General features: G+C 41.9%; 3 protein-coding genes and 1 long non-coding RNA gene across 4 annotated transcripts; 1 reads left to right on the top strand and 3 right to left on the bottom strand.

Moving 5' to 3' along the window:
* Window positions 1-34,549: 34,549 nt before the first annotated feature.
* LOC147208570 (uncharacterized) lies at window positions 34,550-35,201 on the top strand. Its single transcript, XR_015100208.1, has 3 exons — window positions 34,550-34,661; window positions 34,886-34,986; window positions 35,054-35,201. It is a non-coding gene; the product is annotated as an uncharacterized LOC147208570 (long non-coding RNA).
* A 7,983-nt stretch (window positions 35,202-43,184) lies between these two features.
* Window positions 43,185-45,835, bottom strand: eif4ea (eukaryotic translation initiation factor 4ea). The gene is made up of 7 exons (XM_086137475.1): window positions 45,777-45,835; window positions 44,935-45,041; window positions 44,755-44,850; window positions 44,590-44,653; window positions 44,132-44,245; window positions 43,913-44,052; window positions 43,185-43,841 (listed from the first exon to the last, which is right to left on the bottom strand). Exons 1-7 carry the CDS (start codon window positions 45,792-45,794, stop codon window positions 43,727-43,729), a joined length of 654 nt encoding a protein of 217 aa, XP_085993601.1. The 5' UTR covers window positions 45,795-45,835; the 3' UTR covers window positions 43,185-43,726.
* A 1,828-nt stretch (window positions 45,836-47,663) lies between these two features.
* Window positions 47,664-53,300, bottom strand: LOC147208568 (alcohol dehydrogenase class-3). Its single transcript, XM_086137467.1, has 9 exons — window positions 53,150-53,300; window positions 52,608-52,709; window positions 52,391-52,532; window positions 52,218-52,305; window positions 49,998-50,217; window positions 49,365-49,625; window positions 48,882-49,017; window positions 48,051-48,189; window positions 47,664-47,970 (listed from the first exon to the last, which is right to left on the bottom strand). Exons 1-9 carry the CDS (start codon window positions 53,165-53,167, stop codon window positions 47,946-47,948), a joined length of 1,131 nt encoding a protein of 376 aa, XP_085993593.1. The 5' UTR covers window positions 53,168-53,300; the 3' UTR covers window positions 47,664-47,945.
* A 649-nt stretch (window positions 53,301-53,949) lies between these two features.
* Window positions 53,950-58,595, bottom strand: gar1 (GAR1 homolog, ribonucleoprotein). Its single transcript, XM_086137482.1, has 7 exons — window positions 58,518-58,595; window positions 58,111-58,295; window positions 56,819-56,973; window positions 56,677-56,736; window positions 56,476-56,602; window positions 54,354-54,488; window positions 53,950-54,275 (listed from the first exon to the last, which is right to left on the bottom strand). The coding sequence occupies exons 2-7, from the start codon at window positions 58,280-58,282 to the stop codon at window positions 54,265-54,267; spliced, it is 660 nt and encodes a 219-aa protein (XP_085993608.1). The 5' UTR covers window positions 58,283-58,295; window positions 58,518-58,595; the 3' UTR covers window positions 53,950-54,264.
* Between the last annotated feature and the right edge of the window lie 11,739 nt (window positions 58,596-70,334).

The raw sequence follows: 70,334 nt of genomic DNA, 5'->3' as shown, positions 1-70,334 counted from the left end.
AAAAAGAAAATCATTAAAAAAAATAATAAAAAAGAATAATAAAAACCTACTGATGTACACGGAGACAATCAATCCTCAGTAAACTGTAAAACAGTAAAAATAAATAAAAATTATGGGCTGGGAAAATGTAATAGCACAATTTGCTCCTGAGTGAAACACACTTTGTCATTGGATGGCGTGGAAATCTAACCAAAAAGTTTCATGCTATTACAAAATATGAATATTTGTGGTACTTTTATGAGCTATCCACATCTCATTTTGTGGGGGTCTTTCCGGACACCTCCTCGAGAACACTCTCAAACCTATCATTAGCTTTTTTGATATAGCCTATTCCTTGCACACAACAAGTCCCCAGCTGAGCTCTTTTGGCCCCGAAAAGAGATGAAAGAACAACACTGATTGTCCTCTTCTTTTTCTTCTTCTGTGTCTTCTCACAGCAATTGAAGGAAAGGAAAACGCAGGCAAAGAGGGTTTTTTTTTTTTGTTGTTTTTGCAGATGAAAGTCAGCAGTGCAGCCGGGTCCCATCCCAAGTAATATGTTCTTCTGTGACTATCAAAGGCATTTTCGCATTTTGTGACCTTTTGAATCAGACTGCAAGTCTCAAATGGCGGATTTGTTTTGTACTATTGAGACGACAAGCACTCTCGCGTCTCGTACAAGAAACACTTTTGAGGAAAAAGGCACGAACTTTGATGTCATAAGCTGCAGATTGATGAATCAAAGGAAGAACTGTAGCGACGCCACTCGAGTGAAGCGTGACTCAGCAGTCGATAGTCCGCTGCTCTCCGCTGTGCGTGTATCAGCGCGGACGCGGACGTGTACGCACGCACGTCTTTTGGCTTCAACCAATCAGTGCTGACGCAACGGACATGACACATCAAAGAGCTTTGATCTACGACAACAGCTAAACTAGCCTAGCCACGAAAACAGCTAAACTAGTTAGTTGAGACGACACGACGCGCGAGGTCGGACGGACACGCTCTCTTTCTGTCATCTGTATGTTTTTCTTTTTCTGTCCAAATATATATTTTTCTACTACAATAATAGTCTCGTCCACGGAGTCTTTTTTCGTCCCACCGGGGTTTAGCCATTGTGATTATAAAGAGACCAAAATCTCTTTCGAACCACCGCCTTGTGCAAGAGAAATCAACGCGGCAACTAGGACTCGTCAAGAGTCCCCAAAAAAATCCATGACACACCAGGTCACAGTGCATGCACACAGATGATGTAATTACTTGTCTCGCCAGTTATTCACAATGACTGATAAATAAACGACTAATATAAAAAATCCACACTGAAAAAAGTCCACGCCACGGTCCGGTCATACACATGCACATGGAGGTCTCACACAATTACAGTAATGCGATCGTTCCTTGCCACTTATTAATGATGACCAGCACTTCCCAAAATACAACTTAACACAATGACGAGACGTAACTTGCTGAAAAAAAGTAAGTACACAGCACACTAGGTCACACATGCGGGCGGTGATTTGTGCCAGTCATACTAAAAAAAAGATAAAACTCATTGTTGGAAGCTTTTGCATACTGCGATAGAAAATAATGTGAGTCGAGGATTGTCACGGCCAGACTGTGTTTATACGAGTTATTAACTAAGCCTTGATTGCTCCCCAGACGCCACTGCTGAAGTTGTTTATTGTGGCGGCATGTGTATAATAGGCTTGCGATTGGTTCAGGTACGCGGCTGGAGAATAGTGATGGTAATTAGATGAGAGAATTGCCTGCTTTGAAATTTTGCATCGCTCCACACCTACCCTGATCTCCCTGATGGACACCGCCACACTGGGGGCTGTTTGATTCCGCCAAGCTGTAGCTAACACAGAGTCACAACTTTCACATTTAAATGCTTCCCACATACCTGGTATACACAGTTTAAATTTGCTGTCGATTGAGTGAATCAATCCCATGGCAGTAGAATAACACTGGAGGCGGGTACGAAAATGCCTTTGAACAAATTTACCAGCAATTCTGTGAATTTCTTTGAAGGAATCCACCCTAGTCAATAGTAGTTTCTGCTATGTCCATTATGTATGGCTGCACAGAGTGCCATTTCTCGGTGGGTGACAAGATATCCATCCATCCATCTATTTTCTGATCCGCTTATCCTCATAAGGGTCGCGGGCGTGCTGGAGCCTGGCTCAGCTGTCTTCGGGCAGGTACAGCCTGAACTGGTTGCTAGCCAATCACAGGGCACACATAGACGAACAACCAACAACGAGAGTCAACCACTCTGCTGAAACGGCCCTTGCTAAAGTGACTAATGATCTTCTCCTAGCAATGGACTCCGACAACTCATCAATACTATTATTACTCGATTTTAGCGTTGCCTTTGACACCGTCGATCATGGCATACTATTTATGACGGCAGTGTTGGTATTTCAGGCTCAGCACTTTTTCGTCTTAGTTCTTACGCTCAGAGAGGACACACTGTGTAATCCGTGGCATTGTGACATCTAAGTTTTGTAATGTTATATGTGGAGTCCCACAGGAATCAGTACTTGGGCATCTACTTTTAATCATCTACATTCTTCCGCTTGGTGATATGCGTAAATATAACATGAGTTTTCACTGTGCTGCCAATGATACCCAATCATCTATGCCGTTAGAATGAACAAACCAGTGCAATCTCTGTCATCCAGAGGTGGGCCTTGTTGAGATAAAAACCAAGAAATGGGCATTTGCACTGGAGGTCCTTGCTGTAATGCTGTCGGACACTCACATGACAGTGATGACACAGCCCCGCTTGCCCTGTGTTTTAGAACCAACTCCAAGATGGTCCAGAAAGGCAGTTCCATTCTAACCGCTTAGCCTGAAAAAGGAAAATGGAAAAGCGGCAGCTTCCATCCAAGCAGGGTGGTATGGGTGTGGAACTAGGATAATGGAAAAGCACCAAGCGTGGTTTTGCACAAGAAACAGTTTCCAATCAAATTGAGGTTTGGCTTTGTTTTTCCACACTGATCTTGCTGTTTACCACAACCCAATACAGAAGTGCTGCTGTTTGTTGATACCTATTTAGCATTCAATCTTTAATTTCATCGTGGAGTCGTTAATCAGGCAGCCTATACACAGCCAGGCGATATTATTCATAATTAATAATAATGGACTGTATCGGGGCAGATCTGCCGGCTGCTTGTTTCGTCTCACCTGCCTCACAGGCAGTCAGAGATGATGCATCGACAACAGCATGAATCCTACTGACACTTTTACTTTTTAGCTTTAACTACAACATTTCGGCAAGGAAATAGGATGTGAAATGTATTTGTGCAGGAGTGCTGGACATATTCTCTGATTGACCCAAGTCTATAATTTACTTATATATATATATATATATATATATTATTATATATAATATATATATATATATATATATATATATATATATATATATATATATATATATATATATATATATATATATTATTATATATAATATTGACTTTTTTATTTCGGGGAATGACGTGCAGACATTAATGTATCTTTTATCTTTGAGCTTTTAAACAAACAGCTTCCAATCAAATTGAGGTTTGGCTTTGTTTTTCCATATATACAGTATATATAATATAATTTATAATATTTAAGAAGACAGAGGTGATACTGTTTGGTCCCAGTGGCCCTTGTACATCCCATCATGTAGACTTGGGCCCCCTGTCTCCTTATCTTAAGTCAACAGTCTCAAACCTGGGCCTTCACCTGGACAGTGATTTCAAACTTGACCGGCAAATTGGTGCCGTTGTTAAATCCAGCTTCTTTCACCTTAGACAGCTGGCCAAAGTAAAACCGCTCCTCTCTCATGAACACTGAGACAGTAATTCATGCCTTTGTCACATCCCGGCTCGATTACTGCAATTCCCTTTACTTTGGAGTCAGCTAGTCCTCCATTAAGCGCCTTCAGCTGGTCCAGAATGCCGCTGCCCGCCTCTTGACTGGTACTCGTAAGAGGGAGCACATAACGCCTACTCTGGCATCCCTTCACTGGCTCCCCATACATTTTAGAGTTATTTTCAAGATCCTCTTATTTGTTTCAAATCTCTAAATGACCTCGCGCCACCTTACCTCTCTGAGCTCATCCGCCCCTACACACCTGCCCGCCGCCTCAGGTCTGCGGACCAGACTTTATTAGAAGTACCAAGAAGTAAACTGAGGCTCAGAGGGGATCGAGCCTTTTCTGTTGCTGGTCCCTCTCTCTGGAATGACCTCCCACTGAACATTCGGCAAGCCTCCTCGCTGCCCATCTTCAAATCCCTCCTCAAAACTCACTTGTATTCTTTGGCATTCGACTCAGCATGACTTAGATTTGTTCTTGGTTTTACTGTTCGGTGCTTTCTACCGTCTTTGTTATCGATTTGTTTTACTGTTTATTGTATATGTCAAATTGCTCCATGTACAGCACTTTGTATGCAGCGATGGCTGTTCGAAAGTGCTCTATAAATACAATTGAATTGAATTACTCACCTTCATGCCAGATTGCACAGTCAGGATGGAGCAACAAATAAAATGTGGGTGTTCTCGGCCAAATCTGGCCTTGTGTGTATTCTCCCATTCACTAAAGCAAATTTGTAAATCTGAAATAAGTAAAACGCTCTAGGAAGGTGCAACAAAATATTGCCTTTCAAGTTTGGATGCAGTCACAATATGCGTGGCACATAGTGTAACAAGATTTAATTGAAAAAGAGACTTCCAGAAAGCTGTCCAAAAATTATACTGTGAATTTCTTTCTTTCTTTCTTTTAACTGCAGTCTTATGTAAGCAAACACCTATAGTCACATGGAAGCTTCGCTCTCCAGTCAGACCAATCAAATGCTGGAGCGGTGCTTATGATTTCGATAAATCTTGAGCAAGGGTCCCCAACCACTTAGAATGGCCGCACAGAAAGACTGGATCAAGCATATTTTATTGAGTTGATCAAATAGGCATTTTGAGTCAGCTATTCCAGTGTTTTTGGCAGTTTATACAATATCAGTGTGCTGGTGGACAATATTTGACTCTTTGTTGATGATGCCCACCTGAAACTGCGAAAACCAATGTCACTGATGTCGGCAGATATTAAAAGACAAGACTTTGTTGTTTTTCTTTTCAAGGATAAAAAAAAACAGACCTCAAGATGAGACCAGCTTGTTGAAGAGAATTAAGCATAGAGATCCAGCCACCTACGAATTCCAACTACATTCATCAGAAGGGAGAAATGTTTTTTTGTTTCGGTAGGTCAATCCATGTTGATTGGAAACCCAGCCTCAGCTGTCAATGGCGCTTTGGTGTTTCCACAGCTTATACATGGAGGGTGTGTCAGAAGTCTTGCTGAGGACATCCGTGTAGGAGGAAAATGCATTGTTTGGAAAAAAAAAAAAAGGAAAATATGCCCCAAAGAGCACAACCGATGTGGTCATGATTGTTTTGCGATTCACCACTTGCTAGAACTCAACACAAACACCAGCTCTCACAAGTGACAGTTAAATATTTGGCCCCGCAAAAGTATCCTGCATCCTGTGCACCATTATCTCGGCCTCCACGTACTCCATCTTGCTTTTGTGCCGTCACACATCACCACGGCAACCACATCAGCATGTTGTAAGAAGAGGAAATCACTCATCTGATCAAGGTTGTTACAGAGACAAGCAATGTGTTCTGATCGTCATAATCGCCGCACACCGGTGGCATTCACTGTTGTATGGGGGGAACAGACCTGCTGTGTTTGAATCAGAGGAGCCGAGTGCATCTTTGAGTGGTGCTCCTCTGATGCCTGCCTAGAGAGAAGACAAGACGGAAGACATCGCCCGGAGCCATTGGCGAGAAGGAGCAGGTTTACGCCCATAATAGCCCAAGTGCCCCCTGGCAAAGTACAGGGTACATGTCGGTCGAAGGGGTGTGTGCTGGCATGTTGTTACTATTGACTATACATGGAAACACTTTGCGCTTCCTGTGCAGTCGGTGGCAGCACTCAAGAGCTGCAATCCACCAATGAAAGAAGGGGGTCAAGGAGGAGAAGAATTTAGAGAAAGCAGTTGGAGTTTTTAGGAGGGGGGGACTAACTGATTGACGGACGCAAGGACTGATTTGCAGACCGGTGAAATTTACTGAAAGAGGTGATGACAGACACACGATTAAAATAACATGAGGGATTAACCGACTGATGATTACAGTATGGTTTGACTTGGAAAAAAAATGACGGATTGATGATGACAAATGGGTACCCAGCCCAGTAACGGATGCCAAATGAAGAACCATTTTGTTAAATGCTTACCTCTGTGAAGCAGTACTACCACGACATAGTGTGAGTATGTTTGCCATTTCTGTTGGAATCAACTTTTTGTCATAAAAGATAGATTTCAGATCCAAACTGGAAGCCATGAGTTTTCCCCTTTATGGGGACCCACTGATCAACCAGCACATCTACAAAGAGATCAGGCAGCGTTGTCTTTGTTGATGCCTCGAGAGTAGTGACAGGATACCTCGTGGCTGCTTCACCATGGCAATTTACCTCTTCACATGCCCTGAGGATCTGACAGTTCCTGGGTGAGAACATCGCCATGCTGAAGCAACTTTTCTAAGGGAGCTGTGCACGACCCCTGATGAATCCTTCCAGGAGCGCATGAAGAGTAAGCTGGGAAATTGCGTTAGACTTGAGGGAGATCAACTCAAAGGGAAAACTTGTAGTTTTGCTTTGAAATACATCTTTTGTGACACCAGTCCTCTAACTTTGGCAACACAGATATTTTGCTAGACAGATGGGCAGTGACTAATCCTCGAAGTTTTGACTTTTCATCAGTGGGTGTGGACATAGCTTGGCAGCAAAGTTTGACAATTCCACCATAAAACGCAAAACTCTCGTAGCTTCAATATTGAAATAAAACATACTTTCCTGAGGTCAGAGAAAATTGCTATCCGTCACATCGTTTTGTTGCGATCTTCTGGAGAGAGATACACTATTTTCAGGAACCGGGTCTCCGGACTTGAAATTGAGCGTGTGTATGTGTCTGCGGTCCACAAAGAAATACACCTTCAGGTCACACATGAACCTTTTCTGACGCCTCCCCAATAATCCCATTGATCTGTTGACTTTCCCCCCCTACAGGCGTCACTCAGCATACAGACTTTATTTTCTGAGGTAGCGCACTCGGCTTGAACTGGCCTTTTACCGCAAAAGAAATATGAGTCGGCTCTACACAAAGACATTTGCATACTAAAGCGGTATTACTGGGCGACACGGCCGACTTAAAAATGGCTCTTTCACTCACAAAGCCCCCACTAAAAGTTTCCATTGGAGATTGACACAGAGCGAATTGCTAGGCGCCTTCAGAAAAATGGATTTGAAAATATATCTGAAAGCAACAGAAAACAATATTTATAATCCCCGAATCATAATTACCCTTTCAAGCTCTACATAAAGTATCAACAAGGCGGTTTGTCTGGAGCTTGGCTTATTTTGGTGCAGAAATCTCTTTCATTGCAGGAATTTGACTTTTTCGTCTCTTAGTCTTGACGTGAACTTCACTTGCTGTTTACTCAGGGCTACGTAACAGCCCACGTGTGAAACCCAGGAAACATTTACTGTAAATGAATATACTGGATAGAACACATTTTGAATCTGAACGATCCCACGTCAAACTGAGGTAAAATTTGTATTTTAAAGCATAACTACTTTGTAAAACACACCAGGCTGAACGTAAAAACTGGCACATCTAGATTTTTGTGTTGGTACAAGCCTCGTTTGGCTTTTTTGGGAATTTGGCAGACTGCTCTATGCCATGTTATGTGTTCTGACATACCGAGGGTAACAATTTGGTGGCTGAAAGTTACCGGTATGTACTTTAGGCCTGCTGGAAACATGTCAAAATATTGTCACATAGAGTCTAACGTGATTTTGGTGGATTTGATCAGAGCACAGGCAGACACATTCTGACCTCTACAGACATGTGTGCTAAACTTAATTGGATTTCAATTGCTTGCATCAAACACCTTGAATCATTACAGTACCCCAGTCTCCCGTATGCCAAACCGGTGCCTTAACAACTGAGCGATCCAGCCAGCTACAGGTATATATTTGATTATATATATATATACACACACACACACACACGCACACACACAAATAACTCGTGTCAAATTAAAGAAATGGAGCGGCGATGGCACAGTTAGAATATCAAAATAAATACTATTTAATAAGTGTAACTTGAACAATGAGCCCACGTGTCAAACTGAAGGTAAAATTATTATTGTGCGTTATTGTGACTGTATAATGAGCCCCTATGTCAAAAAATGCTTTTAAAAATAACTATATTACCGATAATTATAAAACATTTTAGTTTTGAAGTCTTGAACAACACTTTCACATTGAAGAACCACAAACTAAATTGGTACTGTTTCCTAAGTACCAGCTGAACGTCAATGTACGCACTTCACTCTCCATCTGCGCTTCTTTTTCTGTGACACAAACAATGCACGCTGGATACCTGATTGTTGTCTGAGGACATAAATCAATACAGAAATGGGAATTTCATTCCATCATCCAATTGTGTGCCATGGGCTTGTATTATTATCTTTCGCAACATGAGCGGTAAGCAAGTAATAGCTGTAAGCAATGCGTAATTGGAGTCTCACTCGTAAATAATATCAAGGCAATCATATATATTCATTTATTTTTCTCCAAGTCATAAAGTCCAGAAACCTCACAGTGAGATACAGTTTGCTACAGCCAAATGCTGACGGTATTTTAGCTATGTCAAAGCTACAAATCAATTTCAGCCTCCAAAGATAAAAAGTGTAGCAATACAGCTGCATTAATTTGCATTTCTTGCTCATTTTAGTGCAAACTTCCTGGTAGGTCTGGCTAGACTTTATTTTGCTACCAAATGCAAACTGTATTTTACCCATGTGGACTGAAATAGACATCACAGTGCTTAAGGGCTCAGGTAATGTCCAATCACGGCTCACCTGTTTTCTGGGTTTGGTCATGTGATGTTCGTAAGTGGCAAAATGGCCGCCCCCGGAGATGGATAAAACTGGGTAGATTTGGCTCCTTAATTCAAATATCACAAATGCAGATTTAATCAGGATGCCATGTTTAGATGAGTGTGGCACACAAAACATATTATTTGAAAGAAAATGTTTGACTACTCCTGTTAAAATTCTTTTTAAATAAAATAAAAAACTTAAGTTGGAACCCTGTTAAGTTAAGCCACCACTCTGTTGATTTTAGCATCCAAAGACACAAACTTGACGAATGCAACTGAAGTACTTTTTTTTTTCTTGCTTCATGTGTTGCTGACAACCTTGTTTGCTTGGCTGTACTAACTAGCTTTCGTGGCAATGCCAATCTTGCTAATGGGACAAAACATGGCAACTTGACTGCTCACGCTCTAGTTGATGGCAAAGGCATCCTGGAAAAGCTAAATAAACTCAATTTGACTGGTAGGCATCGCCAGTCATTGCATTTATCTGATCACAGCCCGTCACAGTCAATTACGACCGACACTCCTGAGAAGGAGCCTTAATAAAAAGCATCTCTGATAGCCACCGCGTAAATCCTGTTTAGCCTAATCCACCGCACACTTTTATTTGTTATTCGATGCCTCATTGATGGCGCTAAATGGATTCACAGTGTCAGGGAATGCTGAATTACTAGATGCAAAGCGCCAGGTTTGACTTTGCTGGGGAGGCCTGAGAGGTTCAAGCCAGCTACTGCTACCATTATCATCTGTTAGCTGTGTCGGATTCTGTCCTCGCCACAATGGCGCAGTGCTGCTGACCACGTTACTTTGACCTCGTCCGCAAAGCTGCAGTGACTAATTTCTCCCATGGGTGATGATGAGGGTATTGAAAGCGCAAGGACTAATTGGCAATCTCATGGACTGTACTGAAGAAGGTGTTTGAAAGGAGATGACAGTGCCCTTGTCCAAGCAAGGTTCTGCGACAGTAGGAATATCAGGAAACAGATTCAACAATTTGGAAACATTCTTATGGTGGCTGGGTGAGAATGTTGACAAGGACACCATTAAAGAAAAGTGAACACTGCTTCGTCAGTTGACCGGAAGGAGAACCCGCTGAAACTAGTAAAGTGCACACACATGCGCGGTGTGCGGGTGCACCCGACATGTGGTTTAACTTTGCTCATGAAAAGTCTCCTCAGTGCAACACTTTAAATATGATCAAATGCAAAAGAGGTGGCATGACGTGTATAAGTTAACAGAGAGCTGTGTTTGATAAGATTGGTTCTCCCTCCGCTCAACGCCACATCCTACAGGAAGATTAACTTCAGTGTCATAATCGGGTGGGTGAAACAATAAAATATGTCTCTTGCCAATATTGACACATCTGACACTGAAATGGTGTGTCAACTCAAATTTAAATAGACAATTCATCAGTTTAGGAAATAACATGGGAACCTATACTATATAATGTATTTTTATACAGTATATATTGTAGAGTTGAGGTGGTACAGTGGTCAACTGGTTGACACATCCATCTCACAGTACAGAGGTGCAGGATTCAATTCCAGGCCCCGGCCTTCTTGTCTGGAATTTGCATGTTCTCCGCACGCCTGCGTGGATTTTCTTCGAGTACTCCGTTTTCCTCCCACATTCCCAAAACATTAATTGTAGGTTGATTGAACCCCCTAAATTGTTTCGCGGTATGATTGTGAGCGCTAACGCTCTATGTGTTCGAGAAAGGTAGGGGTGGATAAAATCAGCAGAGCTAAAAAAAAAAAAAAAAAAAAAAAGCATAGTCGAAATACACCAGTCACCAGCAAAATTGGCTGATGTTCAAAAACTTTAACACTAACCCATTGTCCAACTAAGCCTCACCCTACTTAGTCGAATCCTGAACCAACCCCTACTCACCCTAATATTGACCCAACTAACCCTGAGTGCTTGGGTTAGGCTTTGTGGCTTTATGGATAGTAGGGTCCGAATTAGGGTAAGTGTTAGGAAGGTTAAGCTTTTCAAAGTGGATCAATGTATAGAGATGGTTTGGGGATAAGGGTTCGTCAAGTTGGTACAGTTAGGTTAAGATTAGTTAATTGGGGTTAGGAGTACAGTTAAATTTGTGTTCGTTATAGTTAGTTGCGTTAAGGCAAAGGATTAGTTGGATTAAGGTTAGGGTTAGTAGGGTCAATGTTCAATTACTAACCGTTCCCTCACAATGAACAAGTTTGACATCCAAGCAAAAGCTTAACCCCAGCCACGAGATCTGCTAACCAAAGACTAGGCTGAGCTGTGTTCTGCTAGGATGCGCATGGGCCGTGTGGCTAGAGGATGAGGGCGTCACATTTCCTGTCCCTTACAAATTTCTTGGAAAGGCACCACTCATACCTGCCTGTGGTTCTTACCTGCTCCTTTCCAAAGGTTAATATTCCACAATGAAACAAGCCCCTAGTTTTTACAAGCCTGTTATTGTACCACTGCCTTTTCTGATAGTGAAATAATCCATTCTCCACCTGTGGGAGCCGCTTGTCCCTCATCCAATAAAAGCTCTGAGCGGCTTTAATGGGACAGCATTTTCTGTATGCCGGTAATACACAGGTGGAGGAAAAGCAAGGGAGGCGGGGGGTGAGTCACAGGCGGTTAATACAATCAGGTGTGCTTTATTCATGTTTTGTGCATCCGGTAGGGACAGCCCCCGGAGAGGAAACACTATGAGAGGGATCCTTGATTCTAGATTTCGTAGCAAAGACTTCAAGCTACCCCAAAGCAGCATTGTAAAAGTCTCGTACCAATTATACCCTTTACCCCTGGTAAAGGTTGTAGATCCTTTTTGAATATTCATGAAAAACCACAGGTTAACTTTCCTTTGGTCGGACGATGGAACGCAAATCCTAATTTAAAGCGGCACACAATTAAACTTAATCCCACCTCTCCTAACCCTACTAAATGTCAGACTAAGTGCCTGATTTGTGAAAGATTTACATGTGCAACAAAACTGTGCGAACTTGATTCCTCACACAAACAGAAACTGAAGCTATCGGTAATGTAGGGCACACCCAGGATTGCGTCTACCAAATGCACAAAATTGCCACGCAGTTCATTTTACACATCCAATGAGGAGTATTTGAAAAAGGGTAGATTAATTTAGCACATGCAATGTGTTTTAGCATACCTGGGACTAAATGCAATAGTTGATTGTTCATCTTAAAACATTGCCACTGATAGGGAGCCACAAACCAACAGACAAACAAATTCCGGCATAGCACAGGCAAAATGAGGGTTAAAGTTAACGTTGTGACACCAGTGCTATTTGTGAGCCTGTCTAGGGTGTTTTACATTGTTTGCTTAAAGTCAAACTGAATTACCTAAGGCAAATGTATGTGGTTGTTTTAAATAAATCCATCCATCCATTTTCCGAACCGCTTGATCCTCACTAGGGTCACGGGGGGTGCTGGAGCCTATCCCAGCTGTCTTTGGGCAGTAGGCGGGGGACACCCTGAATCGGTTGCCAGCCAATCGCAGGGCACACAGAGACAAACAACCATCCACACTCACATTCACACCTAGGGACAATTTTAGAGTGTTCAATCAGCCTGCCACACATGTTTTTGGAATGTGGGAGGAAACTCCACACAGGGAGGCCGGAGCTGGAATTGAACCCGGTACCTCTGCACTGTGAAGTCGACGTGCTAACCACTGGACTATCGGGCCGCCCGTTTTAAATAAATGACATGTAATTCTCATTGTTTTGCCCCCGCAAAAAAAAACAAACCAACACTGATAAACATTCCTTATTTCCACAAAAAATGAGGGGAAATGGAAAGAATACCCTCGCCCCCACCCCAATATGTGTGTATGTGTATATATATATATATATATATATATATATATATGAGCTGTCAAACGATTAAAATATTTAATCTAATTAAAAATGCAACTGTCATAATTAACTCAAATTCACAAAAAAATTATCGTGATTACTCACGCATTTTTTATTGTTTCTGAATATTCTTTTGTATTTTTTTTGTCCTATTTTTCCCCATTTTAATGCTCTCATCAACATGGAATCATGAATCAGTTTTCTTTGTGCAAAATGCAAATATTTACTGAAATAATTTCGATTTTCAATTTTACATGAACATTCTTCACTTCACACACAGCAGTTATTCATACATAATCTCTCACACAATATTACTGCCTATCAACAACAGTGAAAAAAATATTTTGTCACACAGCAGCTGCTTTAACAGCTCTTTTTATGGAATCAAAACAGAGCAATATAACATTATAAAGTGCACATCTAAGGTAAACTAGTACTCAGCCGATAGTGGATTTAAGCCATGGTTGCATACTTGCATACAGCAGTCAGGCTATGTTGATTCTCTTGGTCCTTCTTGCGCGGAAGTTTCTCTATGGTTTTGTGTACACATCATTTCGGATGACTGCACTTGGTTCGATGACAACACTGGAGACGTTTTATTTTCAGTGTGTTCACTAGGTCACTACCACTGCACCGCTGAACTCTCGACGTGCCTCAGCGCACTGTCACTGTCGGACGAACACAGAGAAGCTCCACCCGCTTTATTTATATGGACACAGAACACCATAACCTTCCACACAAAATAGTTCCAAACAAGTAACAATCGCGTCAGTGGCATACATCGAACTCAACGTAATGCCTGCTCTTTATTTACACAGAGGCTCAACCTCTCTCAACCTAGTCAATTATTTCTCTCCCGAAATAGTGTCTTCTCCCGCTTGGTGTACCTTAGCCTTCTCCGCTACGTACAATCTCTGTACACAGCTTGTAATGGAGGCTCTCGCTGGCAATCCTTTGTGGAGTCGTGAGATGCAATACGAATGATTTCAGCTTGAGTCGAGCTGTGGACAATGTTGACAGGCTTGCATGCAGTAGCCATACATTTAGCTATGGCTTCAGCAAATTTGTTCTTCGTCATGTCATCCATTTTCTTCGCTTTGAAATGATCCATAGTTGTCTGTCTGAGACGAGGGGGTGGAGTACTCATGTCAGCTGTGTGCTTGGCCATTAGATGGTATTTCAGACTCGACGTGCTATGATGGTAGCTCAGTTTACAACTGCCAAACATACAGGTAACTTTGGTCTTGTTAGTGGAATAATCTGGCAACTTTTTAAAAGTAAACTTTCCATTCATAAACTCCTCAAGTATTCGTTTTCGGTGTCTCGCGTGTGCGTGGACCTGTGCAGCACACTTGTTGTTTTGTTTCTGGTTTATTTATAGAGCAACGTAACATCCGCTGAGACGTGTGCCAAGTTAATCTCGCGAGAAAAAAATTAAATCCCGTGAAAATTTATTGAAATTAATGCCAATAAAAACGCGCTAAACTGACAGCTCTAATATAAATATATATATATAAAATTCCTCGTCTCCCCCCCCCTCGGGTGGTGTCCGTCCCTCATTCAGCTCGGGTCCTCTACCAGAGGCCAGGAAGCTTGAGGGTTCTGCGCAGTATCCTTGCTGTTCCCAGCACTGCACATTTCTGGACTGAGATGTCCAATGTTGTTCCCGGGATCTGTTGCAACCACTCATCTAGTTTGGGGGTCACTGCCCCGAGTGCTCCGACCACCACAGGCACGACTGTCACCTTTACCTTCCAGGCTCTCTCCAGCTCCTCTCTGAGCCCTTGGTATTTCTCGAGTTTCTCGTGTTCCTTCTTTCTGATGTTTCCATCACTTGGGACCGCTACATCCACTACAATGGCTTTCCTCTGCCCTTTATCTATGATCACGATATCTGGTTGATTCGCCATTACCATCTTGTCAGTCTGGATCTGGAAGTCCCACAGGATCTTCGCTCTGTCATTCTCCACCACCTTCGGAGGTGTTTTCCATTTTGACCTTGGGGTTTCCAGTCCATACTCCGCACAGATGTTTCGGTAGACTATGCCAGCCACCTGGTTATGGCGTTCCATGTAGGCTTTCCCTGCCAGCATCTTACACCCTGCAGTTATGTGTTGGATCGTCTCAGGTGCCTCTTTGCACAACCTACACCTTGGGTCTTGTCTGGTGTGGTATATCTGGGCCTCAATGGCTCTGGTGCTCAGGGCCTGCTCCTGAGCAGCCAGGATGAGTGCCTCTGTGCTGTCCTTCAGGCCAGCCCTCTCTAGCCACTGATAGGACTTCTTGAGATCGGCCACTTCAGTTATGGTCCGGTGGTACATCCCGTGTCGGGGCTTGTCCTCCCATGATGGTCCCTCTTCCAACGCCTCATCCTCTGTTCCCCATTGTCTGAGACATTCTCTGAGTACGTCATCCGTTGGAGCCTTCTCCTTGATGTATTCATGGAGCTTGGATGTTTCATCCTGGACAGTGGCTCTCACACTCACTAGTCCCCGGCCTCCTTCCTTTCGGCTTGCGTACAGTCTCAGGGTGCTGGATTTGTAATGGAACCCTCCATGCATGGTTAGGAGCTTTTGGGTCTTAACGTCCGTGGTCTGAATCTCTTCCTTTGGCCACCTTATTATTCCTGCAGGGTATCTGATCACTGGCAGGGCATAGCTGTTTATTGCCCGGGTCTTATTCTTGCCATTGAGCTGGCTTCTTAGGACTTGCCTCACTCGCTGGAGGTATTTGGCCGTAGCCGCTTTCCTTGTTGCCAGTTCGAGGTTGCCATTGGCTTGTGGTATACCGAGGTACTTCCAACAGATCCCGGGAACAACATCGGACATCTCAGTCCAGAAATGTGCAGTGCTGGGAACAGCAAGGATACTGCGCAGAACCCTCAAGCTTCCTGGCCTCTGGTAGAGGACCCAAGCTGAATGAGGGACGGACACCACCCGAGGGGTGAGACGAGGATTTTATATATATATATAGTATATACCTGTATATATATATATACATACAGGTACTGTATATGTAACAAAAATAAATAAAATCTGGAGATAGGCTACCTGGGAATGCCAAACTGCAAGTATGTGATGGTCAACTCTATAGTTGTCTAGTTAGACATCAATCAATCATGAATATTCCTTTTGCGACACCAGGAGGAAGCACACTGTGCAAAAACATCAGCGGCCTTAAGCGAGTCCACCTAATGCCTCCCACTCATCACAGAATGCTAAATGAACTTTGTAGCCTTGTCCTATGCCTCCGTCCACCTGTGTCGCCATTACTCTCCTCCCCCACCACCAACTACAGTGAGACGCCATCAAGGCCCACAAATCAAATCAAATTATATTGTTATTTTCCATCTTTGCCTCACCCCATCACTCTCCCATCCTGTCACCTCACCCTCTCCCCGTCTGAGCCTCTCAGAAAAAAGGCATCAGTGAGTCAAAGTGTTGGGAATTCCCGACATGTCATTCCACTCGGCCTCCAAAAAGCTCTGCGGCTCGCCTGATTGTGCCTTTGTGTTTTGGTAGAATGACATTTCAATGTCACCGCAGCGGAAAGTTTGCCAGTTCGTAGCGACCCACTTCTTTTCATCTGTGTCACGTTCTCCACAAAAAGGTATTGACCTCAATCTTTTAAAATGCGAACACACACAGAGGTCAAAGACTCCATGTATAAAGTACCATTTTCTTTCTGGGTAAAATGATCACCTATTTTATCCAATAAATCTCGAGCATATTTTCGGGTACAGTGAAATTCCTCTACAACAAAATCTACATCGGTGAAAATACCCCCTACTGTGAAAAAATTTTCATGCATGAAAGCCACTCCCACTTTTCTGCTCCCCCTCCAAGGAAAAGTCCCCCTGTTCCGTTATGCGAAATTTTTTTCTCTGCTCTTGCCTCGCAACAAGATTCACTACAATGAAAACAAACCTTCCGCCAAAGTCTAATTCAACCTCAGCATGCCTAAGCGACTTCTACTGCTTCGTTCGGAAATGGCAACAGCAACCACGACACAGGTTTACGCATGCGCAGTAGACAGGAAGTATTTGTTTCAGACGCAGCACAAACATTGCATTGCTAAAATGGCAACAAAATGGATCTTTGCATACCAAGGAGTTAAGAAAAGACAAGCTTTAATTTCACAATTGCTTTCCTTTTTTTTCTTTCTTCGCTGGCTATATGAAGTGTCAAATAAGTGTCTGCTCATACTTATGCACTCTTGGAATAAAAATAAAAAGTACACATTTACGTTTTTTGTGTGTGTTTATGTTTACGTCTGAGATAATATTCGCCACAGTGAAAAGTTGGTTGTGAAAAATTTCTTGCTGCAAACATGATTTCGTCGTAGAGGGGTTTCACTGTAGTGTGTTCTAATTTGCTGACTCGTCAAAATGGGGAAAACTGGTCAATTAAAACAGTATGGCTATTTTACCGTTCATTTGACCAATATGGTAAGTAAACCAAGATCAAGGCTGTAGACAACAAAAAGCAAATAACACAGCCTGTTATTCCACATTTCACTGGATTAAGTACTTCTTTGGCTTTTCTTGTTGCAGTTCCTTATGAATGTGCCGATCTCCTGCATGGACTCCAGCAATCGAGTCCGTTATGCTTCTGTCATGTAGACTGCGCACCTCTCCTGCGCTGAATTTATAAGGAACGTACAAACGTACGGATATATGAATGGACTAACAATGCCACTTCTTCGCCATCAGGAGAAGTGAAGCCACTGGCGACCATCTTGTGTTGCCACTTCCGAAATCTGCCTTACTTGAATACATTGATTTCTTGCGCGTTTTCATGTTATTATCTGTCTCTATGGCGAACATGGCACCGTGTTTGGCATACGGTTGGACTAGCATATCCAGCTCCGGCCCTGAAGGACCCCTGTCTGGCCTGTTTTCCATCTCTCCGGGCTGCAACACACCTGATTCAGATGATCAGCTCATCAGCCAGCTCTGAAGCACCATGAGAACGATCCTGATTTTTTTAAGCCAGCGTATTTTATCTTCACCTTTCAGGACCATTGCTGATGGCACTTGCTGTTGAAGCGCTGATCGCAAACAATACAGTTATTGTAATAAGGGGCCCTAAATTATAGATTTTGCAGGGTATTTGATGCACCACGCTCGCAGTGCGTTGCTTGACACCTGGTCAATTCCCAATTTGCTCGGTCTCCAAAATATTTTGTTATGAGCACGGTATTTTGATTAAATTAAACGTACTGGAGTTATCAAAAAGTGCATGCAAATTGCAAAAACACACGCTCCTTAAAAGTAGCACACAACGCTGGAAATACCTTTTGGATCCCATTTAAAAAGTCAAAGTGTGGCATATTTTCAAATTCATCTCAATGGAATTTCCATGTCTCCTGAAAACTCGGTGATCCAAAAATTAGGGCCAACCTCAGAATCACACATCTTTGGGGGTTGCACGCATATTTTCAGGTTATGCATCAGAGGTTTCTCAGAACCTTAGACAGGAGAATAGCAACATCTTGAAAATGCGTACGAAAAGCTCGTATGAACCGGACTTAAGCACCAACAAGAGAATGTGCCCCTCAATCCTTACGCAAGCATTGTGTATGGTAGCATGAATGTTTAGATTTAAAATTGTGTGTTCAGGATTAGGGTTAGGGGTTAGGATTAACGTTAGGGTTAGGGCAGGGGTCGGCAACCCCCAGCTCTAGAGCTGCATGCGGCTCTTTAGCGCTGTCCTATGGCTCCCTGGAGGTTTTTCAAAGATTTTTGAAAATGGCAAAAGGTGGGGGACCCTAACCCGAACACTGTAACCCCCTAACCCCTAAAACCGAACACCCTAACCCGAACCCCCTAACTCCTAAACCCTAACCCCCAAACCTTTCCTCCTAACAACCCAACCCTAACCCTTCCCCTGATGCCAAACTTTAACACTGACCCAAACCCCCAACCCTAACCCCTAACCCAACCCTATTCCTAACCCCTACCCCCAACCCTAACCCCTCGCCCTCTAACCCCAACACCCCTAACACCCTAACCCCTAACCCTCCTAACACCCTAACCCCCCAACCCTAACCCCTGACCCGAACCCCTAATCCTACCGCTAACCTTCAACCCGAAACCCTAACCCTATCCTTAACCCTAACCCCCTAACCAACCCTAACACTCACACTAACCGCCAAACCTAATCCCAACCCTTTTCCTAACCCCAACTCCCAACCCTAACTGCAAACCCTAACCCCAACCATAACGCTAACCCCCAACACTAACCCTAATCCCAACCCGAACCCTAACACCTAACCCAAACCCTAACCCCAACCCTAATTGTAACCCCGAATACTAACCCCTAACACTAACCCCAACCCTTTTCCTAACCCAACCCTAACCCCAACTCCCAACCCTAACTGCAAACCCTAACCCCAACCATAACGCTAACCCCCAACACTAACCCTAATCCCAACCCGAACCCTAACACCTAACCCAAACCCTAACCCCCAACCCTAATTGTAACCCCGAATACTAACCCCTAACCCGAACCCCGAAGCCAGGGGTCGGCAACCCAAAATGTTGAAAGAGCCATATAGGACAAAAGAAACAAAAAACAAATATGTTTGGAGCCGCAAAAAAATAAAAACCTTCTATAAAATCTCCAATGAAGGAAACACATGCTGTATGTATGTAGGAGACTGGACTGTCTCAGAATTGTTTATGTTATTCATTCCTTTGTTGTGTGTTCACAAACGCCTCCATCGAATTTATTTTGTGATTTTCTCTCTTGATTTTCTGTTATGGTACATTGTTTTCGCTTTTCTTAGTGTCATTGAAGTAATGATTAATTTCCGTTTTTCGGAGGCTGTCTTTGAACGCCTCCCGAGTCGAATGAGGAGAGGAGGCACGGAGTCGGACGCAGACGTGTCAATACTGTTAAAAGCATAAATAAAGTGAACGTTTTAAAAAACCAACACCACAGCTCTCCTTTTTTCAGAGATGCAACATATATCCATATCTATCTGAGCTATATTAGCCTACTATCAAAATGACTAAGTTTGCATCAATTACACGATGAGCCTTCATGATTAAATGTTTTTTTCCCCGCGCAGTGCATTCTGTAGAGCAGGGGTGCCCAACCTTTTTTTTTTTCCTGCACTTCATTCAGGAACACCTCGACAGGAAGGATCCTGTTTTAGGGTTTGAGTTCTTCATGCCTGCCCTGTCATCTGCCAGTGAACATAACAGCTTTTTAATGGTCAGGACACATCAGGGGAGGCCGAGAGATACTGTACATTATCATCAACATGCACCATCAGCACCAGGGCCACGCAAAGATGTGTTATTTTTCTCCTGTTCTTCTCTCTCTACACGCACCTCAACGTTTGCAGATGGCACCACAGTCAGCTGCCTCATCAACGACAGTAAGGAGTCTAGTGACAGGAAGTCATTGGTTCCATTTTGCATTTCTTTGTTGTGACACTACTGTATTCATTGTTGTGACTTCGTCACCGTTAGTTTTTTGCGTAACTGTTGTTGATCAGTATCACCACATTGCTTGACATTTAAAAGAGTTTGAAATCTCAGCACCGTTGACAGAATTGTCATCATATCAGAATTAGTACATTTACTGGTCACTTTAAATTACCTTATGACTCTGCATCATTTGCAGAATTGTCATTATATCCGTGTTACTGCTCTGCTGGTACCCTAACAGTGTTTTGTGTTGCCGATTCTGTTACTTATCACCCAGAGTGAGATTGGCCAATACCGATACCAGTCATGTGGATTAGCTGCGTATTTTTCCATTTTTATTTTAATTTCCATTTCTTAAGTATACAAAAATAGGACATTATATCAGACTGGCAGCACATAAATTAACAAATGTGTGATGAGTGAATTACTCTTTTGGTCTGTTAAATATAGGGGGAGGGGAAAACACTTTGTGAAAGTAAGGGACTGCAATCGTGATAACAACGGAATGTCGAGTTGTGTGTCATCTGAATAAGTATGATAACTTGCAAATACATGTACGGCGGGGGAGACTGTTACGTTCAAAAATTAAGTGAAAAATGTTTTTGGATCCCAGAAATTCAGGCTCAGACAAAATGCGAAAACAAAAAACTTTATTACAGAAAAGTGCACCTTCAAGTACAAACAGAAATCGCTGGTCACAAGGAGTCACGAAAAAACAATGCATAAACAAAAAGCATGTGCAAAAGGCAAGGTTCAATGGGGGCACCAAGAATATACAAACAAAATACCTCAAGTCCAATTACACAAAAACAATGATGAAGAGCAATAGTAACATGATGAAAATAATTGCAAACAAGGATTTTTGAACAAAAAGATAGTGAATATGAATAGTATCGAGAGGTCTAGAAAATAACACTTGAAGTACAACAAGGTCAATAATCCGACAAAAGCCTTTGCAATTTGGCAGTCTGGAAACACTAAACCAGGCTTGATTGAAAACACGGAATAGGTGCGCCTGCTGAAGGGACACGCCCTTCACTCCACCGGCAGATGAAACACCAACAAGCACACAAAAGATGACAGAGACGGGTTTGGGAAGGACAATCATCTCTGCATCAGCAAAGCTGTCAAGCGCAACTCCTTTGATTGTATTTCACTGTAATGTAATCCTATTTGAAATATAAAACGTAAAGTGGACATAAGTGGTGATAGTTATGCGTGACCTATGGAGACAGTTGACTTGTGACATGCCTCAATGATGTGACATTGTCATTTTACCCAAATATTTCTAACTCCTCCCTCATTGCTCCTCTGTCAATCTTTTTGTTGCTGGAGAGAATTTCTGCTCAGAGGATGCTCATGTCAACATAGGGAGTTAGTAGTGAGGAGCTAGGAATGTGCAATTAGTACAAGGTTGGGCATTTATTTTTCTCCAGCGGGAAAATGAAAAGCAGGCCACACGTTTGAACTCTCTGATTAAATGTCAATGTTGAATTTGGTCAATGGCATTGTTTACAAAATCTGTGAGGAGTATTATTAGATCACAAAAAAATTGTGTTTGTGAGTTTATTCAGTGAAATTATCCAAAATGGTGGCAAATGTGAAACATTTGTAACTCTTTCAGTCACATAACCCTCACAATGATTTTTGAGTTTAACATTCCATGTTGTCTTTGTATGCCAAACAACATGGATGAGATATGTCACAAAATTGTTGTGAAACTGCTAAAACGTGTAGAAAACAGTCAGCGTACACATCTTTGTGGGGGATTTTTCTTGTTCAGTGAGATAAATCGAGCGTCTGTTGAGCTTAAAGAAGTGCATCAAAGCCAGTCTCATTTGCAATGTCGACTTGGGTGCAGTAGCAGCGTAAAACAAAGTAAATAACATTAAATCCAAATACAGTTCATATCCAACAAATTGTACAACATAATGTAGTTTCATCAATCAGTCAGACTCATTTGACAGAGCATTTTTCATGCATAAAAATTCGCACAAAGTGCTTCACATACTGTCATAAAAAGCAAAGAAAGCAAAGAAACCCACAGCCAAAGACACATAAACGGATGCACAGAGACACCTCTTCTCACACATGACATACAGAACGCAAGAGCACTGAAACGAAGGCTACTGAAGCACTCTTACTGTCAGCAATTTGCTGCGAGGAACAGTTTCATATTTAAATAATACATGACGTTACATCACAGCACAAGGTGGATAAAAGGTTCATAACAGGCTAAAAACAGGTGCAGTGATCATATGCAGTTTTCCTCACTCATTTTTTAAATGGTGATATTGTGATGAATCGACTTTGACTTTGGGAAGGGAGACATGAATAAAACTGCTGGTACAGAGAGGGGGCAATGAAGGTCTTCGTTATGAGCGGGAAAAAAAGATACGGTGGGGGATGAACATGGACCAGTGAATTTGTCTGCATGAGTGAAGAGAGCTTAAGCTAAACTAAAGATACACATCATGGTTGAAAATATGGAAATTGTCGACTGGATTATATTGTTGAAAAGGTAGAATTTTCATATGAATAAATGAACACATTTACCAACCTAATTCCAATGAAATTGGGACATTGTCAACATAAATACAAACATTACAATGATTTGCTAATCGTGATCTACCTGTATTTGCAAAGATAAATAAATCATAGTTTATCAGTTTGAATAGTCAATATCTTGTCTTTGTAGAGCATTCAATGATAGGTTGAACATGATTTGTAAATCACTGTACTCTGTTTTTATTTATGTTTAACACAACGTCACAACTTTACTGGAATTGGGTTTGTACGATGTAGGCTGGAAAAAAAAAAGTGAGCTTCCCCCCTTGAATGACCAGCAGCTGCCCCTGATGTGAACTGATGTTGGTCGGATATTGTAACGTTTGTTGGCGCCATCTAGCTTTTGTGGGTTGGAAGCACACTTGTACCACAAATTTTTGCTTGTATCTCAAGACCAAAAATTGGGTCAACCGATGCATCATATCTCACAGAACTTGTAAGTCAAGGTATTATCTCAAGGCACCACTGTACAGACAAAGTTTAACGCTGATACACTTTTAGTAATACACTTTTTCTGTTAAAAAAGGAATTAATTTTGGCGGCCCGGTGGGCTACTGGTTTGTGTGTTGACATCACAGTGCAGAGGTGCAGGGTTCGATTCCGGCTCTGGCCTCCCCTGAGCCTGCATGGATTTTCTCCGGGTTCTCCGGTTTACTCCCACATTCCAAAAACATGCATGGCAGGTTAATGGAGCACTCTACATTGTCCCTAGGTGTGAGTGTGAGCGAGGATGGTTGTTCGTCTGTGAGTGCCCTGTGATTGGCTGGCAACCGGTTCACGGGGTCCCCCACAAACTGCCCGAAGACGGCTGGGATAGGCTCCAGCACCCCCCGCGACCCTTGTGAGGATAAAGCGGATCGGAAAATGGATGGATGGATGGAATATATTATTTTCGCTGTTTGAGTCACAAAAAAAAGAAAAAAAAGTTTCTTGCCCAACAATTGAAATTGGTCTTGAATAAGACCCTTCACCAGGATGTACATTAGCTGTTTCGGACAAACAACTTAAACCCATAAACCACCAACTTCCCTAGTATTTGCTTTACTTTTATTGATAAAACATCCTTGGAATTCAAATAATAGTCCACAGCAGTCAAGAGCAGAAGCAGTACAGTAACAGTGTCGGGCATGGTTGGTTTTTGCATTGCGATTATCAGTGCGATCAAAATCCGACAAATACAAAAACAGGAAGGGTGTTCACCTCCACCACAGCTGAGAAAACTTGACATTATTGTCAGTGCATGTGGCTGAAAAACAGATACCTCACAAAAGCCCAAATTGAAAACAACTGATTTAAAGTGAGGGACGAAATAGTCTGTGACACGCCGCTAATGCCCACTTCAGAGCCCTGAAGCAGTATTCATTTTCCAAACGATAGCAAAATAAAATGATTTATCATCTCAACATAATCCTGATCGCCCATATCATTAGCGACAGCCAAGCACTAATAATGTGTTGAAAGTCTTCTGGCAGTTCTCATTTGTCAAACATTTGAATCCCCCCTCACCCCCTCCCATCCCCCCAACGCACGAGTGTGTTCGTGCAACTGAGATTATAAAGACCATGCTACAACATTGTGCAAAGTCTAAGGTCTTTATTGGCTTCATCTATAAAAAGGATAATGCCGTGACTTTGCTTTGATAGAAAATGTGTAATGAGGCATATTGAACTATTCTATTTACTTCTGAATCATCCACTCAAATTATTGTTCATTGGGAAGAGGCTCCTTAATCCCTTAATATGATGGACCCGGATTGCAAATAACTGAATACTGTAGTGCTAGTGTAAAACACTAAAAAAGATAAGCAATTCAAGACACATTTTTCCGGACTAATGTACGTTTAAAAAAAACACACACACACACAAATTTTGAGGGCCCTCTGTTGAACGTGCGTCACAATGAAGCTGGTCATCTTTTTATTTATTTTTTATTTTTTTTGAGACACACAAATTGACATACTGTCAAAGCTTTACAAAAGATGGAGCGGCAAAGGAGTTGAGAGAAACTACTTATGTGTCACATTCGAAAAATAAGAAAATAATGTTCATGTTGAATTTTCTTTAAAAGAATATCAAGAACCCTAATTCTACTTGTGTAAAAACTCACGCATTTTCATTTGTGTGCCGGGGCATATATAATTCATCGTTTTGGGGAATTTGGAAGATCACGCTGCGGCTCGCTAGGCATTTCACGGACCAAGGATGTTTTCTGTTACACACACCAGGTGCACCAGATCTCAATTGTGACGCAGGTGGTGGAAATCAATTATGGTGGACTTGATCAAGGCGCAGGCAGACAGATTCAGCACTCTGTCGAAATGTGTTAAACGTCATCCTATTTCATTCATAAATATAACAGCGTGCTTTGGACCCTCTTAATAATTGTAGAAATCAATTCGTTGGTTGCATTATTGTTTTTCTTATCATCTTTCATACATTTTTAAAAGTGTCCCTCTGACCATGGCACAACTGGTGTATGAGTGTCTTTTCTATTGCTTTTGCACCTTCCTAAAAATAAGAAAAAGTATTCATGACATGCTTTCCTAAAAATAAGACCATAAATTAGCAAGTGAGCCTATAAGTATGCCTTCAAGTAAATCTGTGAAAGCATTTTCCTCCGTGGAGGCAGCATTTCAGACACTCGTCAATAAAAGCGTAGCAGATATGGCATGAGGAGCATACAGTGGACACATACCGTGTATGCCAATCCCGAATATCTCCCTATTGTGTCTCCAGCTTCACAGAGCAATCAAATACTGTATGATGTGCTGTTTTTCAGAATTGAAGGGTAATCTGTGCCTCAAACAAAACACAATGTAGCTCTGCTTACTTTCTGGTTCGTCATGACAAAACTTGATGTGGGGGTGGTATTATGTAAATTAGCCGAGTTGTGACAATATAATTTTAGGGGTCCGTCTCACACATTTTGGGCCTTGAGCAGCTCACTAAAGATTAAATTGGGTGTTTAATTTCACACTTGAATGGTGAACAGGCACTCCAAAGACCTGACAATTGGTATACAAGCAATTAAAAAGTAGCCCTGCGAGAAATACTGTATATGGCTGCCATTGGTCGCCCTGGAAATGCAGTGCTGTCTTCAATTAGGCACCATAAATTGCCATCATCCTTCTCTGTGTCAGTGGTCAACAAATCAGGAAGTCACAAAGATTTGGTAGTTTCTTTCTGGCGGTGACAAACAATGCAACGGTGTAACAAAAGTAACATGACTATGTCAGTCAGACCGGTGTCCGGGTCAATATGTTCAGAGGCGGGCAAATTAATCATGAACCTTGTTTCATAAACAATCACAGCTGAATGCTAAACAGTCATGGCCCTCGCAGCTATCGACCAAACCTTTTGCAGTTAATTGGCCTGGGGGGAAAAGGGTAGGATGATTTCATTCGTGCTGTCAAGAGATTAAAAAAAAAAGGGATATTAATTAATTATGATCTTTAATTAATTGATCTAATGATCTATATTTTAATCTCATCTAAAAGAATTGCTGAGAAACCCCCTATTTTCATTTTAAATTCATGACATTACTAAGGCAGATCAAAAGATTGACATCATAAAATCGGCCGGCCACCAGGAGAATATCACTTGTTTTGTTTTTGTTTTTTTTGTGAATCTCCAAATATTTACAAAAAATAAAATAGAACATCAAGTCCATAAAAAGTTCTCAAAACATATCAAAAACAGCAAGAACACTTTTCTGAGCAAGTATTGAACACTGAACTTGCCTCAGATAATAAAAAATAAAAAAAACAGACCCTTAAATCACAGTGCTGTAAGTTAGCACTTCAGAAATAACACTGTTCATCAGTGCAAAATAAAGTGCTGAAATAAACCTCAATCCCTTCTAGTAGGGCTACAGAGGACACAGCAGTGGGAGAATGCATGTGGGCATATGTGAGGTTTGTCTGCCATGATGACTTGTCTACTTTATTTCGTATAAAAAAATAAAAAAAAGACACATTTTACATTATGTACTGAACTGTGTATGCAGCTGTGCTCTATAAATGAAGTTGAGTTGAGTTGAGTATCTTTAGGTCAGTCCCTAAGTAAGAGACACAGCCTGCAAGTACTGTAAGAAAATTTCCAGGCTTAAACCCAATAGAGCATGCCTTTTTTAAACTGCTGATAGAGGCAATGAAGGAAATAATAAGTGTTTATTTATTTAATAATTTGAAGTATGTATTCCACATGCATAGCAGTCGTGAGAGTTTGCATCACCGTGCCCAATTTTGCCGGTGCGGTCAAGTGATATGCGAAAGCGGCACCACGTTTATGCCTATTTGCACCTTTTGCGGCATGAAAGAGAAGAGAAAAATAGCATCGCCTAACACCAACACGCCATCCCCACCTCGGTCATTGTGCGCTGCTTATCGTAAGCACTCAGCGGTGTCGTCGTCTAAAATTAGCTCATGCTGGCTGAGCAGTACGGCCGAGATGGAATAAGGTGGCTCTTGTTGAGTATCGGAGGAGCGGGGAGGAAGAGAGGAGCTTCTGCTGCTGTATTATTAATCTCGAGAGGTGGCCAGGAAGAAGAAAAGGGGCTTGATGCCACCTTTTTTTTCCTGTGGCTTAACAGAAATCGAAATAAAAGAAACAAAAGCACAGCTAAATGAAGCTGCTATCCTCACCTGGCACCGCAATGTAAGTGAGAACCTGGTGATAAGTGGCAGGCAATAATCAGCAGAGGGAGGCACACGCGCACACACACACACACAAGTGTGCTTTCTTTCTTACACACACTGACAAATACAGACACATGACTGGTACCCCCCACCCCCCCAAGTTCCCTGCCCGCAGGGGAGATTTTGGATGCCCCCTGTTACACCCGGTCCTCCCTTCAATACTTGGGTTGCTGTATGTCTGTGATAAAGAAAAAAACCCAGATGTGTGTGTGGGTGTGGGTGTGCGTGCGCTTCAACTATTAAATGGACTTGCACAGGTTCCGCTCTAAAGCGTTATAGATTTTCGCAGTCCATTGTGTTGAGACCTTTTCTGGGAAATGTTGTCGGGATTAATGCCATTATTTGGGGGTATGACTCTTTCAATGGGTACAATATAAACACAAAAATCACTTTTACTCCGCCAAGGGAAAAAAAAAAAGAGGACGGTGGTATTGTTATGATTGCTGTAATTGAGTTAAGGCTAACTCTGTCTGGGTGAATCCGTCTGAGTAAGTCACAGTCATTTCGAAGAAGTCAGTCGGAATCAGGTTGTGGAAGTCAGTCAGAGTTAGTCAGTGTAAGGATGTCAATCATAGTCAGTCAGAGTAAGAGTCGGTAAGTGTGAGTCTGAGTCAGTAATAATTCAAAAACCAAAAAAATAATAAAAAACCAGTGTCAGTCAGAGTTGGTGAATAGGTTTAGAGAGAGTCAATCATAGTCAAATCAGTGAGCGCTGGCAACGTCTGTTCAGTGACGGACTTGTAGCATGACGTCTCACCCCGTCCAAGACACAAACGATATTTATCTGGTAGCCTGAATTACAAAAGACATGTAGTTTGAGAAGGCCAAAAGACTCAGTCAGTCACAACTCAAACAATCAGAATCAAAAAGTTACATTCATCAAACAGCCAGAAAAAGTCCATGGAAGTTAGTCTGAGTCACTGTTTCTTATATATGGTTATAAAAAATTAAATACCTGTTTCATAAATGTCTAGTTCTGTAGCTCAATTTCTGACCCAGTAGTTTGGGTAAAAGTTGAATGAGCTTTGTTTTATTGTTTTGGGCCTGCAACCCAAACCCGGGTCTAAAACCTGAAACTTGATTTGAAAACTGGCTAAAAACCCCTAACATCTTTGGAAACTGTATTTGGAAATGCTGTAAATTCCATAAAGCCCTTACACTTGCCAAGAACCCTTGCTTGGTACTACAGCCATTTTATAGAGTTGACCGTAAGTGTTTACCGAGGCTGCTCTTAGCCCACCCTTTGTATTGGACGTCTGTTTTTCCATTTCAGCTCGATATAGTGACATATTTTAAAGCATGTGATATTTTGGTCATTGAGCTTCAAGCTACTTATCTGGCAGGGCAGCCATACAGGAAGCGGCTGACTCAACAGCATTTGGACTGAAATAAAGCGTGTGGGCTCGGGGCAGAGAGGATATGCAAAACAGCGGGAATGTATAAATAAATCTGTTTATTCCCGCCTCTATTTGGAGCCACTTACATTATCATATGGAGCACGGTGGGTCATGCCGCTGAGGGAGAATGACATTTCCCAAATCGGCGTCCACGTATGGGAATGTCATCAGTTTTAAGCAAGAAAGTCCATCAGTGTCGCATTCACAATTTATGAATTACTTGAAGTGGAGAAAGATGGAAGGGGTAAAAAAAAAGAAAAAATGCCAGCATTGGCACTTCCTCCACCTGCGACCCGGTGAGGTGGTCCTAGACTGGAGATGGATTTTCCAAGATAAAGTCGCAATGAAAAATGAATAACTGCAACAAACACAGTGGCTGCTGCATGATTCATGTACGCTGTAATGGAAAAGGTGAGGAACAAATGACATAGGGAGGAGGCCCTCCATCCATAAAAACATCTGCAGAAACACAGCATGTACAATGTAGGTAAAATGACAGACAATAACATATCAAACCATGATTCATATCATATATTAATGCCTTCATATGTAACCCAGCAATGCCTGCGATAATATACATTTATTGGCTCAGTAGCAACTGCTCACTGTTCTGCTCCGTCCTTGTTTTTGTTTTCAGCAGCAGGAGGACGTGCCTCTTCAGTGGTGCACCTGTTTCTCGTGACCAATCAAGCCTTGCCATAAAGTTAAGAACTCCCAAGCTGCTTGCTCACTGTCGGATTATTGACCTTGTTTGCTAAAAAGACATTTTCTAGACACCCCTGTTCATGGTGATAGTTGCTCTTGTTTTGAGAGTTTTCTTGTTTCGTTACTATTTTTGGATTTCTTGTTGTTCTTGGATTATTTAAGTTTCGTGTAAGTGAACTTTTGCCATTTTGTCTTGTGTATTTTCTCATTTTTAAATGACCGTGCTGTTTGCAGACATTTTTTGTTCATGTTGGCTTTTCCTGGTTTTGTGTCACCAGAGATTTCTGTTTATACTTTGTCGGTCCTTCGTTTTTCTGTACATAAATGTTTTTTGTGCCGTTGTTTGTCTGAATCTACGTTTGTGGGATCCGATTACCATCCAGTCCGTTTTTGGATCGTGTCCCTCACAAATCTTTAAAAATGCAATGTCCAAAGACAGCTTCACTTAGCAACATGAAATTTGGGAGGCAAGTCGATCATTAGTCAACCCACAAAAAAGCCACAGCATTTTGGTTTGAAACTGACTTTGTGGTGAATTTGGCCATTTCAAGGGTCCCCAACAGAAAAGTCATTCATTTGATTTCTACCAAATTTTAATCACATGCAATGGTGCCTTTACAGCATAGGTGTCAAACTCAGGTCCTGGAGGGCTGCTGTCCTGCATGTTTTCCAAATCTCCCTGTTGCAACACCCCTGATTCAAATGAACAGGTTCAATGTCAGGCCTCCGCAGAGCTTGCTGATGATCTGATCATTTGAATCAGGTGTGTTGCAACAGGGAGACTTGGAAAACATGCAGGACAGCGGCCCTCCAGGACCTGAGTTTGACACCTATGCTTTACAGACTGTGTGAGTCAGTGTTTTTCAAACTTTTTTGAGCCAAGGCACACTTCTTTCATTGAAAAAATCTCGCAGCACACCACTAGCTGAAAATGTGAACCCCCCCACGCTTACTTTAACAATTAATGTGTTATATTGTTACTTTAACCGTTTTTAACATTGAAGAATGACGTTATAACAGCTTGAATTTGAATCAAATGAACACAAAGAAAAATGTATTTTATTATCTTTCATATTTATTGTTTCACCGTCGTCGTCCTGCATTCATGCGTCACAAATTTACTTGTCTCTCGTCGAAACACAAGGCAATCGGCTGGCTGTTGCTGCTCCCTGGCGGTATGGGAGGGTACTACATCGTTACTTTCTGGGCGAAGGACTGCACAGGCATACAAATTGGATATTTTACCGCGGCACGCCTGACAATTGAAAAACACTGGTATGAGTGACCCAATTTCTGAGTTTCTCGAGATATGAAGTGGCAGTAAACACAATCCAGTTGAAGTTGAAGTATGTGACAATTTTCAAAATGGACATTTCATCATTAAAAGGTCCGTTCAAGGCTGTTTCACAGATTCAAAATTTAATTTAAAAGTCTAGTGTAGTGCGTTTGGGGTCGCATTGTGCCTCACCGGGTGTTCTGCGCCCCGATGCACCTGCTAATTTGGTCAGAGAAAGTAGATGTGCCAACACAGAGTGCCAAGCTGATAACTCGGCTAGTTTAAAAAAGTGAGTGTTCATACAAATTGTGTCAAATGAATATCGGAAAGTGCATACAGATATGTACCTTCATTTGGTATATATACGCACACGCTTAAATATATATATATATATATATATATATATCTCGTGATCATAGATAAAGGGCAGAGGAAAGCCGTTGTAGTGGATGTAGCGGTCCCAAGTGATGGAAACATCAGAAAGAAGGAACACGAGAAACTCGAGAAATACCAAGGGATCAGAGAGGAGCTGGAGAGAGCCTGGAAGGTAAAGGTGACAGTCGTGCCTGTGGTGGTCGGAGCACTCGGGGCAGTGACCCCCAAACTAGATGAGTGGTTGCAACAGATCCCGGGAACAACATCGGACATCTCAGTCCAGAAATGTGCAGTGCTGGGAACAGCAAGGATACTGCGCAGAACCCTCAAGCTTCCTGGCCTCTGGTAGAGGACCCGAGCTATTAAATGCTGATGGTAATTTAGAACTCACGTTAATGGCCTCAATACCCAAGCTGAAAATTTCTTGCTTCGCCCCCGGTCCTCATCATAGACAAATTTACCAAATGTCAAGCTACGAAGGGCCGAGCCAAACAATGACTTGCTGTTCTTGAGGACAGAAATTAATGAGATCCTGCAACATGTTCCACACTGGTAACTATTCACAAATGCCAGTAATCTAACGCGCAGTCGTTCACAAAGCCCGACTATCGTCCATGTATTTGGAGACGTATTGATCGGCACGCTGTGTAATCCTCCACTGTGACAACTCTTAGCGAGATTAGGGGCTCAGGCCGCGGAGTCGCCGCTTTTAGGTGGGTAATGGGCAAAAAAAAAAAAAAGCATGTTAATTGCCCTTGACTGCTGAAAGTAAATTAATTATTGATCGCTCTACTGACTCTTCTTCTGTACTTACATAGCCTTACAAATCCTTTTTATCTCCAGCTCAGAGCAAGAACATTTCCTCGTTTCCCGGTCATTATGCAGGCCGCGTGCGAGAACCATGAGCCAAACCCCTCCAATCGGCCGCTTCCTGTTTTCCTGACAAATTAATTTCATTTTTCTTCGCTCCTTTCAAAGGTTGCCTCGTGTTCTTGCGCCACATGCATTCTACACGCATGGGTTGCGGGCACCCCCGCATCCTTACAAATAAACTAGGGAGCGCATGAATAAAAAGCGAGGTTGCAAGTCTGTTGTGAATTAATGACACCGGATGTGTGCAGTCGCGGCAGCTTTGCACAGACAACAGCATCATTATTTTGCCTATTGATTTCCTCGTCCTCCTTGCGGCTTGAAGAGTGGGTTGAAAAATACACAGTGTTGTCTTTGAAATGGGATTTTAAAGTCCGACATCTTGCAGCAAGCTTGGATTAATGCTTGAAAATGAGCTCTGTGTCGACGTGCCTGTACGAATCTCATATGTTATTGCATTCACTGTCATCCTGCATTAGGTTATTACATTGTGTGCTTGTCAAAACGGATCTCCGGTCAGAGTCACTAAAAGTCCTGCTGAAGTCTGAGTCCTGATAGTCATATGGACAACATTGTAGTGTAATACCTAATATAGTGGAAAACTGAAAGTAGCCTGAAAGTGGATGTTTCAAAGTAAAATGGCAGACTTCCTGCGGCTTTTCAGGCATGGTTGTCTTTTGAGGCAATTTTTTGGGTGGTTCTACACATGATAGCGAGTCATCAAACTTCACCATTACACGTGCTATCAGGAAAACATTTTTTTTCTATTTTAGTGCAATTGGACAAAACTACTTGGATGAGTTCTTTTTGAAGGTGCTTGAAATGGTAAAAAATACTTCAAGTTGCCTGCGTGAAACCCAAAATGACAGACTGTGTTTTTCTTTCAGGCATGGCTCCATGAAATGTTTTTGTAGGACTCCTCGAGATAGACATTCCTATCAAATTTTGTGTTGCATATTGAAACTGTCATCTAAAGAACCATCCATCCATCCATTTTCCAATCTACTTATCCTCACAGGGTCGGAGCCTGTCCTAGCTGTCTTCGGGCAGTAGGCAAAATAAATAAAAAGTAAGTTGTAATGGACGTTATTTATTCTTTCTTTGTGGCCCGGCAAAAAATGACCCATGGACCGGTACCGGTCCGCAGCTTGGGGAACTCGGCTATTTATCACCCAAAATTCTTAAATAACAGCACACTGATCCTTGTCGTTAGCACATACAGAAAGAATGTGAGATCTTGGGGAGGATTTTTTCTTTTTTACCTCAGCTCAAACTGTGCTCTAACTATCACCTGAAGTAAATGTGGCAGCTTTTATTTCTTAATTCCTAAACTAGGTCATCCCCCCCCCCCCCCAAATGTATCTGGTGAGGCAGGCTCAAAGATGGATGACACCCAAAGCTTTGGAGGAGTTGATGTCGATGAGAGGGTCTGATCATTTAACGAAGCCGCCACCCCGCGCAGGTTCTTCCTTCCTCCCTGGCGCAAACAGAAGACGTGTACTCAAATTAATGAAGGGGTGCTCTTTTTTTTTTTTTTTTTACAAAGGCGGTTAGCCGTCTATGTTCCATGATTCCACCAAACAGAGCAGCCGGCAGTCTGTCAGGAAGCTGAGAATGTTTACTCTGTGTATACTGTATAATCAACACCAGAGGGATGTTTGTTTTCTTTACTTTTCAAGCTGTTTTACATCCCATTCTTTGCCACCATGAAATCAGAATCAGCAGTGATTCTTTTTATTAAAAGGGGTTCTACTTCTAGTCAGCACTCGTACATTAGCATTCCGGAGCAGCTGGAGAGCATTGTTGAAGTCTTTTATCTGTTTTCATAGTAACGGCAAGGTTCCTCTCTCCTCGTGACGGTGCTGTTGAAACAGATTGTTGTCTCCTCGCTAGTTCAACATACAGTCATGACAATCTCTCCAGGTTCCAATCGGCACTTGAGCAGTCGCATCGCAGACCACTTGGAGCCATGTTGCGGCCTTATATTTGCATTAATAAGATTAATAATGAACACCGAGCCCCCACTCCTCCTCCTCATTACAGAAGAAAATGTGTGAATGTGAGTGATGTCGCAGAGGCATCACACTGAAGTCTGGCTCAACCAGTTAATTAGCTGCTCAACAAAATAGTTTCGAGAGTGATCTCGCTCTGCAGAGTGATGTTGTCAAAGCAAGCTCCAATTCTTTCAGACCTCCTCTTGACCCGCCCAGCTCTCCAAGTGTTTGAACTGCAAACATATTAATTTGGTCACAAAAGAAAATGCAATTGTCTCCTTTTTGGACAAAAGGACCATGCTGACAGGAAAAATTTCATCACCATGGCAACAAAAAGAGGTGCGGCTCAGTACCTCTTCAGCACGTCCTGATACATGTGACACGTTGAGATTATAAATAGAGCGCTTTGGCAGCGGAGGCCAACCACTGGCAGAGGGTCCGGTCTTGGCGATGGGTGAATGCAGGGGCCAGAGGCCTTGGACTCTGGACATCTGGACAGTGACCAGTTGGTGCTGCGGAGGAGGTAAAGGCCCAAGTGTGTATATGTGTGTGTGTGTGTGTGTGTGTGTGTGTGTGTGTGTGTGTGTGTGTGTGTGTGTGTGTGTGTGTGTGTGTGTGTGTGTGTATTTATGACTCACATTGGTATTTTTCCAACGAGAATGTCGGTCCAATTCTGAATTGTACTGCCTAAGGGATGTTCTACTTTGGAGGCGCGGTGGTCTAATGATGAGCATGTCCACCTCACAGTGTAGAGGTCACGCGTTGGATTCCGGGCTCCGGCCTTCCTGTGTGGAGTTTGCATGTTGTCCTCGTGCCTGCATGGGCATTCTCACACAAAAACATGCACGGTAAGTTCATCGAACACTCTAATAGCTTAGGTGTGATTGTGAATGTGAATGGTTGTGTCTCTCAAAGTGGCGGACAGCTGTTTCACTCACGCCTGAAAGAAATATGCCGCACCTGTCTCTTGCATTTGTTCGTGGGGCTGAATGCAGCAAGAGAGTCTGGATCCAGCCACCACTGTCAGCCGCTCAACCCCTCGGCCGCTGCACCCCCGACAGTCCGGAAATACTTTTGTTGAGTCCTTTCAAAATGAAAAGTGTTTTCCATTTCTGATTAGATTACTTCCCATTTCCGTTTTCAAAATAAAATGCTTGTCAAAGTCAAATTTACTCTTCATAAAAGTATAATACATTGTTGAAAAATAAATGTCTTCTCTTTTTCAAATGGACTTTTAATATAAATACTAATATATAGTTTATTTTTGAAGGACAAGTCTTTACATAAAATTAAAAAATGTAAAAAAGCAACTATATTTTCTCTCTTCCAAATTTACTCTTAATCGGAATAATATAAAAATATAGCTGACCAAAAATAATAAGCACATATGTCCCGTCATTGCATTCAAGCTGTTAATGATTTTGGAATCAGATATATAATACAATAAAAACAATAATAAAAAATATAAATGTAAATTACGATTTAAGTATGGCAAATTAATAACTAAATAAATCGCCACATAGCTCTGACACTTCTCCAAACTGATCTACGACCGCAACAGTTCTTTCTAGTGAGCAGTTTTTATGAATGCCCTAAATAAAAGGGCACGTTTTTCCAGCAACCAAAAATGTAATACACTTACAAAAAATAAAAAATAAATAAATAAAAATGATGCTGCTGTTCTGTTGAGATCATCATTTAGTGTACCTTTAGTGTACAGTCTATAAAACACAGTAAATGCGAGAAAAAAAAACCCTTCTCATAAGTCAAACGGTTGAGACGATCATTTATTTTATGATCAATAAGAAATAAAGCAGCTGCAAAAAAAGAGCTTCAGCAGCTTTGGCTTTCAATGCTCATGTTATCCTTCACGGCCAACCCAGTCAGCAAAATTGGTCTGGCCCAGCTCTGGGGCAGACACGGCACGTACACTCGGCCCACATACCTCAATGAATGAAGGTCCTGCAGTGGCCCACGTCTGGCATCCATGATGTGGGCCGCATTCGGCCCAGATCTGAGCCGCATTGTAAAACCACATCTGGCCCTACTCCAGCCCGACGCTGGGCCAGAACAGGTTCCTGATATCAGCCTGAATTCAACCTCAACTAAGCCACATCTTTCATGAGCCATATTTGACCGACATTAAAAAAAAAGTCTCAAAAACGACTGTTAAAAAAATATGTTTATTGTCATAATTTGTGAACCTCACATATAACTCCACATACACTGGAAAAATGCACTTTTCTTTATTTAACAGTGAACACAAAGTCCAACTTAGGATGCAGCTTACTCTTGAACGGTATTTTTCTGTCCATCAAATTGTTGCGCTCTCCATGTCCTCTTTTCTTCTCATGCTCTCCTTCCTGTCACCATCCCGATCAGGAGCCAGATGTAGCCATCTTTTGATTGTGACATCAATTTCCTGGTCTGAGGCCCAAGATGTTAGGCTGTTAGGTCTCACAGCGGCTGTAAGAACTGTAAGAAAACAAGAATGGACAGTGTGTTTGGAAAACAAACATTTGTACATGTCATGAACAATGAATGGTCAGTAAAAATAACCCCTGAAATTTCTTATAATAATAATAATAATAATACATTTCATTTATAAGCGTCTTTCAAGACACTCAAGGACACTTTACAACCAAAACTAAACTAGGTGTGACGCTGTGGGGCGGAATATTTGCCACCAAAAACTAAACGTGAATAACTTTAAAATATTTTATACTGAATTTGAATTACGTGAATTGAAGGTCAGTGGCTCGGATAATGGATGGATTTGTATATTTTACTCTGAATCATATTGAATAACTGAATCTGAATTGTACAATCTGAATTTGAAACGATAGACTTTTTTTTCTTTGAAACTGTATTTGATCCTCACTGAAAATTAAATTCTGTTTATTTTCATATTCAGTCTTACAAATACAAAACGACGTTTTTTTTCAACGTCAGATTTTGTTTTTGAATTGAGGTTTTTGAGAAAACCCCCCCGACCATGTCTAGTAATCCGTTTTTAGACAAAAAAAAAGACCATGTATAATAAGGCGTCTTTCAACGAAAAAGACGACCATGTATAGAAATGCGTTTTTAGCCGAAAAAAACGACCATGTACAACGCCTTACTATACATGGTCGGTTTTTTTCGGCTAAAAACGCCTTAATATACATGGTCGTTTTTTTCGGCTAAAAATGCCTTACTATCCATGGTCTTTTTTTTTGTCTAAAAACGGATTACTAGACATGGTCGGGGGGGTTTTCTCGGCGAAAAACGCCTGACTAGATACATGGTCGTTGTTTTTCGGCTAAAAACGCCTTACTATACATGGTCGTTTTTTTCGTCTAAAAACGGCTTACTAGACATGGTCGTTTTTTTTTCGGCTAAAAACGCCTTACTATAAATGGTCTTTTTTTTTCGGCCAAAAATGCCTTACTATGCGTGGTCGTTTTTTTCGGCTAAAAACACCTTACTCTACATGGTCGTTTTTTCGGCTCAAAACACCTTTCTATACATGGTCATTTTTTTCGTTGAAAAACGGCTTACTATACATGGTCGTTGTTTTTCGGCTAAAAACGCCTTACTATACATGGTCGTTTTTTTCGTCTAAAAACGGCTTACTAGACATGGTCTTTTTTTTTCGGCTAAAAACGTCTTACTATAAATGGTCTTTTTTTTTCGGCCAAAAATGCCTTACTATGCGTGGTCGTTTTTTTCGGCTAAAAACACCTTACTATATACATGGTTGTTTTTTTTTCAGCTAAAAACGCCTTACTCTACATGGTCGTTTTTTCGGCTCAAAACACCTTTCTATACATGGTCATTTTTTTCGTCGAAAAACGGCTTACTATACATGGTGGTTTTTTTTCATCTAAAAACGCCTTAATATACAAGGCCATTTTTTCGGCTAAAAACACCTTAATCCACATGGGGGTTTTTTTCAGCTAAAAACGCCTTTCTATATACATGGTTGTTTTTTTCGGCTAAAAACGCCTTACTATACGTGATCGGTTTTTTTCGACTAAAAACGCCATACTAAACATGGTCGGGTTTTTTTTTGGTCTAAAAACAGATTACTAGACATGGTCGGGGGGGGTTTCGGCGAAAATCGCCTGACTAAATACATGGTCGTTTTTTTCGGCTAAAAACGCCTTTCTACACATGGTCATTTTTTTCGGCTAAAAACGCCTTTCTGTACGTGGTCGTTTTCGACTAAAAACGCCTTAATATACATGGTCGTTTTTTTCGGCTCAAAACATACTATACATGGTCGTTTTTTTCGTCGAAAAACGGCTTACGATACATGGTCGTTTTTTTCGGCTAAAAACGCCTTCCTGTACATGGTCACTTTTTTTTCGGCTAAAAACGCCTTCCTATACATGGTCGTTTTTTTCGGCTTAAAACGCCTTCCGATACATGGTCGTCTTTTTCGGGTTAAAATGCCTTACTATATATGATCGTTTTTTTCAGCTAAAAACGCCTTCCTGTACATGGTCACTTTTTTTTCGGCTAAAAACGCCTTCCTATACATGGTCGTTTTTTTCGGCTAAAAACGTCTTACTCTCCATGGTCGTTTTTTTCGGCTAAAAACGCCTTACTACGCATGGTCGTTTTTTTCGGCTAAAAACACCTTACTATACATGGTCGTTTTTTTTTCAGCTAAAAACGCCTTACTCTACATGGTCGTTTTTTCAGCTAAAAACACCTTACTATACATGGTCTTTTTTTTTTTTTTTTTTAAACGCGTTACTATTCATGGTCGTTTTTTTCGGCTCAAAATACCTTTCTATACATGGTCGTTTTTTTCGGCTAAAAACGCCTTACTACACATGGTCGTTTTTTTCCGCTTAAAACGCCTTTCTATATACTGTACATGGTCGTTTTTTTCGGCTAAAAATGCCTTACTATCCATGGTCTTTTTTTTTTTGTCTAAAAACGGATTACTAGACATGGTCGGGGGTTTTTTCTCGGCGAAAAACGCCTGACTAGATACATGGTCGTTGTTTTTCGGCTAAAAACGCCTTACTATACATGGTCATTTTTTTCGGCTAAAAACGCCTTTCTCTACGTGGTCATTTTTTTCGGCTAAAAACGCCTTTCTCTACGTGGTCGTTTTTTTCGGCTAAAAACACCTTACTATACGTGGTCGTTTTTTTCGGCTAAAAACGCCTTACTATACATGGTCGTTTTTTTCGGCTAAAAACGCCTTACTGTACATGGTTGGGGGTTTTTTTCGGCTAAAAACGCCTGACTATATATATATATATGGTCGTTTTTTTTCGGCTAAAAACACTTTACGACACATGGTCGTTTTTTTCGGCTATAAACGCCTTTCTGTACATGGTTGTTTTTTGCGGCTAAAAACGCCTTACTATACATCACTGGTATCAAACTCATTTCACATGGTGGGCCACATACGGCCTCGGTAGATGTCAAGTGGGCCGGACCATTAAAATGATACCATACTTTGCTATAAACAACCAAAACAATTTGTCTTTCCTTTGTTTTGGTATAAAGAAGCACAAGAACATTTGGAAAATGTTGAAATTTAATGAATGTATCTTTTACAAAACATTTCACAAAGCACCTTACATTTCCTTCAACAAATGTGCAATTTACTTTTATCATTCACATATATGCATTGCAACTGATCCCACTGATTGTACAAACTTTAACAAGTAATTGGTATTGAAAAATCTAGTAATGCACTTTATGATTAAACAAGATTTATAAAAAAAGGAAGTTTTAAACCATTTACACGTGCATATAAAATCTAAATGTAATCCCTGCCTACACCTTACAAACTGAGGAGAGTGCTATTAAATGTGTAAATGTGAGAGTGCTATTGATAGCGTCTGCTGTCATGGGTCTGTCTCAGTGACGGACTGAGGCTGCTGTTGTCTTCTTCTCTGGTCAAAACAGTCCCCTAGTGGATACTCAATGACACATTTTTTTCATTTTCAAATTATCCTGCGGGCCTGATTGAACCTCCTTTGTGTGTGTGTGTGTGTGTGTGTGTGTGTGTGTGTGTGTGTGTGTGTGTGTGTGTGTGTGCGTGTGTGTGTGTGTGTGCGTGTGTGTGTGTGTGTGTGCGCGCACGCGTGCGTGCGTGCGTGTGTCTGTGATGAATGGAATTCCGCATCGGTGTGCAATTGTAAAACAAGGCTGTGTGTTGAAAAAATAAGTCTGAAACTGCATTTAAGGGTGGCTCAATACTGGCTGGCCATATACGGGCCGGAGTTGTAAATTGATTTCTGGCCCAAATACTTTACTCCACAACTAAGCCAGTGCCTCCTTTGCCACTCCTGGGCTGTGTTTGGCCCACATGCATTATGCCAGTGCCGACTCAAGGCCAGCTGTGCCAGCTTCATGCCGAATCCGGGCCAGATGCCTTTGCTGACTGGGAAGTAACGAGAGTCCGCTCCTGAAGACACGTACAAAAGTCGAAACAAGTTGTGGAGCATTAAATCATCTTTGGTTGTTTTGATAAAGGCTGACAGTGTTTGAAGTACAAACCCAATTCAAATGAAGTGAAACAAAATGATTCATCTGAAAATGCACGACAGTTTTTCTTGATCAAAAAAATTAATATGTTTTTGAGTGAAAAACGGACCATCCTGGCCAGATATTTCCGGATGAATCATGAAATTGCCATAATTTCACAATCATAACGTGCAATCCCAAATCACCACTCAAAAGCTGTTTTTTCTTTGTACTCATGTGTTATGCGCTCTCCCGGTTTGCAAGGGCCCATTCTCAAACACACTGTCGATCAATCACAATGTTGGTGTTAACATTTAAATGACACTGCCTGCAACAGGCTCAGTATTGCTGTTACAGTACCAATACTTTTTAATATTGATAAGTGGATGTCATCACATTGTTAAATCTGTCAGGATCCATCAATATTAACAAATATATGATGATTTACTGTATTCTCTACATGAGACCTTTTCTGCCTACTCCTTGTATGGAGCCTAGCCGAAGTGGATGTGTTCCATCTGTACCACTACGGCATAATCTCTAGAGCAGGGGTGCCCAAACTTTTTGGATCGAAGATCTACTTTTCGATCAACTAACCTCCTGGGATCTACCCTTACCGGTGCGCGCATGCGCACGCGCACACGTACACACATACACACACACATGCGCGCACGCCATGATGAGAAACAGCCTGAAACGGAGGCATGCGACGCACTTTTGCAGCCTGTTAACTATCGTAGCTCACACGTACCATTTTAAAGTGCTTCCCTGGGCCCTCCAAGATTCCTATTCTTTGCCCGTGCCCTCGGTGAATTGTACACGAAGCAAACTCTGAATGAGAATCATGATGATAAAAGATAGAGCGCAACAGCTCTGATCACAAGCTGCAATTGCAAACTGCTGAGCGCTAACAACTTCCGGTGACGTCATCACGCGCCCCCGTAAATGTAAGATTTACCTGCTTTATTTTATTTTTTAAATATTGTTTTTGTGAAAATGAGACTGATAAGAGGATTAGGGTGCAGTGTACATTAACACAAAAAATATATTACTAACATGTACAAAGACACACAAATGGTTGTTTGTTTTTTTTCTCCTCGACACTCCTCGGATCTACTTGGGACCTGTCTTAGATCTACCGGTAGATCAGGATCGACCTAATGGGCACCCCTGCTCTAGAGTCACACCGGTACTTGTGCATGCATGTTGTCATACGACGACGGCTCCTGGAATAGCACTTTGCAAACCAGAGGATTCCAACATGTCAGATGGAGGACTGACAACATTATTAGCGACTGCAGGACATATAGTATCCGTACGGTTAATATCCTACCCGCTGAGCCAGCCGACTTGTCTGTCAGGGAGCCCTTGAGGTAGAAGGGCGGGGGTAACATGCACCCCCTGTGGATACGGGGCCAACTCGTCTCGTCGGTGTAGTGTCTCTGGCTTTTAGAGTGGCGCACTTGTGCACAACGCAGCTGGCACCGCCCCCGCCCCTTATTTTTTTTTTTTAATTTTGTGAGTGTGACGTACAGGAGGACCAGGTTGACAGTCGCCAGAGGCGAGGGGAGGGTCATGTACATTTTATTGCCGGCCGCGGCAGACCACGGTTGGAGGGTGAAGGCAGGGGCTCCTATAAATAAATCAGATGCCAACCTGCTATTTACAGATATCTCGCTTGCCAGCGCGCAACTAAGGAGAGCTCAGCGGAACCCCAATTTCCAATTAAGTGTGCGTTTGACGCGGAGCTGGAAAAGCGTAAAAAGTGGAGCTATACTGACATCTGCTGGGGAACTATTAGTATGACCTGAATTCACGGAAACAGCAGTGTCCAAAACTGCGAAGCATGTCAATTTTATTGATCATTGACCGTGATGTTTGTTTAGGGGGACACCCAAAATGTCGATGGGTCATGCAACCCCCCCCCCCCCCCCACAGAGAGAGAGAGAGAGAACCTTGAATTCAGAGTATGTTTAAAAAACATTTCTCTGGATGTTTAAAACCGGTCAAATTGACCCCCCAATACAAATTGAGGTTAAGGGCAAGCTTTTTGTGTTCCTTAGTTTTTGGACCACATCTAATGTTATATAAATATAATTTGTACCCAGGTTGAATTCAGGTTACTTTACATAACAAAATGATTGCGATTGCTGTTTATTTAGAAGCACCGATTGGGTCAAACTCAGTAATGTAACCAGTTACTAAATGTTGTATGTCAGACTGAAAAACAGGCAGGACAGTGGACCTCAAGGAATGCCCATCCCTGTTCTTGATCAACATTTACAATTAAAAGGACTCATTTCACATTATGATAAAAATTAAAAACAAATTATAAAGATTGATTAAAAACACTAATATTTTATTCCCATTTGAGACATGTTTTGCAAATATGGAAAAATGCCCGAGCTTAAACTGACCCAGGAAGTTTATTGCCATTGGTAAAGGAGGGGTTTAAACAACACATTTGCAGGCAACAATATTATGTACAACCACTAAGATGAGAATCGTGTCTTGGACATTTAGTCACTCTAAAAGATATGTGAAATGAGTCTGCTGACATTACTCAGTGGCTTGTTGAAAAGAGGAGGACTCCTTTCTTTACTTTTATTTGCATCTGTGGTGTGTACATTCATTGTCCGGGGACACGGGTAGCAGCAGCACTACTCATAACTGAAACAAAATTCAAATGAGGTCGATTTGAACCAAACACAAAGGCTGAACATCTGACAAAAATAACTCCATTAGCTTGGCTTCCAGAACACTTGCCCTCAAATAACTCTGTAGATTCAAACAAAGAACATTAACAAACACCTCGATTTGTGAAATAAGAATAAATAAGCACTCAAAAAAATTATACATGCTGTGTTGTTCATTTCTTCAAAAATAAGTTTCTCTTTTTTCCCCCTAACTATTCACACTTTGTACAAGTGGCTTGATGAAAAGGCTTTCCTGGGAACAAAAACATACAGTCAAAAAATGATCCTCCATTACACTTCCCAATGGAGAGCTGCAGCCAATCACTGTATTCAAGTCAAGACACTTAGATACACAAACAAGGATCAACTGTCTCCATCTCTTGTTTGTTAATCATGTGAAAAAATATACACATCATCAAGCAACAAACTTGTTTTTGGTAGTGGAGCCGCTCTTTGTGGCCGTGTCGGCATGCGACTGGTAGCCAATGACCACTTTGGAAGGAACTCCAAGCCGCTCTTTGTAGACACGCCTAACCAAAGAGAAACATTTAATAGACACAACGGCACGGACAAAAAGGCAACATGGCAGCTCTCTGCTCACCCGATGTGCGTGATAGCCTCCTTGTTTTCGTAGTCCGTAGTCCAGATAGCAATCTTGTCCCCTTTGGATCTTACGTTGATGACTGCGCCACACACGTCATCGCCGTGGTCGTCGAACGCTTCGCCCACCAGACACAAGAGCTGCGATGCAAGGACATTGTCTAATGTGATGACCACGAAGGAGGACAGTATGGGCATGTACTACAAGAGCAAAGCTTACCGTCTCCAACCAGAACCGATCCAGGTCAGCCTTGCGCTGCTGCTTGGACAGCGTGATGAGCCAGCGACCACCTCGCCGGTTCCGTTCATCCTCCCACATCGGTTCAATACCATCCTGTAGAAAAAGAAATGATGTTCTCAGAAGCCATCTGAAAAATCATATCCATGAGAAGAAATTGGGACCGCTGCAACAAAGTGGACACTGTGGAATATAACACTAAAGCATTAAGTGCTACGCGATTGGATGTGTAAGGTCACCCAACTCATCTAGTTAGGCGACTGAATAGACTCCATAGTAGGGCTGAACAGTCAATCGTTCAGTCTCAGTTAACAAAAGAAAATGGTCTGCCTTGTCTGACTGAGTGAAAATGCAGTACAGCTTCTGAGATAGCACCCATCAAAATACCAATGTCGATGACTTTATGTCATGATAGTGAGGCAGGAGGGGCTTGTTCCTACCTTAAAGAGTGAATAGTCACAGCCGGACATCAAGTTACTGGACAGCTGAATGTGGTTATACAACCTGGTATGGAACAAAGGACACAGCTTGCATTCAGAAAGAAATAACATCAACGGTTACTTTAATATTGCTAACCGCAGAAACGTGGCTATAACATTGCTTACGCCCAGAAGTCCTCCACGGTGTCAAATTTGGAGATGAGCCGAAGGTTGGCTTGCCAAGTTTTGCTCTTATCATTCTTGAAAAACCAAAGAGCCCACCTGCACATGTACAACACTGTCGTTTGCTTCATAGTCAAAACTACAGACGAACACAGTCGGTGAGAAACAAATTCTGGGTCTTACGTGTTCTGTAAAGGGTGCTTGATGTATGATTCGGGACTTTCGACCAGTTTCTGAACAGTCGTCTCGCTCTCTTCCTTCTCAGGCTTTGGACTGATGGAGGGTAACGCCTAATCAACCAAAGGAATACGCAAAGATTTTAATAGGCAACACAATTTATAAGTTGAGGGAAAAAATGTCTCGGCAATGAGACTATAGAAAGAAAATCTTGGAATAAACCCTGAAAATAAAATCCTTTTTGTTTTTTTAAAACAATAGTTTACCCTCTTCACTTACAGCTATCAATTGTCAATTGGAAGCGGATATTAGATTCGTGTTCGATGGAAACGTCATTTTACAGCCATGTCACCAATTCCTTAGTAAATTGTTTTCTGAATCATGTACAACTAAACAATAGCAAGCGTTCGAAGCAATTTCGCTGTACATTTGTCAATAAAAGTGGACTTTCGACTGTGTGACGTCACGTCTACTTCTTCCATCCATACAAAAACAAGCGAGGTTTTTTCAAAAGGGACGTACGGTACGGACAACATTCTAACTTTTCGGTAAGGCTTTCTATTAGTTGCACTCAAAACGAGTTGTTCTACACCTATTCTATCAGTTACCTGACAAATAAAATAAATCAGCACAGCCAGGTTTGTAGCAGTACACTGTGGAGAGAGGCTGGTAGCTCTACTACGCTAACAGTATCGCAATGACATTTTATTCCACTAGTGACACTTTTGCGCACTGGTTAGTTTAACGTTTAAATGCTTAAGAAACGTCTGAGACAGACGGGAACGCAAAAAGAAGATGCAAGGTACCTTGAGGCGAATTTAACTACTGGTGTTCATCAGTGCACTCACCATTAAGGCGGTCGCCATCTTGTAGAGCCTACCTTCGTGGTTTTTTTTCTTTGTTAAATAAGATGATTGGACCAGCTGTAGCGCTGCACCGCGCATGCGCTGTAGGAACGGTGACGTCGTCGGAGGAGCCCAGTGATGGGCAAATTGTGGCCCGCGACTCCTGTAATATTTGTCACATTCATTTTGCCGTTTGCTCCCTTTGAAATTGATATAATTACGTGGATATTTTTAATTATTCATCTTAAGTGTTTTTATTCATGAAACATCAAATAAAATAAAGGGTAAGCAGTTCAGAAAATGGGTGGATGGATGGACGGACATATAGCATTTGTATTTTTTATTTTGTTTAATATGGATAATTAATTCAATTTAAATAAATTTTATTTTCCATTATCTACATACAATTTCATTTTTATCCTCATCTACAAATTACCTGTCTCCCAACTTATCACAATTGTTAATTTTGCCATTTTCCCCTTACAGTTTGGTTAATGTTTTTCTTCTTTTTAAATTTTGATTTATCCATCCATTATCCTCACAAAGGTCACAGGCAATAGGCTGCGTTCACCCTGAACTGGTTGCTAGCCAATCGCAGGGCACACAAAACAAATAACCTTTCACAGTAAGAATAACACCGAAGGACAATTTTGACCGTTCAATTAAGCAATGGTGCATGTTTTTTGGAATGTGGGTGGAAATCTGTGTACCCGGAGAAAACCCACACAAGGTCCGGGAGAACATGCAAACTCTACACACGAAGGCTGGGGCCGGATTCAAACCCACAAACCTCTGCACTGTGAGGCAGATATGCTAACCAGCCACGCATATCAAGTCGAGATGGCGCCCGAGTAGGCAGCCGTCGGCAAGTGCTCTCATGAGCCTTGCTTTTTTTTTTTTGTGTGTGTGTTTGTTTTGTCACTTTGCATTTGTTGTTATGTCGTGTGGACCTGATGTGGACTTTTTTCAGCATTTTTTGGCCACGACATTCATCAAGGAGGAGACTGTGCTTGGTGGTTGCGCCTTCTCGGCAGCATGGGTATACCAGCACTGTTTTTGACTGGGAGGAATGTCGGCGGCATTTGACTGTCGTTGCTGGACAGTCCCGGGGCGCTTGTGTCTTGCGCCTGTAATGGGCAGCATTTTCCACAGCCCCGCTTTGTTCAGCGGAGAGATCGGTGCCGTTGAACGGTCTGCGGCTAGATGGATGTAAGGCTTTTGAGGAGCCGACGATGAGAAGAAAGGAGCGTTAGCGCGGAGCGCCGATGCGGATTTGGAACTGGGAGTCGCGGCTTGGAGTTTGAAGCGGATTACGTGGGACAGGAGAAGTGAACTAATCTCTTTTCGTCAATGGACGCTACAGCTTCGTGTTTGCTTTCAAAACTTAGCTTGTAGCAGACGTGTGCACATTTTCAGCATGACGTCTCTGACCCACTGGTGAAAGGACACTTGGATCCTCTCCTCTTTCATCTATAGCTGCTTCAGACAACAAAGTGTATGCAGAAAAGTGGTAAAGATTGCACGACTGTCTGTGTCCTATGTGTTGTGTTGTTTTTGTTATTTTGACTTCAAAATGGCGCTGCAAGAGTGGCTGCCTTTCCAGCAGCTCCTATATTTTGTTGTTCTACTTCTTCCTTTCATTACTTTGCTGCTGTGAATTGGGAATTTCTCCATTGCAAGACTAATAAAGGTTTTCTTATCTTTTCTTATCTTATATACAGAATTGTCAGTGCCATGAAATAGTATTTGCCCCTTTCCTGATTTCTGTCTTCTTTGCATATTCATCACATACAAAGGTTTCGGTTCATCGTCACGCAGCTAAAATTACTTCAAGAGTGTGACGACGACTCATCCACGAAGTCGCAAAAGAACCGAGAACAACACCCAAAGAACTTTTCCCATTTTTAAAATCATGTCTGTAACATTTGAGCAGGACTGTGCAAGGGAATGTGTTGCTGTATATAGACACTGTAGATAACGACCTAGCTAGATAGATAAAAAAGGGGCAAGGTGGCATCTTTAAATGCTTTTTTAAATTATACTGTCACAATCATTTTGAAATTCTTCAGGAATGTCTGATTTTGACAATGAAAATGACATGTCATTTAGTGCTTTTGGATGGATCAAAGTTGTACAGCAGTTGAGAGCTGCTTGACTAGAGGTCGAGGCACTTTAGAAGGTCAGGACTGTGCGGATGCTGTACAAGGAAAAAGAAACTGAGTATTAGGGACGACTTTTAATCAATCAAATAAAGGACTATGGCATGAGTGAGCGTACCTCTTTCCAGCATGCATGAGGTCAAATCCCTCATTAATCTTCTCGAATGGCAGCGTGTGTGTGACAAATTCATCCACCTTCAGCTTCTTGCTCATGTAGTCTTCCACCAGTTTGGGGACACTTTCCACACTCTTCCAGCCTGCAGGGAACAATGTTGAAGGGGTCTTATGTTTTTTCTGAGTCATCACAATTTCTCAAAACTACTTGTTCAACATCCACATCACAGTATCACTTGTGTATATCTAGAAAACAGTTTCTCTTTTCTTTGATTTTCAAATGCTTTGCTATGTCCATGCAAATGATTATGCCCAATTCTCTTATCAATCGCTGCCATGTTGCTCACAATGTATTATGAGTTTCTGTTGAATTGTCTCACACACACTGCAATGATGGTTCTGTTGTTTTCATACTGGTCTTGCTGGTGCAGCAAAAGCAAAACAAAGCAACCAAGATTTGAACAGCTGAACCTTTTGTGATTGGGCAACTCAATCGACCTGAGCATTAGCCTTTCAGCGGGGCCAGCATATCGCTAGGAGCTGTAGTCTTGCCGGTGGCGGTGTGGTTAAAACAGGACTCATGCCATTGCAATTCCAAGAACCAGTTATGGCTCAATCAACCTCGAACCGTAGCGGAAATCTCGGCTACCGAGATGTACGTAGCTGCAGATCCACCACCACACGCAATACTTTGAATAGCGGCTGCACAAGCAACATTGTCTCTTGCTGGTGTCACCAGTTATTGTGTGGTGTTTTACAGACTCTGCAGCTTATGGGGAGAATCTACACTTTTAAACACCAAACTTTAAAACTGAGGCGGAAAAAAAATCATCACCTCCAAAGGCAGTGCCCCGCCACACACGTCCAGTCACCAGCTGGAAAGGCCTTGTCGAGATCTCTTGTCCAGCTGCGGCGACACCAGCGATGATGCTCTCACCCCAACCTTTGTGGCATGCCTCCAGAGCAGCTCGCTGGAATATTCAACTGGTTAATTTCTTCTTGTTGTACTATGTCTTGTGACCTGTTGTAACTGTCATATGCTTGTGCAGGAGGTTTTTTTGCCTAACTCAAATTATCCTCAAAATGAGGATAGTTCGAGCGTGGGTTTTTTTTCTCCCCCTCTCCCACCCTTGTGGTTTCTTTCTGACTTCCGGGTTGAGTGAACGCTGGCGCGTTTGGCTGCCGCTGCTCAACCCGTATTGTGTTTTATTGTTTTTGTTATTGTAAAGTGTCCTTGGGTTTCTTGAAAGGCGCTTATAAATAAAATGCATTATTATTATTATTATTATTTGACAGACACACAAACGCAACTTCTCACCATGATCTGCACATTGCCGATGCACTCGAAAGAGTAGTCCACGCCGCCGTCGGTGAGCTCCACCAGGACCTCATTGATGGGCTTGCTGTGGTCCTTGGGGTTGACAGACTCGGTGGCGCCAAATTCCTTGGCTTTGTCAAACTTGGTCGGGTTGATGTCGACGCCGATGATGCGCGTCGCTCCGGCCACCTTGCAGCCCATGATGGCGGCCAGACCGACGGCTCCCAGGCCAAAGACGGCGCACGTGGAACCGGGTTCCACCTGAATGGAACGGACCCACCCACCAAGTATGTTTCAGGCACTTTTATCAAGCTTTGTGAGCTGTACTGTGACATGTACAGTCTGTGCAGGTTAACACTTGCTGCAGGGCCATGAGACTGTGCCAATGTGCACTGTTTCATGGTCTATGCAGCAAGCGAGTTTTCTTTTTCCAAACAATTCTCTCATCTTGTTTTGTATGACGAATATTTTCATCACGATCTTTAGATTTACCCAAGCCTCAGGGGAAAAGTGAGGCATCAATTTGGGGAGTGGCAATAATCTAAGTGGAATAATTGAAGCATGATAAATGTTGGCTCAGGGGTTATGTGGCAAGCACATTGCACGAGAAGGTGATCTTTTCAGTATATCTACCTTGGCGGTGTTCAGCGCAGCACCGTATCCTGTGGAGATTCCACACCCAAGGAGGCACACCTTGTCAAGAGGAGCCTTCTCACTGATTTTGGCCAGCGAGATGTCCGCTACCACAGTGTACTCGGAGAAGGTGCTGGTCCCCATGAAGTGGAACACTTTCTTGCCCTTGCAGGTGAAGCGGGGGGTCCCGTCGGGCATCAGGCCCTGACCTTGGGTCACTCTGAAGGATGGGAAGAACCAAGAAAGCATAACATTGGTAAGTTTCACTGAGCACAAACCTTCGTCATGTGGGCGATGTCAACACAATATCAAGTGCAAGTTATAATACAATACATCCTGATTTAAATAGCGCTTTCACAACAGCAGCAGCTGTAACAAGCCTTGAACTACGCAGTTCAGGCGGTTCAGTTTGGAAACTGATGCCAAAAGGCCTAAAAGAAACAAGATTGACCAAACATGCACAGGATTTTTACAATCTAACATGTATGTCGAGAAAAGGCCAAGATACAGTACTTCAAATCTCTGAATAATCTCGCGCCACCTTACCTCTCTGAGCTCATCCGCCCCTACACACCTGCCCGGCGCCTCAGGTCTGTGGACCAGACTTTATTAGAAGTACCAAGAAGTAAACTGAGGCTCAGAGGGGATCGAGCCTTTTCTGTTGCTGGTCCCTCTCTCTGGAATGACCTCCCACTGAACATTCGGCAAGCCTCCTCGCTGCCCATCTTCAAAACCCTCCTCAAAACTCACTTGTATTCTTTGGCATTCGACTCAGCATGACTTAGATTTGTTCTTGGTTTTACTGTTTGGTGCTTTCTACCGCCTTTATTACCGATTTGTCTTACTGTTTATTGTGCATGTTAAATTGCTCCATGTACAGCACTTTGTATGCAGCGATGGCTGTTTGAAAGTTCTCTATAAATACTGTTGTTGTTGTTGTTGTTCAAAAATAAAATGTTAAAACAATGGAAAAAAAAGACAAATGGCCAAAACTCATTGAAAAACGAAAATAATGCATTTAAAAATACAAATTCATGTGCATTTATCTTTAGGTCAGTTGTCAAACCAACTTAATGGCGCATGACTGCCACCAAATGATAAAATTCCTTTCACTGCAAGAATGTGAATTGATGGTGGCTGGATTTAGTGAAGTGTGTCGTCGCTATCTAGTGGTGGGGTCTTATCCCAAATTTTGCTCATATCTCAAGACAAAACATTGGTCAAGTCAGGGCTCATACCTAGACACCATCTCATGGAGCCCTTTGCACTGGGGCCAACACAGTTGGCTATGAAAAGATTGGTGCCGTTGCGAATGGGTAGCGCAAACATTGGACAACACCATGTCTACAGTTGCATGTTGTCAAACTCATCGCAATTATGTACAAATTGTCTTTGCTCATTTTTAAACTTATATGAGCAATGTGACTCATTTTTTGTAATTATCCGGGATGTAACAAGTTCGGATTCAGTGACTTCTGTAACAAAATGTGGATGATTTGTCACATTTAGCAGCTCTGTCTTGCCCTTTAAATTCATTCTGATATGACATACCTCTAAGAATTTGGTTAATGTATGTACGGTACTTCGTTTTGTTACAGTACTGTATACACGCTAGGCCAATCATTGAGTGAGCCCACTGCCTCCACAGCAATATGAGCAAACTCATCCACGGATGTGTTTTCCGATCACAAGCACACATTGCTCCAGAAAATAAAAGACCAAGTTGGTTTAGCTGACATTTGAAGGAGGGACATCACGGAAAGCCGCCATAGTGACTCGCCAATGAAAAACTGCCCACACGCTATCCCAACTCTTTGAAAGCCAAGTCATTTTTAATTTTCCCAATGCCCACCTTGGAATATTTGCCTTGTAGTGCTACATATTGTGTGTGTGTGTGTGTGTGTGTGTGTGCGCATTGTGGCATACGTGTTTCAAGCCTTAAGGTGTGGTTGTGTGTGTTGTAGGAAAAGCCCCCTTGTTACTTCCCAGTTGGCTGCTACACAAGTGCTTCCAAATATAGGCAAGCGTTTCACGCTCTCATCATTACACATGACCACGTGGTGCACATCAAAGAAACGGTCTCAAAGACAGAAAAAAATCCTCTCGCATTTTGTTTTTAACGAGAAACTCAAATTATTCGAGGACTTGTTTGAAACCTACAATAGTCCTCATTGAGCATATATTTGAAACTCCTGGAACATTGTTTTGAGACAAGTGTACCTAATTTTCTGGCAGAGGTTGGTCTTGGGATTCTTGCAGAACTTGCATTCACCGCACTGAGGCACGTACAGCGGGATGACAGTATCACCTTGACACATATATACACACCAATGATCTCTCAGCCACCTTAGATATAACTACTTTTAAAATCCAAAATGTGTGAGACCACTTACCTGGTTTAAACTTGGTGACGCCCTCGCCGACACTCTCCACGGTGCCAGCGCCTTCATGGCCCAGGATGACGGGGAATACTCCTTCTGAGTCACTGCCGCTCAGGGTGTAGGCATCAGTGTGGCACACTCCGGTAGCAAATATCTGGGGAAAAAAAGTTGTCAATGTTCATGGGAAGTTCCACTTGATTGTACATCACCCTGCCCAGCCTTGCTTTACCTTAATCCGGACTTCATGGGCCTTAGGTGGGGCCACCTCCACCTCTTCAATTGTCAGAGGCTTGCCTGACTCCCAGGCTATTGCAGCCTTGCACTTGATTACCTGGAAAGTCAATCACACAGGGTGACGATTTTGCTTCAACTGCAGAATAACTATCGTAAGGACGTGGAGTCAATGAGGTGTCACCTATCAGTGTAGGATAGGTGTGAACTTCGTATATTGAACTTTGAACCACAAGAACGTGGGCAAGGCCTCCCGTTTCAAATAATGAATGAAAAATCTCCGTTGTTAGTTTAATACGTAAATTCCATCCTTGTTTGTTTACTTTCGCCATCCAGCCAACAGTAGTTCTGCCATGTTTTCCTTCTTTGACAGGATCATGTAACTAATTATTAGTCGTACCGAACAACTTCCACTGATTTAAAGTGTCAATAAACGACAACCAAACGCAGCTCCCGTTATGAACTTTCAAAGATTAATTAAGATCCGGTAATATTGGTGATATTTACATTAAAAATGCGAAGTTCGCAGATTTTACCCACCTTACCAGACGTCGCCATGCTTCTTCACTGTTTTAGCAAGAGAGGTGTGCCCAGCCTACTGATGACCGTTTGACCAATTAAACAAGGAACTCATATGACGTACTTCCGGAGCGGCTCTCAACCAACCAAAAATGTGTTCATTTTTTTCCATCTCAAGAAACATTGACATTCCGCAAAACGTGGATTTTTTTTCCCAGAGTATTTACAAAAACATATTTGGTCATCAAGTAGCGCTGTTTCTCCTGTACTCAGTAGCCCCTGCAAGGCGAGCTGGAAATGGCTCACGTTGATGACAACCTCCACGTGGTGAGCCCTGGTAATCTACAAACCTGTAGAGCGAATGTCAACAATCAGAGACAGCAACCCCCTCCGGGGTGGTAAAAGGATGAACCCTCGGCCCCGGAGAGCTGTGAGTCTCATACGCGAGAAGAAGGCGAGCTGGAAAAGACGTCGAGACCAATCCGAATCGAGAATAGAAATGACGTCGGAAGAACCGTGGTCGCCGGGTTTTGAGAAACGCTACCGCATAAAATGTTAATACATTTGACACCAAAAAAGTCTATTCTTTTATTATATATGTTTCTGTATGCAAACTTCAGATGAATAGACCAAAGTGGACTTCGTCCACTATTTGTTAAGACCTGTTATCCCATGGCCTTGTGTGTTGTTTAACAAAGAGAGATTAAAACCATAAAATTGTCGAATTCTAATTACCATGGTTATAAATCAAGCTAGCAAAAGCTTTAATTCAACAGCAGCAAATGGTCACTGGAAGGCTTTAGAATAAAAATACTACAATATTTTACACAAAAACATTTAATCAAGACATACATGATTTTCTGCAGTTAGAAACCAGGACCCTGTAACCCCCACCCCCTTTTTACATTTGTCCATACATCACAAAGGACAATTTGTCAATGGATGTGTTCAGGTTTATTTGACATGACTGAGGTTTATCAATTATCCAAAGCATGAATATAAGCTTTTTAAATAAAATAAAAAAGTACATCACTTATGGGGAAAAAAACCCTAAAGAAAGTGAATCCAATGAAGAGGCAATTCCCAACTTTGTCACCTTCACAGAGGACTGGGATAAATGGTGGACCCACAGAAGATCATCTTCCACCTTCAAATACAACAAAGAAGTTCAAAAAGGCTGATACGACACAATAAAACACAAATGATATTCAGGATGTGGTCCTGCCTCTGAATCCACGTCCTCCGCCACCTCCTCCTCTTCCTCTGAAGCCGCCACCTCCACGTCCTCCTCCCCCGAAACCTCCACCTCTCCCAAAACCTCCACCTCTGCCACCTCCACCTCTTCCACCCCGGAATCCACCTGAAACAGCAGCATTTTGGTGTCAATTTTTGAGAAAAATGAAGGGTACTATTAAGTGGTAGTTTTAGACATACAATAGAAGAAGATCTGAGTTCCAACAAATAAAATTGGGCAAAGAACACGAAGAGTAACCGCATCACCTTTTAGCCTCGTGTCTACTTGATTAACAGATTTGCATCATCGTAAGCACTTTTGATGACGTGTAAAATAAAGGTTCAGCCATGACACTGCATTACCCACACGGCTTTTGTTTACATCACAGATGACTCGGATCATCACCACTGTGACAGACATCTCATAAAGCCAGCGGGAGAAGCACAGGATAAGGTTTTGTGAGATAAACAAACTGCCAAATGAAAACATAAACAAACAACACAACCAATATTAAATTAATTGTTCACAATTTTGATCGTCGGTGTGACAAGTGGATAAATCGTGTCAGCCCTACGATTGATCTTGTACGTTCCGAAAAAGAAGTTCCATAAATTCCAGATTACAAGCCGCTACTTTTTTCCACACTTTCAACACTGCAGCGTGTAATATGAAGCGGCTTTTTAATTATTTTTTTTCCATCGCGGGAAAAACATGGACCAATAAAATGAATGAGTAGTTCACTGAGGTCCAATGAGATTGTATGAATAATCACAACTTCCGCTCTTTTGCCGTAGCGGCGAAAAATGTGTTACCTGGCAACAGTCGACCAATAAAATGAATGAAAGGTACACAGAGGTCCAAGGAAATTGTATGATTACCGGTAATCACAACTTTCTTATTGCAGTCTTTCTTCTAACACTGATCAACATGGAGAATACCAGACGAAAAGCATATGATGCAGATTTTAAACTCATAACCATCACTCTGGCTGTTAAAGAAGGAAATCGAGCTGCTGCCCGTAATCTTGGCATAGACGAGTCGATGGTGCAAAGGTGGAGGCTCCGGCAAGAAGAACTGAGCCAGTGTAAAAAGACAACCAAAAAGACCCATGCACATTTGCTCACTCGGAATGTAAATAAAAAAGGTGACTCCTCTGTCATACTGAAAACAAGTGGCCACGAGAGAACACATTTTACCTGTGTTTTGAGCTGCGCAGCATCAGGCCTAAAGCTGCCACCGATGATCATTTTTAAGCGGCTGACTATAGAAATAATTTCATACATCTTTTCCCATTTATATGATTTGCATTATTCTATTTAAAGCCTAGTGGGCTGCAGTATTTCTCCTCGTAATTACGCAAATGCGCATCAAGATCTCTCTTTGTCTGGCCTCTTATTATGTGTTTCAGCGTAATTTCGTTGTGCAAATGCATTTATCATGCTCTTAAAAATATGGAGATTATTTTAACCTGAAGAAATTGTTGCGTTTTTTCTGCGGGGGTTCAGCGGGGACCCCCGCAGAAGCAAACCCCCACCTACTCATTGGCCAGCGGTTTGTAATACGATGCGGCGCATATAATTACAAAATTGATTTTTCTTCATAAATCTGACCATGCGGCTCTTAATCAGGTGCAGTCTGTAGCCCGGAATTTACGGTACATAGCTTAGAGATACTGTACTTTCCTAAAATTCATTTCCTCAAAGTAGTGATGTTGCACCGACCTAAAAGCAAAAACTAATGACCCTGCACATTCTTAAAGTACTGATGTAAAAAGACAAACGATTAATGTATCACTTTCAAAAAAATCTTTTAAAAACCACCCATCCTTGGGTTTATCACATTCTGAAATCTGTTTGTCTATCCATCTATCAAATAGCGCTATTTAAGTAACAGCCCATTTACCATGGATCTCTCGCAAGTTCTCACTCTCTCACATCAGTTTTTAAAAAATGTCTTAAAAAGAAAAAAAATATGCTGAATATGAACCAAAGTGTGACCTTTAAACCATGGTAAGTATCTGGCCACGACTACTGACAAACCGTGACTACAAACTAAGGACATATACTCAGCAATAAAATACTGGGATCAAATAAAGTGAAAGAAAATTCATCACCTCCACGACCGCCTCCCCGTCCACCACCTCTACCGCCTCCTCGGCCCCCTCTTGGTGGACCCTTTTCGCCAGGCGGCCTTGGGAGGAACCTCTGCAGTGGAAGGAGCTTCATTGGATCTATATAAAACTAAACAAGAACATTGACCAATTAGATACACAGTTTGATGCATATTTGCGTGGAGCCAGGGTGTGAATTATTACCTTCTGCAGTTTCTTAAACGAAGATGCCTTCATGTTTTCAGATAGTTTGACGGAAAAATACTGAAAAGGTTAGTTAAGGAGCATCCAAGCAGCAAGACGGTTACAAAACAAATTAAACAGACGTTTGAAGTGAAAAGGTTACAAATTCCCGCAGTTGTCCAAATATCTCATCCACTTTTCCGATCTGCTCCTTGTTTTCCAGGTATACTGGTGCATTGAAGTAGGGAACCTTGTTTTCCTCAGTCGTGGATTTGCACACAATGTCGTCCTCACAGGGATGCACAAACTCTCCTAAAGCTATGGAGTGCATGTTACAAAATTATTTAATTACAGTATTTAGGGACAATTAAAAAGTGATATTATCAGTGGATGCATTATCTTGAAATCCTGAAATACATATATACAAAAAGATTTTTTTTACCCATCAAACAAGTTTAACTGTAGCCTCAACGCCGTGAATAAATACTAATAAAAACGACAAAAACAGATGAAAAATACATCAATATCACAACAAAAACACATTGGAAAAATGCACAAATTAACACAAAAAACAGAAAAAATATATAGATTAAGACAAAAACGGAAACCAATTAGACAGTAAATAAATAAACTACATGTTGGAAAAATATTGCAGCTGCCCTGTGAAATACACAAATGCCCATTTTTCTTTTGCATTTTTAAGTTGCTGCGGTGTCCACGTTTCGGACATCCCATGAATCTACATTCTTGCTGCTGGAGGCTGTAAATTTCCCCAGTGTGGGACAAATAAAGGGTATCTTATCTTATCTTATCTTATCTTATGAATGTTATTTCATTCCAGAAAGTGAAACCACTGGCGAACATGCCTGTCTGTATGTTGGACGTTGATCACTGTAGAAGGCTTGGTTTTATGTTTATATTTATTTTCCGGAGAAGGCTTAGTTTTATGCTTATATTTATTTACCGATCTCGTCTTTTTTTACTGTCATAGGATCCCTCTGGATCTCATATTAATAACGTTTTTTGGATTTGGATTGGATAAACTTTATTGTCAAATGTATTGTATATGTAATATACAGTACAGATGAAATTTCTTGCCTAAACAACAAACGTTCGCCAACTCTGGTATGAACGGTCGTCTTTCTCCATTGGTTTGCGGTATGCACACCAGATGGGAGAAGCCAAAATACAACTACTGCTCTTCGAAATATTAAATACGGTAGTAAAGATAATCCCAATTTCAACAATAATGCCAACTATCCAAAGTATTAAATTGGTTCTTCTGTACCGTGCCATTTGAAGCTTTGTTTCCAACATACTTAATTCAGCAATACTCGGTTAAATGATTACCTCTATGCTCTTGCTCATCAAAAGACGGAAGTGTATTTTTTGTATAATTGGATTCATACTGCTCTGACATCGGCTTGCATTTGTTTTCATGCATGAACATCTCACCAACAACGTATTCGGGCGGTCCATAGTCTTGCTGTCTGAAACCACCGCGACCTCCACCACGGCCGCCGAAGCCTCCTCTCCCACCGCCGAAGCCTCCTCTACCGCCGCCGAAGCCTCCTCTACCACCCCTGTTAAACCCTCCACCTCTTCCACCGCCTCCTCTATAAGACATTCTTTAAAATGATCTGGAAAAACAAACAAACAATCATCAGAATGTTGGCTTGTCGGCTGAACACAACACTGCAAGACAAGCTGCTAGCAAAATCCGACTGCATAAATAACTTATCCATATATGGAAGAAAAACAATGAACTTTTACTACACGTCACGACGCAAAACTCTTCAAACACAAAATGAAAAGGGTGAGACGTTTACAAAAGCATTTAGATTGTATTTTATTTTCGTTACCTATGACTTGGACAGCGACTAAAAACTCCAAGTTCTCCGTGCAACAACACGTGTGACTACATTCGGCCGTAAAGCTGTTTGTTGTCAGTGTGGTGATGAGCGGACGCAAAGTGTCGCAATTACCTACCGCATTTGGACATGCAGTGTTGTAGTCTTTGATGAGACAGAGTAATGCACTGAGCAAATTAGTTAAGGATGAAATATTAAATATAGATGTAACATGATAATACATAGTAATATTGGCCTAATATTTGACGCGTGTCACTCAATAACACAGCCGTTTGAACATTTTTATTATGTATTATATATTATTACAGTAAATGTATATTTGTTGTTATATTACAACTGATATCCATTTTAGGTCAATGTACTAGTACGCTCTTCGTCCCCACGTGTAAGACAATTCAGCGAACTAGTGGAATGACTGGAATCATAATATTTACCCCCCCCCCCCCCCCCAACTGTAGTATGCAATCAAACCTTACAATGTAAACGTTTAGATTCTAAACATTTACGTTTAAACAACATGTTTATTTACTGTATAGTCAAGCGCCGCTCTTTGTGTGGGATTGGGCCACGAAAAGCCTTGATTCGCATGTAATTGACACCCAAATAATAATAATTAAATCCTACAATTTCTCCTACAAAGTGCATGGACTAGTGTGGCTAAGTGTCCAACTAGTGCTGAAAAAGGCCGAACTCGTGTAATATACTAACTAATGTCTGATATCAAGGATGTGCAATACACGCTCAAAGGGCTAGTCATACTGAAAGGGCTCGCCATACACTACTACTACTACCACGACTATTACTACTACTATTGCTAGCTGAAAAAACAAAAAAACAATCTTTTGGCACCTGGCACGTAAACTCTACAGATTTCCAATGTGTGACTTCAGTAAATATCCTTGCATTCACTTCGACATTTAACATGAAATTAAGCGTAATTTTAAATGATTCCGTTTTACTTTTTACCGTATTCGTGGTTTACAAGGTTTTATTTATAATTTTATTTGTATTGTGATATCCAATTTTTCAAAATGTATTTAAAACAAAAAAATCTTCCTCCGGTACCCTTCTCCTTTGTTGATGTTGTAGTAAATGGCCACTAGATGACAGTATTCTGTCACGTAAAAAGTCATGCGTTCCTGTCCATACATTGACAATCAAAATTAAAACATCGCTTTTCTATTCATGCATCATTCTGTTCATCCTAGAGACAACATGACAAATTCTTGCCACATGCGACATCCTTCATTAAAATGACATCATTCATACGCTCATCTCAAGTTACTCTGTAGCCTGGCCAAACGCTCATTTTTGTTTAGGCGGTTGAGTAGAGGGAGCAGGTGCGAGCGGACATGCTGGAACCGATTTATAAAGGCAAGTTTGTGTCTCACGCCACCATTATGACCTATCATCTTTGGCGAGGAAGACGAGCGGGAACCCACGCGCTTGAACCTCGCAAACCTCCGGAAGGGTCACGTCGGGGTGAAAATTGATACTCAAGGAGGTTCAGACATCTCTCTTGTCCCTTCGCTCATCAAAGAATATATGGGAGTGGAAGCTAAGATGGAAAAATTGTGAAGTATCACCACCAGCACAACTACTATCACCACTACGGCCATGATTACTAGTAGCTGATGATAGCTGCTACTACCACAACGTTATTACTATGATCACAAATACTACTGTGACCACTACTACCGTGACTACGATGACTACGACAGTATTTTTATTAGCAATGCTAGTACAACAAAATGAGAAAGGATTTGGTGACAATTACAGACCACACCTCCTCCTCCTCTTACTACTATAATTATTATTGCTGCTACTACTCTTACTATTTCCATTACCCCCACTGCTATTACGATCACTACTACTATTACTACCACTACAACCATTACGACTAACTACTTGATGTGGTGGTAGTAATAACTCTACTATGATGATGACCCAGACTATGACTACTACTACTAATACTACTACCATTACTGACTCCTTCTCCTACCACCAACACTACTACTACTACCACCACTAACACCACTACTTCTACTGCAACCACCACCACTATGCCTACAATTTCGGACTACTCCCGTTGCAACTGCTACTCCACCTCCTCCTAAAACTACTTATGAAGTGTTCTTTGTAACAATTTAATCGCCACAAAAGCCTCCAACTTCTCAGCTTGAGCCCAACACTTCTTGACAAAATGACTTTTAAACTGGGGCCCATGTTGACATTTTCCACATGGGCAACACACTTTGACATAATACACTGTGCAAGTGCCGCGTTCCAGACGTTGGTTTGCGCAAACGGGGCCGATTAAGTGTCTTGCACAAACACCAAATGCGTTTGGAAAACAGAGCGATGACATACGTTAAGAGGATAATAGACGTTATTAATGGAACGTTCAGTGGTTGTTATTTTGGGTTCAAACCACCGACCTTGATAATGACTGTATCATGCTCTTTTTCATGGAGACCATATGTTTGCCTATTCTGTAACCTGCCAATCAAAATGTGTGTGTGTGTGTGTGTGCATAAGTGTGTTTCACAGCAAACCGAAATAGACGATGAAACAGACCAAACATGCCATTATTACCCGGCAGCAGCAGGCAGGTAAACACACATGAGAAGGTATGTGCATGACAGCCTCTAAGCTGCTGTTGTGTTGCGTCTGACTGAAGGTAGTGGTTGTGAGATTTCCACTAAGGTGCTACGGCAGCGCTCCTTTGTGTGTCTTTGGCGGTGCAGTGCTAGTGTGATGCAGTTTGACTGATAAGCTGTCTAAAAATCAACACGTGCTGACCTTTGTTCCATTTAACTATCCTGCATTAGATTTGGTTCTTTCATACACTACAACCATATGGTCAGTGTGAACCCCCACCACCCCACCACTAGACTATGACTTTTCCTATGGAAAAGCCTTTGAGCATTTATTTGGTGTCCTTATCCATCTTGAGGACGATGTACTGGTACGGTGTTTGTCTTCACCAGTAAGACAATTCAGTGCACTCGTAGAATGACTTAATGGAAACGTTTTTTTGCACTTCCGCGTACCACTTCTGTATGATATTTCTGCCCACGAGAAGGAACACTTTGGTTGAGTAGTAGGACAACTAAATGTAGTAGTTGTCAGATTTCGGGAAAGTCCAGACAGAATAGAATTGAACTCCAGAAACATGAACTCAGAATGAATGAACAAAAACATCTATTACAGAAAAAACAGGTCGCGAGACCGACACAGTACAACAAAACTCGCTGGTACAACACTGGGATAATGAGTGAGCCAAAAACGCAAGGAACAAAATATTAACGGAAATAGCCTCTCAAATATTGGAAAGAAAAATCCAAAATAGGTGCAATACAAAACCCGTGACCAACAACAACAAACAACTTACAAAGGTAAACAAAGACAACTAGGCGGAATCAGAAAACGGAAAACATGAACGGTGGGGACATCTAGGATTCGTGGAAGACAGAGAACTCCTTATATGGTCGGCTTGATTACATGAGCGGCGGCCCAGTGGTTAGTGCATCGACCTCACAGTGCAGAGGTCGTGGGTTTGATCCCGGCTCCGGCCTCTCTGTGTGGAGTTTGCATGTTCTCGCCGGGCCTGCTTGGGTTTTCTCTGGGTACTCCAGCACCCCCCAGCACCCTTGTGAGGATAAAACGGATCCGAAAATGGATAGATGGATGGATGGATTACATGAGCAACAGGTGTCCGACCCGGAGGAGAGTCCCTCCTCTGCCACCTGCTGGAGATACACAAGAACAGAACATGACACGAGTAGTACACAGGTGTCAGCTCGTGCACAGTTTTGCATCACACGTAAAATGCAGTTGTCCTACAACAGTAGTATGTAAAAGTGTAACGATTAATGTACCGCTTGTTAAGTGACAAATAGTAGTTACTGTGAACACATAATGTTGTAATTAGTGGAGTGGTTATTGTAGCTAAATTGAAAAACAAACAAAACAATAAAATGACTTTAAAACCGTCCCCTGGAAATGAGCAAAATGGTGGAAGTCATGGGAGGTACCGAAGACTATCTTTCCATTCAAAATCATTGTAAATACATTGCTTATATTGTCAAAATAACGTGTATCAAACAGCCCCAAAATGTATGTAAAATTTAAAATTGTTACTAAAACATCAAAACAGGAGGGTTGATCATAACAATAACAAGAATACTGTAATTGTGAATCGTCACATCTTCCAGAAACAGAAACCATGAGCTGTATTTTCAAATGGGTGACTTTGACCTGCAACATAACAGCGGCAACACCCAGCTGACGGCGGCGGCGGCGGCGGCGGCTGAATAGCTTCTTCACGAAGCAGCGATATTGAGGGAAGGCGAGAGATTTGTGTATGTTTATGCTCTAATCTCAGAGGGAAAGATCACAAGGGGAGCACTTTGAGATTGAGTTGCCTCGCAAACCGACTTGGGGCTCAAGTGACTCCAGGAATGTCTGTGAAGTTACAATAGTAAGAATTGTCCAACGCCGCAAGTTGACTCTTCGTGGCTGCACCTGACACTTTTCAATGAAAAGTGGGGAAAAAATGTTTACACGGCGATGACATATTTCTGGCTGACACCTTTCAAAAACACTTTCACTAATAACTGATACTACTAACTACTAACTGATACGACTAACTAACTACTACTAGCCATACCGCAAACTGGTACTACTGTTAACTACTACCAATAAAACTAAAACTAATCCTCTTCACTACTACTACTACTTCTACTCTTCACCACAATCATTAACCACTACTTACAGCTATGAGTAACTTATACTAATACTACAACGGACCACTAATGAGTACTGACACTAACTACCACCAATAACGACTACTATTACTACTGTTACTACCAGTAAAAGCATCGCCATTACTTCTACTACGAGTAACACTATTACACAAATACTCACAAGTACGACGAGCACAAGTACAACGACAATTAATCCTCCAACCACGACCAACACCACTACTTACTGCTACTACTACGACTATGGCGGCTAGTACTACTACTACTGCGAATACTACTACTTCTACCACAATGCGTACTACTACAATGAATTACTATTACAAAGTAGAACAAATAGGACAACACCTACTACTGCTATTATTACTCCTGGTACAAACATAAACACAGTGAAAACTACCACTACTGCTACTATGATTACTGTCAAAGCCATTAATACTTATTACTACGATGACTAACTGCTGCAACCACTCCTATCGCTATCTACGACTACTGCTAGTAGTGCTGCAGCCACTCCTATGACTGCAACACATACCTGTTACTACTTACGATTGCTTACTACTATTGTGATTACATCTTCGATTAAAACAACCGGTGCTACGATTATAATCACTAAAACGACCTGTACTACAACCACGGTCTCTCATAATAACTACAACTACCAACACTTCAAACTACTCCGACGACGACCTACTGCTGCTTCCAACATTTGTCGACACAATTTCTTACGACTGCAACCACGACTAAATTGTAGTGACTGCTCCTTTTAATACTAATGCAAACACTACTAAGTGTCTTGCGCAAACACCAAATCCGCCGATTAGCATTTTCTGTCGAATATTTTTATGTGGTTCTTGTCTTGTAAATGCACCTTCCATCTTTCTGATATTAAAAAGAAAAAACGATTTATGACTTCCCCCTGAAGAGCCTATGATGGAGAATCATGTCCAATAAGTTAACGTGTATGGGGTCGGGGGGGGGGGGGGGGGGACTAGTTTTGTGTGTGTGTGGGGGGGGGGTGTGTGGGGGTTGGGGGTGTCGTGGGTGTGTTGAGGTTGGACTTACTTATTGTGAGCATACCCTGGTGACATTTCATTGTGTACATTCACGACTACCGATGATATTAAAGTAATGTGTGCGTGTTTGTGTTTGCCGTCAAGGTTTTGGGAGTTAAAAGGCAAACATGGAGTGCTGAAGAGACTTTTGCTAAAAAGAGTGAGCGGAAGGTGGCGATGGGCTGTTAGCTTGTTTTATGAGACTTATTGATAAAACGTGACATGACAAAATTGCCATTGATATTAAAGTTTTATTATTCACTTTGAAAACTTAAGACTGTTTGAATCCCACATTTGAAACCCCTATCCATGTTTGAACCCCTACTTTGAAACCCTAACTTGAAAACTCATGACTTGCCTACTTTGAAACCCTGACCCTAGCTAGAAACCCTAACACGTTTTAATCACAAACCCCATCTTGAAACTCTACTCATGAATCATAGCCTTGACTTGAAACCCTAATCCTGGCTCTTGTTCAAAACCCTAAACTTGGTTTGAAATTCCAGTTCGAAACCTTAATCCTGTCTTGAAACCTTAAGCGTATTTTAAAAGCACAATTTGGGACCCTATCATTGGCTGAAACCCAAATTTGAACCCCAATATGTCTTTGAAACACTAAATCAGACTTGAAACTCAAATTTGAAACCCTATTTTAAAACCGGAAAAATGTGTTGGAAACCTAATTTGAAACCTGAACCCAGATTTGAAACCAAATCATCATTTGAGAGCCTAAACCTGCCTTGAACTCCCCTTTTGAAACTCGAACCTTGTTCTGAAAACATAAACTGTCATTTTCAAACCTTCATTTCGAAATGCCAGTCCTGAATTGGAAGTGTATTTTTATTGAAGCCCTAATTTGAAACAACACTTGGTTAAAAAACAGAAATTGAATGAATTTATCTTGATACGATACCACAATCCTCGTTTTGTTCATCTTAATCTAATCTAATCTAATCTAATCTAATCTAATCCTTCATTTGATTTTAGTCATGAGATTAGAAAGTAAGGGAACTAATCAATCATTTACATTGCTGCTAGTGCTGCAGTGTGGCTGTACAAAGTATTAGCACTCTTGAAAAGGCAAATGCGAGCTCAAACTAATAATGAGCAGGCCATCACTAATCTCTCAGGCAAACCTGCTCTTCTCCCTCTGTGGCCTTCTCTCTTTCTTGTGTGATAAATAATGTATATTTTGGCAGGTCCCCACCTCCACCCTCTCATCTTCTCCCCAACACTCACATAACAAACGGTCCCACCCACCTCCTAGACCCCCACCACCATCCCCTCCATGTCTCTTTTGACTTTTGAATTGCCGTTAGTTCAATCCAGCCTTCAAACACGTCTTATTCTCCCTTCATCGCCACCTTATTGGTTTACTTTAATTAGTGAAATTGAAGACTTGGGGGAGCGGGTGGGCAAATATGGAAGAAGGGTGATGATGGGGAAGAGGTGGGGAGGATGCAAATACAGAAAACAAACATAGCGGTTGAATGGGGAGGATGGCGGCGGTTGCAGCGCAGACGGAAGGGGACACATGGTGTAAGCAAACACTCGTAATTGCATTAGATTCCCTATGGCACATGGGTAATCTTCACCGCAGAGCCCCAAATAACCGCCCTCCTCACCCTTGAATCCCACAACACAACAGGACACACATACAGACTACTTCTTCAAATTATTTATACAAAACTTCCAGTGATGTCATTGATCATGCGTATGCGACAGGCGTGATAAAGGGCTAAACATCATTTGTATAAAGATGTGTGCGATGGTGTGTGTGTGTGTGTGTGTGTGTGTGTGTTTGTGTGTCACTCCCCAAGCTTACGTCTTGACAGAACGAGCAAACACATTTGTGTGAAATGTGACATTACTTGGAAAAAAAATGCAAATCTGAGCCACTCACAAAAGTATTAAAACAGGTTCGCTCTCTGTCGTGAGTTTCCTGCCAGCTCGTGCCCCTGGATATAAAAACACATCGCCTGAGTCCGATAACTGGAGTCAGTGATTCGAAACAATTGTAGCATTATAGAAAAAGCATTTAAAAGATACTGATTTTCTTGGAGGTGGCCCGGTAGTCCAGTGGTTAGCACGTCAACTTCACAGTGCAGAGGTACCGGGATTTAATTCCAGCTCCGGCCTCCCTGTGTGGAGTTTGCATGTTCTCCCCGGGCCTGCGTGGGTTTTCTCCGGGTACTACGGTTTCCTCCCACATTCCAAAAACATGCGTGGCAGGCTGATTGAACTCTCTAAAATTGTCCCTAGGTGTGGATGTGAGCGTGGATGGTTGTTTGTCTCTGTGTGCCCTGCGATGGGCTGGCAACCGATTCAGGGTGTCCCCCGCCTACTGCCCGAAGACAGCTGGGATAGGCTCCAGCACCCCTGCGACCCTAGTGAGGATCAAGCGGTTCGGAAAATGGATGGATGGATGATTTTCTTGTTTCCGACGTGAGGGCGAGGTGCACAAGGCTGATAATGTAAAGTTTGCTCGGGAGATCACGGATCTCTGAAATGGGCACTTGGAGATTGCCTTCCATCTCGATTGTTTGTACCCGTGCTTCTCAACGGAATAATTTTTTAAAAATATGAAAAAGATGATTATAATAATATTTTTAGTTAAATGATTTCTTCAATGATTCTGATGGTTTGATGTGCCCTGTTGTCAAATTTCTGAATGAAACATGACATCCACCGCACATCTCGTATCTGCTGTACTTTCAGCTTTTTTCGAACTCACTGATCCAATTGTACTTATTTTGCTTGAAAACTGGGATGTATTTAGTACAGACCTGACTGCACAATGGATGGCTGCTTGGCACATCCGCCTCACAGTTCTGGGGTTGTAGATTCAAACCCGGGCTGAGGTTGTGGGTTCAAATCCTGGCTCCAGCCTTGGACTTTGCATGGCCTCACCATGCCCGTGTGGGTTTTTTTCCAGGTACTTTGGCCCTGCGATTGGCTGCGAGCAGTTCAGGGTGGACCCTGCTTCTTGCCCAAAGTTAGTCAGGAAATAAGATGAGCAGTATTTCTTATGTACTGTATACGTTTGGTGAGATTTTTGTTTGGTGGTGAGGTGTGAGAATTTCCCAATGTAAAATAGGAGTCCGAGCTCAGTAAAAGTTGGTAAACACGGGTGTAAAAGCACGATGGGCTGCATGCTTATGCTCTATAGCAAATTCCTTCAGTTGGCAGTGTTCTGGCTCCGCCAGTGCCAGTATATGTTTGTGTGCTTTTGTGAATTGACAGCATACAAACTACATTTAGAGATAAGCATGCCAGCAGTCCTGTGCATTATCAAATGTTTTAACAAGATTTGACGGCATTATACCGAATTACTTGGGCATATTTTTAGCCATCTTTTCCCCTGCCATCTTGCTGGTGCATTTGTGGGATAATGACATTGTGTACAACGATCCCTCGCTATTTCGCGGTTCGTTTATCGAATATTCAGTGTATCGCGGATTTTTTCAAACATATCCATAAAAAAAAAATAAAAAAAAAGAATTCATATACATGGAGTACAGTACTGTATATGTTGCTCTATGTGACTCTCTGCGGTTTTGCTGACTTTCGCAGCTTCTCGCAGACTGTTTGCGGACTTTAAAAAAAAAGTTAATTGGTCGCAATTTCGCGGATTTTCGTTTATCGTGGGTGTTTTTGGTCCCCATTAACCGTGATAAATGAGGGATTACTGTATGGCGACACAAATTTGTGTTGGTATTTTATTTTTTGAATTGACATGAATTCAGCTTTTTTTTTTTTGAGTGGAGAACTCAAATTAGAATCCCTAACCCTAGCCTAAAACTTTGCCCCTCGTTTGAAACCAGAACTTTGGTTTGAAACCGTGATTTGAAACCCAACCCCTAATTTTAAATTTGAAAGTCTGTTAGCTTTTGGCAAAACCTAGCATTTTCTGTCAAAAATGTACAAAACATAGCATTTTTATATCTTTGAAGAAAGCCATGCTAAGATGCTCGACATGGGCCCTGGGGCTGTCGAAACAGAAAACAAACAACACTTCTGGTGATTAGATCATCGTTCATACCATTCATCGCATTGCACAAGTAATGTCACACTGTGTGCCCCATTCATTGTGGGAGTTACATTCAAGCCCCCCGATCTGAATAGCTGAAGCTAGCGCGGCTAACGGCTATTCTTATCACCACCATCTTATTTTCCTTCGCCTGGACACGCACTTGTCAATTTCAAGTAGTAAACGTCAATATGGAGTTGTAAAGTGGACTCATCGATTAGTTAACTACTCAGTTCAACCACTACTAAAGAGACATGAGGTTATTTTGGATTGTCAGACATACAAATAAGTGTACCAGCTTGTGATACCATCCTTTGTGTGATCTGAAGTTAAAGTGGCGTCCTCTGTGGGTGTTCGTTGTTGCTTGTTGGGAAACATCTGTGGCTCCTGGGCTGGGGGAGGGAGGGAGGGATTACCCCTGGGCACAGGTGAGTTGAGTCAGACATGGCAGACATGCTTGAGGTGGGGGTGTCCGGGGCCTGGGCTTTAGGGGATCAAACTTTAAAAGCGACTCGCTGGGTGTTCCCCCGCTGCCCTCGCCCTGTCTCGTCCTGCTTGTTTGTTTGTCAGTCATTAGAGCACTTTTGGGAGCGCGTGGGCGGTGCCTCTTAATCCGGCCCGGTAGTGATTACGAAGGATGGTCAATAAACGCTAATTGCCTGCTCTGCGGGTTAATCCCGATGAAGACGTCTCACGTTGTGCCATCGCGGGGGCGATAGAAATATTGTTTTGGTTTTCTTTGTTGCTGTTAGCAACTTTGCTAAAAAGCCACCCCACCTGTCTGCGGGCCTTCATACTAGACAGGTCAGTGTTTCCTAGCTTTTATTGTGCCAAATCACACACAGTATTTGACGTGCAAAATTTCACAGCACACCACCAAACAAAAATTTCAAAAAGGTGTACTGTATATATAGGCTACTGAAATAACAGTCGTGGGCCAGCAAGGCCTTCTCCGCTGAAACACCATCAAAAGCACTAACCTCTGCTGTGTATTGAATTCAATTATTATCATTAAATCCAGTGGTTGCACGATCATTTGGATCTAGATACCTTTTTATGAGTAAACTATGACTACACTTAAAAAAAATGTATTTGGATCCAGATGCTTTTGTTCGTGTAACCACTTGAGTGCATTTTTTTTCTTCCAATCTACGTTTACAACCTAAATTCTGATGTGTTCTCCTTCAAATTGTATGAATTATTCACAATAGTGCACTCTCTTCATTTCGGAGGGTTTCTCTTGGTTGCACTGCCACCAGTATTATATGTGGATGTTCGAATATTTTGTCCAGTCAGATTTTATGTCATAATAGTAATGGTATGGAGGCGCTATTAAGAGGTGGATTTACCTTTCTAATTAAGGTTTTTACACTAGGGTTATAGCATCCAGATTGGGTTAGGGGTTCAAACCAGGGTTAGAGTTCCTAAATTGTGCTTCAAATTAAGGTTATGATTTCAGCACAGGATTGGGGTTTACAATTAGCCTATGGTTAGGGTTTGAAACCAGGGCTTTTATTTTCCTCACGAAAATAATTTGGGGTCATTTTGGGACTAGGGCACTAGTTTTGCAAAAAAAATTCCTAGTAAGACACAGGCATTCTATTTGTGCACGGTGTTGTCCGACTACTCAGCGTACAGGTACATGAACCTTAAGGTAAACATCAAGCATCCCGAATAAATGTTCAAACAACTCACCATCGAGCTCATCCTATGTAGACGTGTCATTCGTCGTCTGTTTGATGCAATGGAGACATAGCTCCACCAGAGAGAGCAGTGTCGCACAAGATGAAGGAAGCAGATTCCAAGACCAGTGGGATGTAGGATCCAAACATGCACACAAGCAATACAACAAAACAATGAAACAATGTAATCGTGTAAGATAACAATGACCGTAAACATACGCTTACTGTTGAAACGACATTGTTAGTCAGGACTGTTTTGAGCCACAGTGCTGTGTTTA

This window comes from Hippocampus guttulatus, chromosome 2 (genome assembly GCF_054856545.1).
Source record: "Hippocampus guttulatus isolate MCC_2025c chromosome 2, RoL_Hgut_1.0, whole genome shotgun sequence".
NCBI lineage: Eukaryota > Metazoa > Chordata > Actinopteri > Syngnathiformes > Syngnathidae > Hippocampus > Hippocampus guttulatus.
Note: the sequence above shows the minus strand (reverse complement) of the source record. Positions and strands in the feature narration are given on the sequence as shown.

Bases quoted from the DNA above. Each gene is read 5' to 3' on its own strand.
- eif4ea (XM_086137475.1), bottom strand. The intron at 44,654-44,754 runs GTAAGCAATGTT...GTTCCATACCAG, and splicing joins ACCGTGGAGGACTTCTGGGC to GTTGTATAACCACATTCAGC. The intron at 44,246-44,589 runs GTAGGAACAAGC...CTTTTTCTACAG, and splicing joins GTGACTATTCACTCTTTAAG to GATGGTATTGAACCGATGTG.
- LOC147208568 (XM_086137467.1), bottom strand. The intron at 52,533-52,607 runs GTAAAGCAAGGC...TTTTTTCCCCAG, and splicing joins CCCATGAAGTCCGGATTAAG to ATATTTGCTACCGGAGTGTG. The intron at 48,190-48,881 runs GTGATGATTTTT...TGTTCCCTGCAG, and splicing joins GCGGGGCACTGCCTTTGGAG to GCTGGAAGAGTGTGGAAAGT.
- gar1 (XM_086137482.1), bottom strand. From the start codon at position 58,282: ATGTCTTATAGAGGAGGCGGTGGAAGAGGTGGAGGGTTTAACAGGGGT. The intron at 56,974-58,110 runs GTGAGATGTTCA...TGCACTCCATAG, and splicing joins ACCGCCCGAATACGTTGTTG to CTTTAGGAGAGTTTGTGCAT. The intron at 54,489-56,475 runs GTGATGAATTTT...CTGCTGTTTCAG, and splicing joins ACGGGGAGGCGGTCGTGGAG to GTGGATTCCGGGGTGGAAGA.